Source organism: Musca vetustissima, unplaced genomic scaffold (genome assembly GCF_032173495.1).
Source record: "Musca vetustissima isolate MV318-11 ecotype Yass unplaced genomic scaffold, APGP_CSIRO_Mvet_v1 utg42101, whole genome shotgun sequence".
Taxonomy (NCBI): Eukaryota; Metazoa; Arthropoda; class Insecta; order Diptera; family Muscidae; genus Musca; species Musca vetustissima.
Window position 1 is genome coordinate 67 of NW_026888165.1, and position 72,089 is coordinate 72,155.

General features: G+C 32.2%; 1 protein-coding gene across 1 annotated transcript; it reads right to left on the reverse strand.

Annotated features, from left to right (window-relative positions):
* Positions 1-22,799: 22,799 nt before the first annotated feature.
* Positions 22,800-24,569, reverse strand: LOC133335991 (somatostatin receptor type 5-like). The gene has a single exon (XM_061544283.1). The coding sequence runs from the start codon at positions 24,567-24,569 to the stop codon at positions 22,800-22,802; it is 1,770 nt and encodes a 589-aa protein (XP_061400267.1).
* Between the last annotated feature and the right edge of the window lie 47,520 nt (positions 24,570-72,089).

The window sequence follows — 72,089 nt, forward strand, 5'->3', positions numbered from 1 at the left end:
ACATATATATGAAAATATAATATATTTATTAATTTCCAATCCCCCTTTTCTTTCACCCCCAGTGAGTGTGTTCCTATTTTAACCCACTGTACAGTTGGTAGATGACACCCCATAAACGTGATACAAAAATATGCATTTATTCATTTTAAAGAAAATTTTTTTCTCCACATATATTTTTTCATTTACATTCTAGCATAGCTTTTCGTTCACCATAACATTTTCAACAATTTATTTTACCATTTTGCACCATCTTTCCAGCAATTAATTAATGCAATTTGCATGCAGACAAATATACATATTTGTATAGTCAAATAAATGTGTGTGAGTGTGTGTGCACTCACATATATAAATACCCAGGCATATTCTCTTCATACAGAGAGGAAACGAAAGACAAAACTAAAAACCAAAACGAAAAAAATAATACTTCTAAACTTAGTGCAATATGCGTGCCACTTTTCTGCCTAGAAGTATGCAATGAAATATAAATTTGAATTGCGCCCTGGCAGCCAGCAGTAATGAACTAAACCATCATCATGCCACCATCACCAGCACCACCAACAACAAGATTTCAGCCTAAAGCTATTCATAGTTATGTGTGGTTGCATTTAGCACACATTTACTTAAGCATTTCCTAATGTGCCTGCGATGTCTTTATGGACGTTTTTTTGTTTGCTTCCCTTTATTTCTTGGTTATATCCTTTTCGTCGTCGTCTCATTGACATGCATCTAAATTATCAGGCAAAGCTGACTAATAACTTGTTAAGATAGTTTGCATTTAATGCAAGTTTAACTTTTGCAAACAGGCATAGCGGCTTCATGGGCGTGGGTTAGAAAACATTTAAGAGGGAAAATATCGAGATTTATTTCACCATTGGGTATTATTCTCAATTCCGCAGATTACTTCTACAGCAATAAAAAAAACTTTACTCATACCATTTGCGGAAATAGACCAAGCTACGCCCTTTCCTTGTGTTAGCAAAACCCTTGTAAGTAGCAGCAAACTTTGGTGGTTTTTGATTAAATCCATATCTTGTGATGAGAAGCCTACCGACCACACATGCAGCCTACTTTGCCACGAAAAAAAAAACAAAGCACAAAAATAAAAATGTTGAAAGCGAAAACCCCCTTCGGCAAAATTGTGTTCATGAATTGTAAACTTGTTTCTCCCTCTGTTTACTTAGAACTCAAGCCAGATATGTTGAGCGCATAAAATTCAATTTCTTGCCCTGTGTTGAGTGGCAACATGATAGCTATGCTTCTAAAACTTTGTATTGTTGACTTGGAATTCTTTTATATTCGATACACACACACACGCACACACTCACTCTCACACATGTGCCCACATTTTATTTATTCAGTCCCTATTTTGATTGATTTTAATATGCTATTGTTTTAAGTTTTGTGGTTTCACAGATGTTTACCAAAGGCTTTGTGAAATCTTTAATATATAAAAAGTAAGAACTAAACTGAAGAACACAAGAGTTTGATTGTTGAAATAAATTTGAAAAATGATATTTCTGTGTTTGTCTTTTTTCCATTGTCAAGCAAATGTTTTCTAATGACAAAGATATTATTGTTAATGTTCATCCCCCTCAAATTCATTAAATTATTTTTGGGTTACATAATTTCTACTGGCTGAGGGTTTGTGAGTTTTGTTACAACTCAAATTGCTTTTCCTTCGTAACGAAGCGTAACTAAATTTACTGACTTAACTAATGCAACAATTTTTAATATTATCTTTCCCAAAGTTAATTGATAAAGATTTTGTTTAGTAACATCAACAATGACTTTTTAAATAGAAAAAACTCTGGTAGGTGTTCTTGGCAAGAATTTTAGGTAAATTGAAAATTTAAAGACACAAATTCAAAGCAACAGCCCTTATTTTAAAATTAAATTCTTAACGTACCTGTGGTCAAAATTGTATTGTAATTTATCTAAATAGAGGTAGAAATAAAATATTTAAATAATAATTTTAGAAAACATAAAGCGGAATAATTACTATACAAATACTAGTATTAGTATGTGTTTATTTTAGTGAACTATTTTATTTGATTCATGTATGCGTATACGTATTGTCGCAACGTATTCGCCCTTATGTACAAAAAAGATTAATTATTACATAGGAATTTGCAGCATTTTATTTGGCTATGGTTTCGAGGACACCTTTGGCCAATTGGCAAATAAAATTAGCGCTATAAAAGGAATGCTAAAATTATATATGTCATATTATTATGACAAATAAATTTTCAACAAAGTATGATTTAAAATATTGGCAGGAAGAAAATGTACGGGTGTATATTTTTATTTTTTTATTTAAATAAAAATAGGAATTCTAAAAAATCGTATATGCAATAGTAATTATTAGAAAAATAATCAAATTAATATGTGTTGGTTTTTTGAGTGAATCATTTTGTTTGGTACATATAGGTGTATTTGTATTGTCGTAATGTATACACCACAAATAACGTCTCCTTATGATTGTTAATATTACAATTAAATTTAGACTTTATTTGGTTCATTTATGCAAAATCACAAATAGAACTCTATATTTGTATATATTAGGTGGCTGTACAGATAGATTTCTCGTAGATTTCTTTCGTAAAGTATGCTCGTTGGAAGGATGATATTTCGCAGTAAAAATAATTATTTTTTTGCTTGGTGCATTCAGTTGTGAGTTACAGGATGTTAACAATTGCAGTGAACAAAGAGAAAATTTGGAACATATTACACTTTTTCGTTGACAACGGCGAAAATGCAAGCCAATCGGCTAAAATTGTGAATTGGCCAACAGGAGAGGTGTCGTGTTCCACCAGGACTACGCTAGGCTACACACATCTGCAGTGACTTGCCAGAAACTTTGGGAGCTTGGTTGGGAAGTTTTAATGCATCCGCCACACAATCCGGACTTGGCACCAAGCGATAAAAAATTAGTATTTATGGAGGATTGTGAAAATTTATTACTAGAGTATTTTGCAAATAGAGAGTAAGGCTTCTATGAGAGAGGCATTATGAAGTTACCTTTAAAATTGCAACAAATCATACAACAAAGCGGTGCATATTTGGCCCAAATCGGACATTCCGAAGCATATTAAATAAAGTCTTATAGTTCATATAAAAAAAAAAAAATTCCCAACCTTATATTAAATATTAGCATTATGCATTTATCGATTTGAAAACCTTTCGGAATAATATTATTATGTTTTTTTATTATTATGTATGGACATGTTTGTCCGCTTCTATGACAAAGACGAGTAAACTATATCTGCTGTCGATGCCTGATGAATCCCAGCCTTTATCAAAAAGCAAAATCTGAGCCAAACTGGCATTAAAAAATGAGACTTTGGCCCAAATCAAACAGTCACTGAAGGTCTCAACAATATATTGGAAGATAGTTGTGTATACAACAAGCCTCAATACCACCAAAAAGACAGACGATGTAGTTCGACTGCAGCAAATGTTTTCGACTGCAAAATTTCATCAGTAAAAACGTGCTCCGCAGATGCTTCGGCCTTTGGTTTATTTATATATTTCCAAGATTTCCCAATATAAACAATTTAATCCTCTTTAAAAACTTTAGAATATCTAAAACTATTGAATCTCGTAATACCCTTCGTATAAGTGTTGCCATAAATCATACGCACTGTGCTCTCTTAAAGTCGAAGATTTAAATAACCTTAATTTTTTTTACTAAATTTTGAATACCCGAATAGAAGTTGTTTTATACGTTAACTATTAAAATTCTCGTTGGTCTTTCCGCTATGCTTTTGAAACAATATCTTCGGAAATATGCGTTGACTAGATAACATCTTAATTGGAAACATTTACATATTAAGCAACCTAAATTGTCTCCTTTTCCTTTTTTATTGTTTGTGGTAAACCGTACATTTATTTTAGGAATTCGCTAAATAGGAATAGGCATAGAAAAGTAGATTTTCCGATATTAGTATTAGAAAAAATGTGATTGAAAAAGGGAGTGTGATAATAATGTTTATGTTGATATTGCGTGAAAATGCCGAAGACTATATTCCAAAATATTATATCCAAAATTCGAGAAAACCACAAAAACTACTGAGGTTCGTAATACCGTTCGTATAAGTGTTGACATAAATCATACGCAATGCTGTTCTCCTTTAAGGAACAAGTCTTATATTTTCTAAATTTTACATATCTTTATTTACTAATCGTTGTATTGTATAGAAGTTATTTTTTATGCAAATCAATAAAATTTCTGTTGTTCTTTCCACTATGTTTCTAAAACAATATCTTCGAAAATATTCGCTTTGACTAGATAGCATCTTAATTGGAAACATTTACATGTTAATGACCCTAAATTTAGTTTGTTCGTTATTGTTGTCATATTCTATTTTTATTTCCGCCGTTTTATTTATTTTTTTTTTTTTTTTTGTGGTAAACCGCACATTTATTTTACGACTTTGTTAAATACTTTGGTATTGTCATGGCTTCGTAATGGTATAGGAAAGCAGATTTTCAGAGGTTGGTATTAACAAAAATATGGTTGAAAAGGCAGTGTGACAATAATGTTTGTGATGACATTACGTGAAAATGGTTAGGCGACAATGTAGTTCCATAAGATAAGTCTCTAAAGCAGAAACAAGGAAAATAATACAATTTAAATGCTTTGAAAAATGTAAAATGTTAGGAAATGTGCTGCATACTTTTAGGATTTGTAACAATAAATAAACAATTGTATCAGCTGTTTTAGTAATTTAAACTATTTTATGAGCAAAGTAACTAACACAAACAATTAATTAACACAAGTATAGTAAATGTTAATAATAATTAAATTTTTCTTTATGCCCAAACACCTCACACAAACAATTAATTAACACATGCATAGTAAATTTTAATAATAATTAAATTCTTTTTTGTTAAAAGTATTAAAAATTATATTTAATGATATTAAAATAATTTAAAGTATTTTTTATTTTTATTACTAAACTGTAGCCATGGTAAATTAAATTGTATGCGTTATTATTTTTTTATTTCTGTTTTGTTAATAATAACAACATTTTAATCAGTTCTTGTTAAACGTTTGAAAAATAAATGTTAGCTCGGCTGTATTAATATATATGCAGAATTTTGTAAAGTTTTTTTTCGTTGTTTTTTTTTTATAAAACACTCCTAAAAACCCTTACATATATTTCACATCTCCACCATAAATCCACTGAATGCCATAATAACACCTTTGTTTGAGTTGAACAAATTTTTTTTCGAAGTTCTATAACAAGGCTTGTGGGTATTTTGCTTTCCGGTTAAAAGTTGTTAAAAACTTGTTTATACTTCATACAAATATTTGCCTAACACAGCATGTAGTATACATACCATGAATAATAGGAAACATATGTAACATACAAACCGACATGTATACATATATTTATGCAATAGACATTGTTGTAAAATAGGTCGTATTGAAAAATAATTTTATATGTAAAATATTATACTGTTTCAAATGTACAACATGTGCTGCATACTTTTAGGATGGAATCATAAAATTGTATATAAAACAGCTGTTACCGAACTGTTGAGTCTTGTTTGAATAATAAAATAATTTTATTAAACCAATATGCTGCATACTTTTAGGAAAATCATAAAATTTTAGATAAACATCTGTACTTTCCAACTTGTTGTCTCTGCCATTGGATTTGGCAATTTAGATAAAAATTTGTATTTGAGTTTTTTTTTTAATACACATAAGCGTGCTTGTTTTTACATACACATTGTGTCCTGCGTATGTGTCTGTGTGTATGTAAATATTTTCAAATTGTAGTACATTTTTTCATGCCTTAAACTTTGCCATATGAAAATATCTATTTCAACCAAAAATATAGAATAACTGGAAATTTAATTTCTAAAATAACATTGATAGGAAAATAATATTGTTCTTTGTATGGCTGTAGTTTTAACAAAAATTGTATTAAAAAACTTTATTAGCAATGGAAATTTGAAACCATATTTTTGTTGTCGTTCGTTTTTGGTTTGTTTTTGTGGTTTTAGAAAAAAATCACTAATTCACAATTGTTTGCTTTTTATATTCGTGAATGTCAAGAACAGTGTTTGCTATTGAATTGACAATACGAGGGTGTGCAATACATGTGGGTGGATTGAAAAAGAAATCTCAATCGAATTGAGGCTATAATGAATTTATAGAAGTTTCAAAGTCATAGAGTGTATTATATGTCCAGAATTAGATTTTCTTGCTGGTTCACTGGTGTTGTTAGTTAAGAGAACCTATAATTATTTCCAATATTGAGAAGGTCACATTCGTCCACACTACAGATTGAGGGATATGTAAGAGCACCTAAGCATCTAATTTGAATATCAGTTCTGAGTTCACGACGTATAACTCATTGCAGTTAGTAAAGAAAATAGGGAACAATTCCAATTTTTTGTATTACTCTTAGTCTTCGTGTTGATGCCGACTTCGTTGTTAAAATGTTAGGGCGTGGCGGATTCATTTTATCTGGAGAAGAGATCCTATATTTTTTCCGATATCGAGGGGGTTTCATTCGTCCACACTACAGATTGAGGAAACTGTAAGGCACCTATTTGGCTATTTCATTGATGGAATCCGTAAAATCTAATAAGAAAAAAATCTGTCATGATTAAGCTATAACATATAATCCCTCCCCTGTTCTCCAACATTTTAATTTTTTCTCTTTTCTATCTTCTTCATTTTCAGATACTCAGGATGAGCATTATGTCCCAAAAGTCTCCGAGTGAAAACAGATTCCGTCTTGAAGGCACTTTTGTCATTCCGTGCAGGTAAGAAACTTATTCCAATAGTAGAATTTAAAGATGTGTAAAACACAGTACAACACCAATTATATATTAGATGGAGCTGCCTTCTTTTGTTTTCTAGAAATGATGATTCACTGAATTGTTTGTAGAGGTTCTATTGTCCTCTGTGATGCTTTTATCACAACAAAATTTCCATAAAATATTCTAAGACATTCAGACTTTTAACTAAGAGATTCACAATTCCAAAGTTCACGTCATTGCTGGAAAACTTGATCTATGGCGAATATCTCGTATTGTGTTCATAATATACTCGCCAAAGGTTTTCATCCCCAATAGTAAATTTCCAACCCCAACATATTTTGACACATTGCTATTCGTATTCTTCGAATATCACATAAAAATATATTTTTTCTTAATCAAAATGAAATTCCAGTCAAATGGTCGGGATATTTACGACGTATTTTCCAAGCGAATTTGGGTGTACATTGACATTTCAGATTCTCCCAAGTGTAAAAAACGAATTCACCACCAAGGTGAATTCTCAAGTTTAGAGGATAAAAACCTCTATGCCTCAATTCATTTCAATGTTTTGATGCACTACTCCTATGTCCCTGGGCACATTTTCCAAACATATAGTTCAGATTCACAATTCCAAAATCAAATTTCCCGTAAGAACTATAATCTAATACTCTCCGCTAAGCATGTCAAATTTTTCAGCTTTAAAGCATCTTAGCCGCTTATAAAATACAACCAGTCCCTCCATAAATTAGCTTATCTTAATTCTCAAATCTGTCCAAACCCACCCTCGTCTTCCGCTTTTGTCTTGTCCGAAAATCATTTATCACTTTATTTGTGACAAGTAAACAGATTTATGGTGTGGTCGGATTTTTTTTATTTGGCCATTTTTGGTGGATTGCTCACAACGTGACTGACTAGCTGGCAGAATAGACCGGCAGACTGACTGAATGTTTCGTCAAATCATTTGTGTCAAATTTGATAAATCAAATTTCCAGTTTAGTTTCATTTCGCTTTTTTTATTTGGTCTAACGCTAAAGGATCAAATGGAATTTTCCGATTTTCCACATTAATACACGACTAGTTCATCAAGGGGTATGTTGCATGGCAACAACAAAAATCGCCCCCACACACACACGCGCGTACACACTCACATTGAAGCATAAAAGAACATTTATTTATGATATAGTATTTAGCGGTGAGTTCATGTGCGTAAATATTTGTTGTGGGTGTGTGAGTGCGTCCATTTGTGTGTTAGGTGGTGGACAATTTTGATTTAATCTATTGAAGTTTTCTTCTCTCTAATTACTAAGAAATATGTATGTATGTTGAAATTTATTCATTCATGTAAAAAGACTGAATTCCAGGGAATTTTTATTGCTCGCGGCAAAAATACAGCTGACAGCTGTTGTTGTAACGGATCAGTGATTTTTTCCACGTAATACAATGGCAATGAACGGGGTAGTTGATTATGTTTCAAGCTAAATATTTGTATATTTTGGGCTTCAATTTAAGGATACATTTTGTGGTGAATTTTCAAGGTGAAATATTAAATAAAGTTCCTTAACGTCCTTTACGTCTAAGTTTTAAAACAAGGTGTATGCGGAATGTCCTTCATGTTTTAATTTTACATTGTCTTTTAACTATAAAGTACCATAAAGTAGTCCTCTTTGTGGTAACACCATTTAAAAGGACATATTGACATAACGGTGTTTCGAATCGAAACAATACAACTACAACCTTGTTTGTTGTCATGTTATTTTTACCTATTTCACGTTGTTGTTGCCAGTTTCCTGTGTCTTGTCTTGTTTCTGTGTCCATTAAGGAAAACTTTGACATGGGTATTTCAACAACTATGTAGTGCTAGAATATAATTTCAAGCGAAAAAATCTCTCTGTTGCTTTATAGCATTCCAAGAATAGAGTTAACCCACAAGGAACAAAAAGAAGAAGAACAAATAGCTTTTATCCCGGTAAAGATTTTTTGACGCATCCTTTGCCTTGTTTGGCGCTTTTTTCAATTGAATTTTAATGCTTCTTAGTAACTAACCACGCAGCTTTATTGCAATTAAAAAGGGCAAATGATTAGGCGTAGGACGGTGGGTGGAATTCCGTGATTTCTGTTAGGCATACAAATAATTAACGTCCAAACAGAAGACGGTTTATCATTTTCGTAATTAGTCATAAAGGGCAAATAATAAAGCAACGCTAATTTATAATTAGTAATTTGAAAGAGAAATTAAAACATGCGTTGCAATTTACAAAAGCAAAAAAAGGAATTAGCAGATATGTTTTTTAATTGAGTGTCAATTAAATATTTTATTTATTTAATTGTTTGTGTGTGGCGATAAGCTGCTCATTTGTTTAGCTCAAACGAAGGATTTTCTTAAAATCCTTGTGATGATTATGACATCGTTGGAGATCTTTAGGGTTGATAAACAACAAGTAACAGTACTTTGTAATAAGCGACAGAGTGGAGCTCATGGATTGGCGGGTGGAAAATCCGTTTTGCAAATTTTGCCTTCCGAATAAGTATATTTAACGCATTTGGAATATAATATATAAAGATGTATTTATATTAATAAATATTTCAGGCGATAAGGTTTTCAGATTAAGGATCGGAAAAAAGGGAAAAACCACACATTGCCTAAAAACTTTTGAGGTCGAATGATGACCTCAAATATATATATATATATATATGTATGATCAGAATAAAATTCTATGTGGATTTACGTCTTTTGAAATCACAGTAGAGATCACAATATTTTAGACAGAACTCTGAAATTTTCAAAGCTCTATCGACAGATGACAACTTCATCATCCCCATACAGATGAAATACATCCGAAGCCAACTAGCATTCGAATAACCAATCTAAGGAATGAGAAGTTATACCGCCATCCAGAGGAAAATTGTTAAACTAAATAATCAAGGACCCCAACCACTGCACAAAATTAATGGAGGTATTTTTTATAGGCAACGACAGATGACAACCTCATCACCTAGGACAAGCTACATCAGACCAATACCTACCACTACCTACTACCATTGTAGTAAATTAAATAACCAAACTAATGCAAGGACTAGCCATGTAAAAAAGCCACATTTTGTTGCAGCCTTATGCCTAATGAAGAGTAACAGGAGAAAAATATCGTACTGTTTTTAATTTTTTTGAAAGTCCACCTCATGTTGAAGGGCTTCCAAGTCCTTTACTTACGACTATTACGACGTATTTATGTTGAGTAGAATGTCAGACTTATATATGATTGAAGGTATTTATTTTCTCGGGTGTTGGTTTCATAGTTGTCTATATGGACGAAAGAAAGACTTTTAGCGACTTCTAAAAAATCGACGACTAAAGTATCGTCTTTACAAATCCTTACACGGTTAGGAATTCATCTACTTAGACGACTTGGAACACCTATTTTTTGAATGTGAGGGAAGTCTACAGATGATTAAAACATCGTCTGTACTCTTGTCTGTTTTAAATTTTTGACGTGGACACTTAACAATTATCTAGTCATTTTTATTCACTGCGTTTAATACCTAGTGTATTAAAAAATACTAGTTACCACTGAAATGCTCCTGTTATTTTATTTACACAAAATTAAAAATTCTATCTGCAACTTCCCACACAAAAATTACCCTCTAAACGTGGGCTTACATTTTATAATATTTTTTTATTAAATCATAAATTTATTGTCATAAATGATGTTATTACTTACCATAATATGCACATCCCATGGCACGTGCTATCAAATATCTGAAATATTGCCACATTTTTGCATTGCTTAAAATTACTCAAAATTGTTTCCTTCTTCACAAATGAACACAAATACCATAACACAATTTTCCACTGCATACTTTTAGGAATGACAAAAAACGGACAAATTTCATAAAGCATATTTTGAGGGTCATAATTTTAAAATTTTATGCCGTTTTCATGGTGCCTCTGTAGAAAGGCCAAGCCACTGGACTGGCCAGGGAGATAACAGTAACAAAAAATAAAAAAGGAGATAAATACGACCCAGGCATACAGCATTAGTCATTATTGACAGTTGTGTCCATTGTGTTCCTACCAAAGTCACCAAAGAAAACAAAACCCCCCACCAAAAATGTAAAACATGTTGGACATTGTCCCACTAAAGGCATTTATCTTTTTAATTGTGTTTTACTTCTTTTCCAATATTTGTGGCGAGGAGGAACTTGGCTCCCAAAAGTATGCTTTGAATTTTGTTTCACTATGTTCCGCCAAATATGCTGCTACAACTACTGTTTGTTGGCCTTTAATCTTCTGTGGTGTTTTGTTATCTTGTCCCTTCTTCTTGTATGTGTTATTTACACTCGAGTGCCTTCTCTTTTGTTTTATTAATAAGTTCATTCGTTTTGTTTTTGTTTTAGTATTTCGTATTCCGCCATTTGTCCCCAATATTTTCCGTTTTCCAATAGAAGGTTACAGCATTTTGTTGGCTGATTTATTCTATTGTCGTTGGAGGTGGCGGTGTTGGATGAGTAGGAGGAGCAAGTGGAGGAGGTAGAATGTATGAGTGCCTGATTTTGCCATTTAGAATGTCTGTATGTATCCTTTAATTTTCAAGACCCTCCAATTCAAGCATTTTGCCTTGCCATCCAGTCACTCAGCCATGCTTTGCTTGGCTGACCTTTTATTTGAGCAAACATGACAAATTTTCCGGCATATGTTGGCAATTTGCTGTGACGTTTGCTTTGGTTTTTGCTTACCATGTTTACTGTCAGCTTGAGCTTGACCCAGCTCAGCTCTGCTAGCCCTAATGGCTTTGATTTACCAACGAAATGGTTTTGGTTATTTCGGTCATTTGATTGTGGCTAACCATTTACATTGATGTCGCTTTATTTATCTTTTGTGTGGTATTCGATTCTTATCAATTCGAAATGGAATCTGGAGATTTATTTCGTTTGATCTAAATAAAATAAATTCCTCAATTTTCGTATAACTCAATGTCAGGATAATGGAGAAAGGAAGAAATCACAGAAATCTGCAAATACCAAAAAGACCAAAGCAATGATTATCTCTTAAATCGTTTTGATGACCCACAGTATTTAATTTAATTGTTGTCAATTATGTGGTTTTAATCGGTTGGCCTTTTGTATGCTTTGTTGAACAGGTTAATGTGAGCAATAATCCGCAAAATTGCCAATAACGTATGTGGCAATTTCGTGTCAATATGGAACGATATTCCGTTGTGTGTGGGGTTGGATATTAATAAACTGCCAGCGATAAAATGGCGATTAATAGTTTGTGAAAAATCTCATTCAGATTTTCTGGATTACATTAATGCAATAAATTGATATTGGATTACAATATCAATTAACAAGTTGGAAATTATGTGAATAATAATGGTATATTTGGGAAGTGGAAATAATGGTTCATTTAAATTTAAATGGTTTGCTTCAAAGGACCTTTGCGAATTGATATTAATAAGATAACCTACACACCGGAACTATACAAATTCGGAATGTTCTTCTAATTACTTGTAATCGCATATTCGAATCATATGATTTTATACACACATTTTTCTTCGAACCTACTAACCCCTGTACTTGTATATTTTGCCATTTTTTCTATAGCCCATTGTTATTATCAATTATATTTTATTTTTCGAATTGTTCTCTTTTCGCAATTATTAAATAAAAAATCAAGTTAACAATGAAGGAAATGCCTTTATTCTTTTTATCATATTTTAATTAATATTTACTTACCAGCTTAGCATAATTCTTTGTTAAATTCCTCTTCTCCAATCATTTGAGCATTGAAAATAAACAAGTTGTCTTAAGATGGAAAATAGAATATAAGAATATTAAAAATTCTCTTGTTGTTGTGTTTTTTTACTATTCTACTGTTTTCCTTTCTTTATGAAGAACATAAGACCTACTATCGTGGCATCATCTCATTAAGGCAGAAACATGGCAATTACTCATGTAACGCCTCCAAGTAGTATGCTTCTTCTTATTCTTCTGTATATTTTATTAGAAAATAAAAATAAACACGAAGAGGAAGAAGATGAAAAAATCAGAAATCACTAAAGCAACTTTGAAGGTGGTGGGAGAGATTAGTTGGGTAAATATTCCAATAATAGCTTCCATGGAGGATATTTAAGGCGTATTTGATAATCTTGCAGGGAATAAATCTTGTTATTCTTTATGGAATTTTTTGAAGGAATGACATTTTTAAGGTATATTTTACAAACTAATGGAGTTATTCTCCGGATTTCCATTATCGTTTTTAAGACGACTATAGACTATATAAAAATAATTCCATTTCCGTTTTAAAAGGACTCTAGGCGGAAAAGAAAGTCCTTCTGGAAAAAAGTCGCCCTGATAGATATTTAGGTAACCGTCTCTTTATGGGTGACTAGAAAATAGTCCTTATAAGCGACTAGAAATTCGTATTTATGAACCACAAGAAAATCTTCCGTATAAAGGACTAAGAAATTATTTTAACAGACAAATAGAAAGTCGTCATTATAAAAGACTAGGAAGTCCTTATTGTACACGAATAAGAAGTCGAATTTAGAAGGGAGTAGAAATAGCAATTTGTAGAGGACTACAGTCGTAACATCGCCCAGGGCCTAAAGATCGACCATAAAAGGAGTTTATGGTATTCATAAATTTCAATCATTGTTATATGTCTTCAAATGTTTAAATGGCATTGGACACCATACAATAATGTTTTCGCGAAATCACATTTCATATAATACTCGCAATAATGACCTACTACAAGTTGTACTCTGCCGTAGTGAAAAAACTAAGCAACGTATCCAACATTTTGGTACTAAATTATATAATGATTTACCCCATGAATTTAGGAACATTACAAGATACTCGCTTTATAAATTAGAAATTAAAAAGTATCTGTTACGAAATGTTGAAGAGCTCCTGTTATAAATATTAAAACTATTTTATTTGTACATTTTAAAAAATTGATCTGTATTTTATTCATCTATTAGTTATTTAAATTATGCCGACTTGCCTCTAAAATGCCTTAATGGCGCAGAGGCCTTTGTATATGAAAAGAATAAATGAATAAATTGTATTAAAAAAAAAAAAAAAAAAAAAAAAAAACTGTTGATGTTTGGGTGCCACACCATTTAACAGAAACAAATAGGAGGGATCAAATTTTTATCTGCAAAGTCTTGGCCAAACGGAATGAGATAGACCCGTTTCTTTAACGGATGGTGACTGGAGATGAGAAATGGATCACATACAATAACCCCGTGCGAAAAAGATAGTGGTCAAAGAGCGGTGAAGCACCACAAACGGTGGCCAAACCAGGACTTACGGCAAGGAAGGTTCTGCTATGCATTTAGTGGGACTTTGAGGGGATTGTTTAACGCTAAAATCTACTGTCAACAATTGAACCGTTTGAAGATATCAATTGACCAGAATTTGCCAACGGGAGAGGTGTTGTGTTCAACCAGGACAACGCTAGGCCACACACATCTACGTTGACTTACCAGAAACTTCTGGAGCTTGGTTGGGAAGTTTTAATGCATCTACCATACAGTCCGGAATTGGCACCAAGCGATTATCATCTTTTGACTTGACAATCGGAACGTTGACGGATCAGCATCTAAACAGACGTTCTAAGTACTTGTTCAGATCCCATTAACCGTGTAAAATGTGTGACGTTCTGCGTGGATTTTTTACAAATATTTCTAAAGGAAGGGGTGGATTTTTTAAAAAATCTCGTCTATAAAGACTTCATTCAATATGTCTGTTTGAGGCTCCCTGAGACAGCACGACTATAGAGACTCCTTCCCGCTCGTCTATAGATATCCCTTCAACTTGTCTATATATACCACCTTCATATCGTTTATAGAGAATCAATTCAGATCCTCTATGTAGACTCCACCTTGCTTGTCTACAGAAACTCCCTTCAGCTTCCTCCTAATAGTCTATAGCTCATAGAAAATCTTCCCACTAAAAACAATCAACATTGACCCACTTTCCGGGAAGTTTTGTTTTTTTTGGGTTCTCATTGAGTAAAAAATCTCACCACCAAAAACTAGCCATATTTGTCATATTTGTTTATAGGTAGTCCCATTATATGGGTGGAGTTTATAAAATGTTCAGTCCGCCCGAACATTAGGACGTTTTATTTGTGTTTTTTTTAATATCATCAAGAGAAATCGTTTTAAAATCGTTAAAAAAATGCCAAATGCCAAGGTCCGACCATTTCTTTGGAATATAGAGCATTCTCCATGTAGCTCTTCCACTTCATGCCGTCACTTTCCGGCCAACATTTTGCTATTTTAAGAGGGAAATGGTAGGCTAAAAATACTTTAGCGTAATTGTGGCTTGTTTTCATAAGTAAATAATAGTTTTCATCACCAAAACGCCTTTATGTTTTCAAACACGTCACAAAAATACAACAGCAACAGCGTATTCGCCAAAAATAACATTTGGTAACATACTGTCTCATAAATTTATAGTTTTATGGGCTGGTGTGTAGATGGATGACTATAGTCTCCCAAAAATATTCAAAATAAACTACAAGCAATGTTTATTTAAAAAGATTTTTTTTGGTTTTTGAAATGCGCATAATTTTTAATCTATTTGAAAAACCATTCAAACAAGCATTTATATGCCGCAAAAAATATAAAAAAACCACACCGCACACACACATCGACACTTGCATATCTTCACATATAGACAAATAAAATCTTATTTATACAAAAATTAAATCTACAAAACCCCAATCAAACATTGAAATATACATTTCAACAACTAATAAAATTGTATTGTTGTGGCTAGATAGAAGAAGAAAAAAATTTTGTTTGATTTTCCATAGAATATTTGTGTTTTATTTAAATTCACACAATTAAAGAAATATCCCAACAAAAAAAAAAATGTGTTCAGAAACATACATAAATTCCATTAAATTGCAAATAACAAAGCAATAAAACTTAATTATAATGTTTGTGCGAATGTATTTATATAGCATTAAATAATCCGAATCCGAACAAGGCAAAAAACAACAAACAAACCGGCGAGCGAAAAAAATGCCGAAATATTCCGACAACGGAAGGTTGCAATCATCAGCTGTTGGTTGGACTGCCAAATCAAATAAGGGGAAGTGGAAAAGAGAGGGGAAAGAAAGAAGAACAGACATTTCAACTACATATTAACGTCACTAAAGAAACGAATTTACTATTTTTTTATTTAGATAGATAAAACTTAATTGAAATGGTGTTGATAATGTTTAATTTTTTTCATGTTTGGCATAACAAATACACTTAAAAATTTATGGAGTTTAATTGTTTAATTTAAAATAATTTAAGTAGATAATAACAACGTAGTTGAAAAATAGTTAGCAAAAAATTTGTTTGCAAATCCAGCCTTTTTCTTAAAAGTAGCCTTAGTAATTTATGAGTTAGGCGTATGCGTGCTGTCATCACTTATACGCATAGAGGTATTAGTTTAATATTTATCATATTTATTTTACCTTATAATTGAAAAGCACGGATACTCATTTTATCTATTTTATAGAAAAAAATACCCATAGATTTTATTCGAAAATTAAAATATATATATATATATATATATATAAATCAAGCCTTCATACCCAGAGTAGGATGGGGAAAAAATACACAATTAATATACATATAATAAAAATATTATATTTATTTCCAATTAAAACTCGATAATTCGTGATTTAGGCGTATGGGTGCTGTCATCGTTCATACACATAGAATAGCGCTACCTATTGTATGGTGAAACTTACCCATATTTCTATAGGAAAATTAAAAAATATATACAATAAAAACGCAGCCTTCATACCCAAAGTAGGATGGATAATTCACCAATTAGGCGTATGCGTACTGCCATCAATTATACGCTACGATGTACTATATTAATATTTATCATAGTATTTTCAAGTGGAAAGCATTATTTCGCATTTTAGACATTTTATATAGAAAATTTGCCGTAGTTTCATTAAGGGGGAAAATTACACAATTAATATACATGTAATAAAAATAAAGCCTTTATTCCCATATTAGGCACGGTAATTCGTAATTTAGGAGTATGCGTGTTGTCATAAATTATACGTACTATATTAATATCTATCATATATTTTTTTACAAAAAAAAAATCCATAGTTCTTACAGGGAAACTCCCAGAACAAAATATAATAAAACACAAATCTTAATATCAAAGTAGGTCTGCTAGTTGACTAAGGCTGCTAATTAATACCAAAGTATGTCTGTTAATTCAGACGTATGCGTGTTGTCATAACTTATAGGCATAGGTGTACTTTTTTGATATTTGGTTCGGATACAAATCTTGATTTTCTAGAAATGTTTACAAAACATATTATATTATATATTCAAAAATAATTAAACAAAATTAATATCACTAAAAAAATATTTTTGAAATAAATAAAAACCCCAATCCTTTAAATATCTCAATATATGAAGAAAATGGACTTATACTTGAAAAACATTGATAATGATTCTGCATGTTAACATTCCGCATTTTACATTCCGCATTTTACCTCAGACGCCAGGGCCTTATTGTTACTATAGTTTCTACCGGGGAAATTCCATAGATCATCGCGACAATTAGGCGTATGTGTTCTGTCATCAATTATACACATAGTGGTAATATTCGAACCCATAACTGGTCATTGAACTCGCACAGGTACAGAAAAGCAAATGGCTCCAAATGCTAGAATTGATGATTTTTTTACACAACTATTTTATCAGGGTATTATTGCTTTGTGCAAGAGTTTGTAACGCCGGGAAATATTGTTCCTAGACCCACCTTTAAGTATACCGATCGTCATATCTCGACTAGCTGAGTCAGTCCGTCTTTCCATTATAATTTGTAAACACGATACAGGCCACAGTTATGGACCAATCTTCACGAAATTTTGCATGTAGGATGGGTTCTGGCCAATAAAGACCCCTATTGTTTTTGGTAAAGATCGGTAAATATTTAGGGTGTGAAATGAACCAAAAACTTTATTTTTGTCTAATTTTCTGGTCACTCTAGAGGCCGCATTTATGGCCCAAACATCGCGAATTTTTACATGGAGAATGGGATCGGCCCAAAGAATAAGTATGCCTGTTTTGATGAAGATCGGTCAATATTTAGCGGCTCAAATGGACCCTGACTTTTGTGTGAAAAATTACAAAATTCGTATTTATAGCGTATAGATTTACTCCTGAAGGACATAGACCCGAGATGTTGATAGCACATCCATATGTACTCGGATGTGGGAGTTACACGTAAATATTTACAGGTGCTTATGTATTCAGATATTATTTAATACACCATTTCCACACTAGAGGGCGGAAATATAGCGCTGATTGCTTTGAAATGTTCCATGAGGTTCCAGTTATGGTCAACTACAACGCCTATAATTTCGGTGATGATCAGATAATAATTTTGGGATGAAGTGAACCGAAAACATATGTTTTTTTGTGTTTTTTTCGATTCAATCTATAGGCTACAATTACAAACATTATGAACATCACAACACAACCCACGGTGAAGGGAATATGGACAAGTAATTAAAAGAGCTGTACTGAATGTTGGTAATATTCGAAAATATGTTAGTGTAAAAAAGAGGTGCTGTTGACCTTTAATCAGGCAAGAGGGTGCAACTATCACGAAATATTATCCAGGCTCGGAATAAAAGTCCGCAGAAAGATAGAGTTCTGTAGTAGTTGTGTAGGGTATCGTATGGTCGACCGCGTCCGACTATACTGCTCCGTTCACTGGTTTATATTTAAATTATAAAATATCGTATTTTGTATCTTATAATTAAAAATCGTTTATACTCCTTTTGCATTTTAGTTATTTTATTTTTTCTATTTAACCACAGACAACCCGTGTCTTTAGTGAAACTTTCTCTACTTCTTTGCTAAAAATTCCTCAGTTTACCCGGACAATTAGGCGTATACGTGTTGTTATAACTTATACGCATAGGAGGTGAATTTTTATCTATTTTAAATTAAGTATTTTGTCTCAGACAAACCGTATCTTATTCTTAATCTTATAGGAAAATTTCATAGCTCCTAGAGACATCGTTCTTGTTACACAAAAACATGTACAGTACCCCAAGCTCACTTGTTTTCTCAAGGATCTTCTTTACAGCTCCACAAAACGGTGATTTTTTCCCATAGCAAAATTTCAGGACTAATTTTCCTATGGGAAAAATTATACAGTTCGCGAGGCTGTGTATGTCAATAATTATTTTCGATGTTTGGAAATTGCCTAAACATAAAATATAAATACAACGATTTATCCATTGTTTTTCGTTTACTACTCAATATTGTTACAAAATTGACAAATTCGTTTTACAGTCATTTCGGTTACTTACCCTTGTCTTCTCGTTAGCGTATTTCCTTATGACAGCATTTATCATTCATATCTGAGTTGATATTTATTCATTTCGTTTATTAAAGATTTTCTGATATTGAAATTTCATTAAATGTTTTTATTTTATTGATTTATCTTTCTTCTCTTTAATGTTGTTGTTTTTTTTATTACATCTAAAATAATGAAAAAATTTCCTGTATTTTTATTTCTTGTTTTTTTTTTGTATGGTTCTTTTGTTTTTATTTTATTATTTATTTCGTTTCCTGTTTTTGAAGTGTGTTTGGGCTTAAACAACGAATACAAGTTAAAGTTTTATAAACATTCAACATTTATAAATATATATGTGTGTATTAGAATAATAGTTAAATATCTGCATGTTTATGGCTATGTAAAAAATAGTTTGTTATTTTAAAAATTAAAAAAAAATTAAATGTATATTTATTTTTGTATCTACAATAAAATCGTATAATAATTGTTTTTTTTTTTCTTTCAAACGTTAAACGTTTTTTATATTTCAAATTTACATTTGAGTTATCAAAATAATAATTATTCCAGGATTTGCACACATGGGTTTGTCCAAAACAGTAAAATTGTTTTAATACAAATAACACAAAATCACCTGTTTTGTATAAAACTTATTTTACTTTTTGTCATACATTAATTTATTATTTATTTTATTTTGACAACTCATTTTTATTCATATCAACTGTGTATTTATAATTATATTTAAAAAAGTTTATTGGCAACACAAATATATAGTCTATACTTAATGGCTAAATACAAATATCATAGTTGTATAATTATTTTTATTTTTCTTATTTTTATCAATTACTAAATTTATGGTAATGTTTACAAAATTTACATTTCATTTATATCCTATATTCTTAAGCTCTTTAATCGTTTATGTAAATAGTTTATTAGATTAATTTATCTTAACATATTTTTTTCTTAATTTAATCTAATTAAAAGATAAACAACTTTAGTAAAATTAATTTAATTTACATATTTTCTGTGTGTATTTGGGGAGTTTAAAAATAAAAATGTTGTATAGCAATATAATATTTTTTAGGGAATGTTTGAGAGTTGTGTTTAAAAAATAAATTTAAGTTTTGCATTTAAATACTTTTTAGCTATGACATTAATTTTGGAACTTATGGAGCCCAGTCATGGATATTATGAAAAAAACTTTTTTTAAGTATTTATAAAAACATAGATATCTAACGGATAAACATATGTTGAATTAATTTAAATTTTGGATGTTACTATCCAATAGAGCGAAAAACTATCCCAATAATATCATGTAATATTGGAAAAATATTAAAGAAGCTCATATACAATATTATTCCTTAATTTGTTTTTAATTCCAAATTTAACATAATTCTAAAAAGTTATTTAAACAATTCAATTATTCAATTATTTTTAAGTGATCTCCTGGGGATCAACGATTAATCACATGAACGGACTCCATTAGGTCTCGTAGTTAATAGAAGAATTTTTGTATGTTGTTTCCTAAAATTAAAATGTTTTTTTTTTATATTTTATTGTTTTCTTTTTTGATTTTTTTTTTTTTTTGATTTTGTGTTATGTTTTTTCTTTGGTTAAAAATCTTCCCTATTTTTTTTCTATGTTATATTGATCCATATTGTTAATTTTAGATATCATTGTACATTGAAGTTTAATTTTGATCGGTCTGTTTTTATTACTTTTTTTAAATTCGTTTATTTTTATGGAGTTTGAAATCATATGTTAATAATGGTCAACTTAGAAAACATATCAGTTTGTGTATTTAGAACATATGTGGTAAATTGACTTTACGCTGAACAAAATAAAAAATAATGATCCGAACGCCACGAAATTTTACACCAGGAAAGGAATCTGACCAAAGAAGTAGAATGACTGTTTTAATGGAAATCGGTCAATATTTAACAACTGGACCATTAAGGTTTAGCCCAGGGGCTAAAAATCGACCATAAAACTGTTTTAAACAACTGGATTCAAATGGAAATCGGTCAATATTTAACGGGTCAACTGGACCATGAGGATTAAGCCCAGGAGTTAAAAATCGACCATAAAACTGTTTTAAACAATTGGATTAAAAAAGAAGCTCGATGTTTGGGTACCACACCAATTAACAGAATTTTCATCTGCGAAGCCTTGGACAAACGTATGCTAACTGGAGATGATAAATGGATTACATACGATAAACCTGTGCGAAAACCTTAAACGGTGCACAATCCAGGATTAACGGCCAGGAAGGTTCTTCTATGCATTTGGTGGGACTGGAAGGGGATTATTTATTATCAGTTGCTTCCATATGATCAAACGATCTGATTCTTCTGATCTCTTCTTCTAGCAATTAACTAGAAACGGCCCGAATTGACTTACAGGAGAGGTGTCGTATCCCATCAAGACAACGCTAGGCCACACACATTTACAGTGACTCGCCAGAAACTTCGGGAGCTTGGCTGAAATATTTTAATGCATCCGCCATACAGTCCGGACCAAGCGATTATCATATCTTTCTTGCATTGCAAAATTTCTTTAATTATAAAAAATTGGTATCTGGGTAGGATTGTGAATATCGACTACTAGAGGACTTCTATGAGAGAGGTATTATGAAGTTACCTTTAAAATGGCAACAAATCATACAACCAAACGGTTGTAGTCCTATAGTTCATATAAAAATAATGGATTTCTTTTTCCCCAACAAAATATTAAACGTAGAGGAGGAGGAGAGAGGATTTCTAGAGTCTATTCTTTCCACATGGCATATTTTCTGTCAGTATTTTTGGTAATTCCTGTTTATGTACATATTTAGATATAGGTTTTGTAAAAGTTCAAATTTGTCTGTTATCTTCTTTATTCTCGAGTATCACTTTCGTGTTTTCAGAAAGAGTAGGTTCCTTATTAACAATAAAACATATATATTATATATATATATATATATATTTGTAAAACCTTGACATATTGGGAAATATATTTATGGTTCATATATTTTTCCGACACAACTCGTGCCAAAATAAGTACACCTCACTTCAAAAATCATGACAGTACTGGAACAAATTTCATGGACCCTGTATTCCCTGGCCTATAGCGATGGGTTATATTATCAATATATTCAATTCCATGCAACTTACATAAAATTGCGCTCCTATTAGTAGTTGGCCATTATAAAACAACAATTTCCTTATAAGATTCTAAAAACAAATCTCCATATTCTAATGACTATTTTTAAAACAATTAAAATTATTCTTATTCTTTACAATTGTTTCATCTTAATAATATCAATTATTTTCATAACTTACCACAAAACAAAAACTATGTAATTTTCAGATAATATAGAAAATTTCATTTAAACTTACAAAACTAATTTCTTTTGGCAATAAGACTAGCATTTTGTTTCGGTAGTTTTCACAAAAATCAATAGGGTTTTGAACCCAATTTTTTTTAATTTACAAAATAGTATTTCTTCAATGGTTTCCAAACTATTCCTCAGTTTCTAGGACACTATCTAAACCTAAAGCTACAATGTGATGTTGATGCTGATGTGAATGGAGGTGTTGGTGATGATGATGATGATGCGTTGGCCCAAATCGATGCTATAGAACATTATTCGATTGCAGCAAGACAATACATTCTCGTACTCTCTTCTTGCGCCTTTCTTATAAGTCGGTGTGTAGCACCGGAGGCTTGCCACCCGCCATTTCAGAACATTCCGATAGATTATCGATATTCGAGTTCTCTGTACACACACTACTGGGTGCCGGTGGTGGCATTAGCAAATTCGAATTTTGAGAATTACACGATGAGGCGACCATTTGTTGCCCCATCATATTGGGTGGTGTTAGGAAATTATTATTTGCCAGCTGGTGTTGATGGCATGGCACCACCGAACTGTTGGCCTCCAGTGATGTCATATTCGTATGACCAGTGGTTGTAGTGGCCGTCGTTGAATTCATTGCTGCCCGCTGACGAAATGATGCTCTCTGTTTGGCCTTGTTCGGTGCTAATAACTTTTCGGCATTTTTCGATTTGTTGAAGCGAGGAAACATGCTATTCTCCAATTGCAGCTGGGCATTGACATCCTTACGAGCTGCACAGGTGCATGCCTTCATGAAGGATTTCTTGAAATTATCCGACAAAAAGGCATAGAGTATGGGATTCATGGCCGAATTCGAATAGACCAAACAGCTGGCCAACAAGAAGATGGTTATCTCCAATCGTGACACGCACTTGCCCGGTGTCGAGGTTATCAAGGCCACCTGGGATATCCAATAGGGTAGCCAACACAGTATATATACGGTGATCACTGTCAGGACCAGCTTTGTCACCTTGCGATGGGACCGCTTCTTCTCTTTGGACTTGTGCTTGGGACCAACTGTGTGCAATTTCCGTATGACCAAGCAATAGAAGCCCAAAATGAAAGTCAGCGGGGTGGCAAAGCCCAGAGCCAGTGAGTACAGTATAAATGTGGTACCCGATTGGGTATTCTGGGCTTCCGGCCATTTGATGTTGCACGATGTGTGCTTGCCATTCGTCACCGTGTTGGCGAACAATATGACAGGCAACATCAGCAGGGCCGACGTCAACCAGGCAATGCCGGACACAATTTTCGATACCGTCGGTGTTCTATAGCGCGGCGATGATATGGGATGACAGACGGCAATGTAGCGATCTGCCGACATGATGAGCAGGAAAATTGACGATGTAAATTGGGTAATCGATGTACTCACCATATAGGCCTTGCAGGCGTATTCTCCAAACTGCCAGCTGCTGTTGTGCATTGTGTAGAGCAGGAAGGGTATGCCAATTAGGAAGCACTCATCCGCTATGGCCAAGTTCAGTATGTAGATGTTTGTCACAGTCTGCATTTTGGAAAATCTCAAGACGACATAGATTACCAAAGTGTTGCCAAATAGGCCCACAATACAGACCAGCGAATACAAAATCATAGTTATTAATTTAATGACGGTATTCTGGGGCGAACCGCACGTATCATCATCGGCATAGTCTAACGAATCATTTGCATACGAGTGATTGTAGCTGGCATTCTGAAGACGTAGCCATTCATTTTTGGCCCATTCGTAAAGTTGAAGTGTGGGTTTCAAATGTTCGTCATGAATTGATGTTTGAATATCATCATCAGCAGCCGAATCATCGTTAGCGGCAGCAACAGAAGCTGTAACTTTGCCATTGACATCAGCAGTCCATTTGGTTATTTCATTGGCATCCTTGTTATCATTTTTCTTGTTGTTTGTGGGATGTTGGTCTATTCCGGTACGTTTTTGTGGTAACATTAGGGCGGGCGGTGAATTATCATTAGTAAGTCCTTGTTGCTCATCTTTCAATTGTTGGTGTTGTTGTTGCTGCTGTTGTTGCAAACTCAAGTGGGGTAGTAAGCTCATTAGTAATATACTTAAATATAAATTCATGGTTGCTGTTATATATATTTTCTGCTGTTGTTGTTGTTATTATTGTTGCCGTCTTGCTTGCTTTCGTAATATATGCTTAAATTATTCTAGCAATGAAGAAAAAATAAATATTTCAGCATTCGAGGTGCAAATCACTATTTGCCACTCGCTCTCGTTTCCTCTCTCTTTCTCTTTGTGGCTTTTTCAGTTGTAATACTAATGTTGATGATAATGATGGTGGTGGTCGTTGTATGCTAGCCAAGCGACTGCCTGGATACCTTCCTCAAGTATTATTGCTTAGTATATATTTTGGCCAGCTTTTGTCGTTGCTTTGTGGTAATAACCTCATTTTTTGCTGTCTCCACTTCAACTACTAAAAAATGCTGTAAGTGGACAAAAAAGGAAAATAATTAGATAAGTAATAAGCGCAATAGAATAGAATAAGCACAGAGATAAAATACAAATATGGAAATATTAAATATTTGGCAGGAAGAACAACCTTCTAAACACACTACAGTTTGGGAAATAATTCTCTAGAAATTATTTCCGTACAGAGAAATATGATCACAATCACAATGAAAACAATTTGTCTATAGGAGCGTATACGTATTGTCGTTAGTTATACGCCCTAATATATATTTTCCTTTATTTAACATATAGAAATTGCTGAGAACTAAAAAACTCTTTTTTTGGATAATATTACTAAAAACTCCTTTCTCATAAATAATCCTCAACTTATTGAAGACTCTTTTCCAAAAAGTTTTCGCCTCTATATAAAATTGTTTTCTATAGAAACCAATTACTTTTTGTAAGCATAACAAGTCACAATGAAACCAATTTGTGTATAGAGGCGTATACGTATTGTCGTTAGTTATACTAACTCGAATACAACTTATTTTCAAACCTTATTCTGCCATTCTGTAGCATACTCTTCCATTATACATTATTTATTGCACAAAATATATCTAAGTAATGTTGTTTATGATTCATATATTTATGGTTAATATATTTTTAGGATACACCTTGTGTCTCTGAAAATTATTTTTCTCTCTGATACACAATTTTGTATATGGCTCAAAATTTCGCATAAAACCATAAAATTTAATTTGTAAGAAACACCTCAAAGATTGATATCTCCTCTCAAATAAACAATGATAGTAATGGAACAAATTTTATGTACCTTGTGTTTCTTAACTCCATTTGCAACTCCATATTCCTCGACTTACTGAAGAATCTTTTACCGAAAGTTTTCGACTCTCTACGAAGTTTTTTTTTTGGTAGAAACAAAACAATATAACCAACTTGTCTATTGTCGTTAGTTATACGACCTCGTATACGACTTATATTGAAACACTCTTCGATATTTTCGTATGGTTGTCACCAAAGCCTGAATAAAGTTAACATAACCTCTCCGAAGAGTGTTTCTGAGTCAACCGAAGATTCATGGCAAAATTATACAACAGCAATGGTGTGGAATTGTTCCCTGAGACAATTACTGCATATATAACCACACTCATCCACACAAGTTGTCAAACCAAGTTCATTTGGCTAAGGAAATTGTGACCCAATAAGTGGCTGTGGTCTTCAATGTTTTTTTACGATTTCTCTGCACCAAAAGAAAAAACAACCACAAAAGAACCAAAAGGAAGCCATTACAAATTTAGTCGTACTTTTACCATTACATGTGTGTCTGAATGACACTTCGACAACTAACTATGAATTGGCCAATAATCATGATTTATATGACTTACGTGCCTATTCAGTGTTTAAGGAACTGCCAATAAATTACCCATATTTCTAACTTTGCTCTGTGATATCCAGCTGGTGTGTATAAATTTGCTGCGGCATGACATCCATCAAGTTTCATTCGAACGAATCATCTGTTCCGGTTGCTGTTGGCGCAATTTTCGAGGTGACAACTTCATACCAGTTCGCCGTTGATGAAAAAAACCCATCAAATATTTGAAATACTCTTTCTCTGTGTGACTGTGACAATCAAATGTCAAATGATATCAGGCATAACATGTAGAAAAAAAACGACACATGAAAACACCATTTACATGTATGGTTGACTGGTTAGCTTTGTCATGGAGCGAACTTGAAATGGTTTACCATGGTTCCAAATGTGTTTGTGTGTGTGCCACAAACATACCTACATATGTAGCTGTGTGTGCCTAAATGGACAGCTAGTTTGATGTAGGTTTATGTCAGAAGTGAATAAGGACTCAGAAAAAACTTCAAGGCATTTTAAGAACTAAACATAGCAATAACAACTGAAAGTGGTTATACACTTCAAAGTGATATGGGTAGAAAGAAAGTTAAATGATTCCCTGTATCTAGGCATCGTAATATTGCAAAAAAAAAATTAACACACCTCAAATAACACACCTCACAAACTAAATAAATAAGTTTATCACTTTCAGTGTCGAAAATAGTTTTTGCTGCCCTTAAGACACTAATTACCACATTCCCTCATTTGTGTCGTATACGTGTTGTCGCAACTCATACGCCCCTCAACACCTTTATTCATATCAAGCATATTTACAGTTTCACAAATACAGGAATATTAAAGATAAGTATATCACTATTATTAAGAATAATTTCTGCTTTTATAATGACTCCTAATAGTACAAATAAATTCCGTTAATTGTATCGTATGAGTATTGCCACAACTCATACTCCCCTCAACACATTTATTTAAATGTAGTTTCAGGTATTTATATGTACAAACTCACACAAGTAGGAATTTTGGAAATAAGTTAATCACTTTTCTCTAAAATAATTTCTGCACGTATAATGACCCTTAATGGTGCCGTATAAGTATTGTCACAACTCATACGCCCTTTAGCACCTTAAATTATTTTGCTTTGGAAACTACATTCACAACTTTTTTGAATTCTAATTGGCAAACCTAATTGAATGAACATTTGCTTCTTTTCAATTTGCTCAAATATTGAACAAAAGGGCCATGTTAAACGGCTGAAGAAACTGAAATGATCCATTATCCTTTTATACTATTCTCTAGCTTTTCTCTTTTCATTTATTGCTTTTTCACCTTTACCTTGAAATTTGGAATTTTCCAAGAATATTTACCAACCTGTAATGATGCTAATGAAAATCAAAAGGAACCATTTTTGCCTTCTACTTCTTTTGAATTGAAGTCAAAGCAGTTGCAATTAGCATTGACAGGATACAAGATGTGCAAAGAAAGGAAATGAAAACGAATGTGTAACTGGCTTAAGGGCATTAATATTGAACACAAAGTTGTAGGAAGGATGCTAAACTAAACAAAAAACTGATTTCAATTGCTAAAAGATTATCTCTTTCAGAGAATATCAAATTCATTATTGATTTGTATGTGAAAAAATATATCGCAATGCTGTGCAAAAAAAAAGTTGAATGCAATATGGCTTGAAATTGTCCGCTAACAGCTATGATTTATAGAAAAATTTCCTCCTCCATCAATGACTATTTGCCATTTTTTGGTCCTTTAGCACCTAAGCAATGCGAGGAACCGCACAATGTTACAATGCCTGTTCACAGCCGGGCAATATTTATGAAAATTGAAATGGCAATGCCCCTAGTTATGGCTAAGTGAACAACTGAGGCACATATGTACGTGTATAACATGGTTGTGACAGAAATGGTTTGCGAAAATCAAATCCAATAGGGATAACAGCAAATGACAAACCATACCAATCCGGCATATGGGCACATATTTTTCTGTTTTCATTTCAGCTTTTGTATTCCATGAGATTGTTTGGTAAATGTCATATGAGGTAGTCAAACATTTTTTGACTTGGTAATCTCAGTATTTTATGGATCACATTACATAACGATTCAAAATATTTCATTTAACTTCTTACTAGCCAATTCCTGAAGTCTTTTGTACTTCAATATCATGGATTTGTTTGCAACATCAAAGCCATTTGCCTTAAATGAGTTTTGAATTTATTGTTGAGGTACACAATGGCGTATACGTTGTGACAATACTTATACGCGGCATATAACTCTCTGTTTTTACAAGAATGTAAATGTATTTTTATATAAATGACGTTTTTTCAAAGCTTAAAATTGCAAAGAAAAAGTTTTGTAAAATGGTCATGTGGAATTGCCCACATGTTGACAATTAGGGACCCTTTAATCGTCGTCCCTGCCAGCCAACAATTATAAATTTCAAATACTGCCTCGTCGAGGACATGAAAGAAAACAACGCCTAGGCAATTGTTGGTCCATGACATGCAAATGAAACAAAACAACTCCCCCGCACCCATACATACACACACACACCACTACACAAATTGTGTCAACTCGGAACATGGACAACAATACACAAAACTGATATACTAACATTGTCCTGGGTGAACCATGTTCCGCATTTTCTTCAAAACAGTTCCGTAGTATTACTGCTCGCTTGCTCGTTTTTTTTTCTTGTGTAATTTTCACTTGACTATGACATTCTGCTCCGAGAGCTGCAGGCTTGGCACGATTTTTAACAAGCAACACATGTTACTGATGTTATCTCCTCTTGATGTGGTGGTTATGAAGTGGATTTTTGTTTGTTCCGTTAGCGATGTACATATATATTTTAAACCGGGTCAGTTTTCCTTAAAGGATTCATTCTTTGCAAATGGCCACCAAAACCATTTTTTATTTAAAATTCTATGAAAGAAGTTGTTTACTTGTTTTATGACGCACAGCACAGCCAATCTGATCCTATATAAATATTTATACACCATAATTAAATGCCACTTCAAACTGAATGCAATAAAGGAAAAATCCTACAGTTCTGTTGTTAGCTTTGTAGAAATATGATATCTTTTATTCCTTGTTATTCCTGAAATATAATATATTTGTAGTTTGTCGTTTTTTTTTCTTCTAAGATCTATGACGTTGTTTTTAATAAATATATATTAATGGAAATGATTTAAATTTCAAAGTTGGAAGATTAATATTTTAAAAGAGAGTGGGTAAAAAATGACCAACAACACACTGCTGCCAATGTGAAGGAGCAATTGACCTACTCTTATCGGATTTTTTTTAAAGAACATCAAAGATTTATTTACTACCTATTATTTTAGTATAAATTAGAGGTGTGCAAAAAGAGAGGAGAGTAAACAAGAGAGAGGAGATACGTGATACGTGTAAACAAAGGCACCAGTTCCCATGGTTGCCCAGCATTAGTCTAAATAAATAATTGTTTTGTAAAAAGTTCCAAACTTATTAATATAAACAGTAGGGCGTATACATACCAACAACACTCATGCGATACATGAACCCCAATCAATGTTTCTAATCTATAACACATGGAGGCCTTAAATAATATTTAACTTTAATTTCGTCTTTGAGTTGTGTTTTTTTAAAAAACATGAATCTTTAGTGTTGTTTTAAAAATTTAATTTCAGAAAAAAATATTTTTTTCCTAGACGATTGCTAGCTACAAACCGGAAAACATTTAACCAAAAATGTTTTTGAGTGAGGAAACCAACAAACACATCTTTCAAGGTTACGCATACATATGCTTGACAATTTCCCAATGGAAGGCCCAAACAATACCACCGCAAACTGAACAATGAAAAGAGCATTACAAAGCAGACGCAAATATAGCAAACACACATGTACCCGAGCAACAAACACACACACATGTCCCACAGAGAACAACGGCTGAGGGTATTTGTATATGAAAACATGACGTATGGGTTCATACTGATGATATAATTTAGCATGTAAGCAAATAGGCAGCCAGCATGAAATACTGCAATGATATCAAATTTTAAAAATCTTCCACAAATGTGTCAGGTCCCATTTTTGTATGTTGATTTTTTTAGACCAGTTTCTTTGTATACATATTTTTATAATTTACATTTCCTCATCATCGAACTTATATTAATCATAACGATAATATTCTAAATCTTTTGAGCAAAATATATTTATAGCCCGAACAAAAGGTGGCAGTTGCCACACGCCAGACTTTATGACCGTGTAGTAGTCGTGTACTCAATTTTTATACTTAATTGTTGCCATGAACTTGGTGGGTGTTTTTTTGTTTACTTTGTAACTTTGTCAAAATGTGTTTCCTTTTAAGAAGAAAAAACAGATATTCCCCTCTGAGAAACATGAACACATTTAGGTATATATTTTCATATGAAATGTATAACTTTTGAAATTTTGCCGCAATGCAAATGACATTAAAAATTCAACATGACTTGACATGGTCATAAACTCATAACTGTCATTGCCATGAATTGGTCAAAATGTGGAGTTTCAGTTTTTTTCTCATAATTCATAAATCTTTAAAGGTGATTTATGAACTATCGGAAAAAACTGAAGTATGCTTTTAAATATATTAAGTCATGAATAATAATTTTAATACATGGGAAAAGATACTGAGAAATTTGAGAAACGAACTAATTTGAGTGATTTAATACAAGATTCCATCTTCTACAACATATTTCATATATTTTCTTTTGAAATCCAATACATGATCCTACCAACAAACTCGAGTGAAACAAATTTCATATATTTTCGTTTAGAATCGATTAAATGCCCTATATAATTTTTTGGTAGTTTTAAGATTCAGGCAGAATGTTGTTTCTTTTTTGTTGTAAACCATACCCTCCATACAGTTGTGATTAAAATAATAGCAGCAATTGTTACAACATATTTTTCAATGCCACACTATTCGAAATATAATGGGAGACATTATTATGCTGTCATTGCGCCTTGAACATTCCGGTGAATGTGATCTCGAGAAAGTTGGGGGAGTTGGCCCATAGAATTAAAAAAAATATTCTTTAAACAATGTTTAAAAATCAAATTAACTGGTCCATTTAAAATGTTTCTTAAAATGATATCTGCTGTAATTGGCCCTTGAAACATAAAAAATTAAAAATCTACGCTTTGATTGGTCCTTAAAAATATTAAAAAAATTAAAAAATTGATTGGGTCTAATCACTGCTAACATTTTCCTTAAAAATTAAAAATCTTATTGGTCCTTGAAAAAAATTAATTAAATAATCCACAGTAAATAAACATTTTTAAAAAATGACCCCCTATAAAAAATATTCTTTAAATAATCCACCCTTTTAATGGCCCAAGAAATAATATCCTTTTAATAATCCACTCTTCTAATGGTCCTAGAAAAAATATTCTTTTAATATTTCACGCTTCTAATTAAAAAATAGTCTTTAAAAAATCCTCGCTTCTAATAATCATAGAAAAAATATTATTTTTCTATTCCACGCTTCTAATGCTGATGCAAAAATATTCTTTTAATAATCCACGCTTTTAAAGGTCATAGAATAAATATTCTTCAAAAATACTATATACGATTTTTAATGATATTTTTAATTTCCACTTTTTAAGATTGTAGTCATAATTGAGGCCACATTTTTTTTTTTGTTTGTGCTATAAATTTTTCCCTCAACTGTATGTATGCATTATAAAAATGAAGAAATATTCTTGTCTAGTTATATTGTAAAAACTCAATTCATATTCCCCTGTCCATTGATTCGGTTTTACTACACTTCGTACTGAAGCCATAAAAACCAAACAGTTACTATGTCTTGTAGCTATAACGCTGTGCTACAAGACATCATAGCTACCAACAATTTCCTTGGTTTGTTTTACGACTTCTTCTACAGCTGTTTTGGGAATGAACGGAAATATTTTAAAATAATTGTTATTAATATTGGAACATGAAAATCTGCTGTCGTTTGAGGGGGATTTTATGGCAAAGTTTTGTCATCACTAATCGTTTAATACGCCAATTGGATAGGGGAATTAGAAAGCTTTTGTTGGTCAGAAAAAATACACAGAGAAGAAGAAGATATGGTGTGTGAAGTAATACTACAAATTAATATTTCTGTATGCAGGTAAAATTATAAAATCGTATACGTATTGTCGTCAATTATACGCACCAAAGTTTGTGAAATTTTATTCTATGTATGTGGATTAATTGCTTAAATAAGATTTTAAAATTGAAATTTTAATTCTAAATGCCTGGAATTTTATAAAAATAACGCACATTTATATAAAAGCAATTTTTAATTTAATTTTTCTTTATTTGCCAAATTCCGACACAAATTCTGAATATTTTTTTTTTAATATAAATGTTATTTTTGTAGCAGAAAGGCAGTTTTTTTTATAAAATTAAATACTCTGCATTTTAAATTTTAATCTTTCAGTAAATTTCCACATATTCCCGATTCATTCAGTGCACCCTTTCCATTTAATTTCCATGTCCAAATATTTCCTCTAATACACCACGTGTGATGCCTTCTACAGAAAGGTCCATTAAAAACTGTACATAACCACTCAATTGACTATTAAGGTTTCCCCTCCAAAAAATTGAATATTCCCGGCAATAGGGAAGCAATTCCATTCATCATTGTGAACAGAATTCTCGGTGCTGCTGCAGCACCATTTACAAGACTTCCAACTGTTAGGTACCAATTTATTGCCACAATTGAAAACAACATGAAATAGCAAACAGAAATCAATTTCCACAACTTTGGCATGGAATCAACAACAACAAAAAATATGGAAAACAAAAAAAAAACAAAGTACACAAAAATCTATAAATGCACACCTGTTGTTTATATTGTTTTGTTCGTTGTGTAATAGTTTTTTTTGTTTTTCGATCTTTTACAATTCTACTCCATCAGGTTTACCTAAAACCAATGCACATAAATATTTATATGTGTGGATGTGTGTCCAATGCATTGCTGCACTTGTCTTGATAACATAATATTGCATATCTACATTTTTTCAAAATATCCAATTGAAACAAAATGATTTCTTTGAATACAAACAACATTGTAGTGTTTGCCTTTATCGTTAATAAAATAAAAAGTTGTTTTAGTGAAAAAAACTTTTTTTTTATTTTTCTGAAAAACATTGTATTTGACACTTAGTTCGCATGTTAATTACCGATAACAATTAAAAACACACACACACATCTGAAGATAATATAAATATTGCTACAAAAATTCATTTAAATAATTTGTTAAATGTTTATTCTGCTAAATAAAAAATTATTTAATTATATATAAATAATACAAATATTTTATGAGCGTGTGTGTGTGTGGGAGGAGTAATCGTTTGTATTTCTGTATTCTCTATAGGTTCAAATGAGTCAAATCTATTTAAAATACATTGTTTATATTTGAATTATTTTGTGGGTGTTTGTCTTTATATATAAGGGTGGATCCTAAGAAATGTGGAAAACATATTTTCTTGACTATCATTTTTAGCTTTATATACTGAAGGCCTTTAAAATACTTAAAAAGAAAATGAGAAAATTCGCTTAAAAACAATTCAAAATTTTAGAAAAAAAAAAAACATCAGAAGCATAAAAACAATCTTGAATGATCCATCTCTGTTACTTTGTAAATATATTTTATTTGTGGAAGTATTTATGCCAAGAAGTAATAATATAGATAATCCATGAAAATATTCCAGTCCATATTAAATGAAAGCCTTTTTGCTTTGAAAAGATTTCCATTCAAGAATATTCCGGTAAAATATCGACAGTTTTATACTGTACTATTGTATTTTTCAACCCAAGGCTGGGAAAAAGAAATCCATTATGGAAATGTCGATAAAATCGGAGAAATGCTTGAAGTTGACCGACATTTTAGCAACCGTTACATTGGCCAGGAGCTAAAAATCCACAATAAAACTGTTTGAAACCATTTACACAAATCTGGAATCAAAAAGAAGCTCGATGTTTGGGTGCCAAACCAATAAACAGAAAAAATAGCAGGGATTGAATTTCCATCTGCGAAGCCTTGGATAAACGGAATGAGATAGACCAATTTTTTAATCGGATGGTGACTGGAGATGAGAAATGGATCACATACGATAACCCTGTGCCAAAACGATAGTGGTCAAAGGGCGATGAAGCCCCCCAAACGGTGGCCAAACCAGGGCTAATGGCCATGAAGGTCCTGTGAGTTGCTCCCATATGGCAAAAATCGGTAAATTCTAATCTCTACTGTCAGTAACTGGACCGTTTAAAGATAGCAATTGACCAGAAACGCCCAGAATTGGCCAACAGAACAATGCTAGGCCTCACACATCTTCAATGACTCGCCGAGACTTCTGGAGTTTGGTTCTGTGAGTTGCTCCCATATGGCAAAATTGGCTAAATTCTGATCTGTATTGTCAACCACTGGACCGTTTGAAGATAGCAATTGACCAGAAACGGCCAGAATTGTCAACAGGAGAGGTGTCGTGTTCCATCAGAACAACTCTATGCCTCACACATCTACTGTGACTCGCTAGAAACTTCGAGGGGCTTAGTTGGGAAGTTTTAATGCATCCGCATATAGTCCGGAATTGGCACAAAACGATTTTCATATTTTTCTTGCATTGCAAAATTTCTTTAATTATAAACTAGACTACTAGAGTTTTTTGCAAATAGAGAGCAGGACTTCTGTGAGAAAGCCAGTGTGAAATTACCTTTAAAATGGCAACAAATCGGACATTCCGAAACATGTTCAATTAAATCCTATAGTTCATATAAAAATAATGAATTTCTTTTTCTCCAACCTAATATATTGTTCTTCAATGAACAAGATATGCATTCGTTCCACCCCAATATCCACACGTACACTTATATCATGCATAACTTAGAAACAATTGCTCACTATTTGAATACTGCGTATAACCGTGTGAGAACGTGAGTGCGTGCACTACGTGTGTGATTATACACTAATAGTTTTTATTCCTTGTTTTAATAGACTAAAATGTAAATCAAATTGTGATAATTTATAATGTTTTTATAAATTTAATGGAAATTTTGATCAATGAACGGAAATAATTTCGTTTGCAAATACATTTGAAATGGCGAAACAATTCTGACAAATATTTGTTTTTAATTGAAACGGTGACAGTTGTATACTCATTTAGTTTTTGTTTTATTTTTATGTAAACAAGTAGGAAACCTAGAACAGATAACAAATATGAGACATTTTGGGGGGAAATTTTCCCATCTATTGCCAAATGGAAATGACATCATGAAGTCTTTTAATTTAACAAAAAAAATATTTCATTTGAAGATTTAATTATCTGCCAATAAAATTTTTATTACTGCAGTCAAAAGCAGCTTTCACCAAAACAATTCATTACATTTTCATAAACCTAATTATATTTTAAATTAAAATAAAAAAAAAATCTCCAAATACCACAGATAGCTAAGAAGATTTGGGTCATGTTTATTGCTTTTGGCAAAGTCCAAGCAATAAAATTTTCACATTTTCATTGCTGCTGTTTATTTCACAAGTCACTGATAATTAGCAAGCAATAAAGGTTTTTGCCACAAAATAAATTATTCAGTCCAAAGTCTAGACGCCACAATAATGTGTTGCCTTTCAACAAACCAACCAAAAAACGTTAAAACATGCAACAAAGCTGATGTTTTCCAGAAAGATAAATTCCTTGAAAAAAGGAACATCTTTGCTCAATTGATTTTCCTTTTTTTTGTTGTTACTAAAGTATCAAGAAAGACTACAACAAATATCCATTTTCATTTGTCCAATCAATTAAAGTTGTTTGTTAATTTGTTTACAAGTTGTAAGGAAAAGTATGATTATTTTTTTAATTTGCAATTCTCCAGACAGTTTATGTAACAAAACTTTTCAATAAAAAACTTTATGGAAACATTATCAAGGACTTTCAATATGCTTTCCAATTACACATTTGTCAGACAACAGAAAAACAAATAAAGAAGCAGATAATTTTTTAAGAACCCCCGAATCCTTGGTAACAAATAAAAAGTTAGATATTCTTTACAAAATTATAAAAAGCATATAAAATTTGAATAGATTTGAAAATTGTTAAATTTGTATCACACAGCCGCCATTTAAAGGTCTCGTCCTCTTTAAGATATGTTGGATGTCTATAACTTGAAATTTTGGATTTCTAGAGGATAAAGTACTTCATGTTTTGACATATCCTTCAAATAAATATAGTCAACGAGACACTGTTTTAAGACTATGCTTTCATAATTCAAAAATAAAGTTCTATTTAAAAAAATGAGCGAACGTAAACTTACAGTTTTATTTTTCTGTGGATGTTTATTCCGAGCCTGGGCAATATTTCGTGATATTTGTATCCTCTTGTCCGATTAGAGGTAAACAGCACCCCTTGCTCACACAGACATATTTTCCGAATATTACGAGTATTCAGTACAGCTATTGTCTAGATTCCCTTCGCTGTGGGTTGTGTTGTGATTTTCGGCTATCATTTGTGGTCTATATATCGACCCGAAAATAACACAAAAAATTAAGTTTTCGGTCCACTTCATACCAAAATTATTATCTGATCATCACCGAAAATTATAGGCGTTGTCTTTGAACCTTATGGAACATTTCAAAGCGATCAGCGCTATAGTTCCGCTCTCTAGAGTGATAATGGGTTACTAAATAATATACGAATACGGAGATACCTGTAAATATTTAGGTGTAACTCCCACATCCGAGTACATACAATAATATAATTGGTATTAATTTAAAGGTCAACCACACCTCTTGGATATAATATAAACATCTCGGGTCTATGTCATTCAGGAGTAAATATATACGCTATAGAATAAAAACTTTGTCATTTTTCCCACAAAAGTCAGGGTCCATTTGACCCGCTAAATATTGACCAATCTTTATCAAAATAAACATGCTTATTCTTTGGCCCGATCCCCTTCTCCATGCAAAATTTCACGATGTTCGGGCCATTATTGTGGCCTCTGGAGCGACCAGAAAAACCGACACAAATTTAGTATTTGGTCCATTTCATCCCCAAAATATTAACCGATATTTCCCTATTCAAAAAATAGGGGTCTTCACTGGCCAGAACCCATCCCACATGCAAACTTTCTTGAAGATTGGTCCATAACTGTGGCCTGTATCGTGTTTACAAATTATAATGGACAGACGGACAGACGGACGGACGGACACACATATTTCCTTTCGAGAATATGCTAGATTCAATACACAAATGTGTATCGGTATATTTTTAAAGGCGGATTTTTTTGACCAATATTTCGCGGCGTTACAAACTTTTCTGCACGTAATATAATAATACTTATATGACAACATAGTTGTGTAGGGTAAAAAAATTTTGTCATTTTATCTTATTTTTTATATATTTTTGTGTTCATGCCTTAATAATTAAAAATAAAAACATTACACTTACGGTAAAACAAATTATAATACTCCGATTATTTATCCTAAGTACGTGGCGAAAATTAACAAAAATAGTTATCCCAGATAGATTTTAATATTTTACTTGTTTTCTCACTTCCGCACAATATCTGTTGAGAAGCATTAATTTTATAAATATTTGTTTTTCTCTTATCAATACTTGTTCCTTGAGATTGCAACTCTATCCCTGACGATGATGATGATGAAAGAGAAGGGTACGCTAATAAATGATGTTAGTTTTATGCAGTTCAGAATTTTTTATAAAATCAATTTTGTTTTTCCTTTTACTTCATTCGCCACCCACCCTTGTTGTTGCAACAACTTCTACTATTGAACAGGAAAATGTAAATTACCATAAAAAATATACAAAACAGCTGGCTGCCTGCCTGCCTCTCTGGATCGGTAAAGGGCAACTAATGGAAATGGCAAGGGTAAATATGCTACAAATGTCAGATGCTTCTACTCGAAACAACAACATATCCAAGAGGATGTACTTCACAAACGAACTTAAACCATAAATTTACAAAGTTAAACAAACACTTGTTGCACTTTATCCTGTTGTTTCATAATGCTATTAGTGTTGTTGTTGTTGCTATTGCAACACTCTCATTGCTGTTCAAGGACTTGGGTATGAAATAATTGATAATTTATAAATCAGTTTAAAATCGTTGAAGCTGTCAGTAGATACACACACCGAGAGAGAAAAAGGGATAGATTTCCAACACATTGGAGAAAAACAAATTTCAAAGATGAAATATTATGGAGAAAAGTTTTGCGAACCTGGAATTGAATGTTAAAAAGTTCCAACGAAACTTTAAGAAAAGGAGGAAATTATTATAATATTTAGAAGGGATATGAAGGGGAAGGAGTGGGGTTTGGAAATATGTTGCTTGAAAATTGAGTGATTACGGATTGTAATAATGTGAAATATTAGGAAGTTTATATATTTTAAATTTATCAGGTATTGGACCTGGTAAAGATTAGCTATGACAGAGTTTTCTTCAACATGAACTTCATATTATATTCTGCATAATTTTCTATGGCGTATACTTAACGACATAAATCTTACTTTAAAGTGTACTTCAAGGTAAATATTAAAATATTAGGTTGGGAAAAAGGAAATTCATTAGGCTGGTCGTCGAAATGGTTGATAAAATCGGAGAAATGATCTAGGTCGTCCAGGAGCTAAAAATCGACTTTAAAACTGTTTTAATCCATTTACAAAAAGTTGGAGTAAAATCCATGTTTGGGTGCCACACCAATTAACAGAAAAAATAAGATGGATAGAATTTCTATCTGAGAAGCCTTGGCCAAACGGAATGAGTGACTGGAAATTAGAAATGGATCACATACGATAACCCTGAGCGAACACGATCGGAGTCAAAGAGCGGTGAAGCACCTCAAACGGTGGCCAAACCAGGACTAACGGCCACGAAGGTTCTGTCATGCATTTGGTGGGACTGGAAGGGTATTATTTATTATGAGTTGCTTCCATATGGCCATACGCTAAATTCTGATCTCTACTATCAACAACTGGACAGTTTCAAGATACTAATTGGCCAGAAACGGCCAGAATTAGCCAACAGCAAAGGTGTCGTGTTCCACCAAGACAACGCTAGGCCACACACATCTACAGTGAATGGCCAGAAACTTCGAGAGCTTGGTTGGGAAGTACTGTCCGGACTTGACACCAAGCGATTATCAGTTTTTTCTTGCATTGCAAAATTACTTTAATGAAAAAAATTTGATATCTAGGGAGGATTGTGAAAATAGACTACTAGAGTTTTTTTTTTTCAAATAGAGAGCAGAACTTCTATGAGAGAGGCTTTATGAAGTTACCTTTATGGCAACTAATAATACATCAAAACGGTGCATATTTGGCCCAAATCGGACATTCCGAAGCATGTTAAATAAAATCCTATAGTTCTTATAAAAATAATGGATTTCTTTTTCCCCAACCTAATAATTTATTCAACAACTATACAGTGAATAAGTTGCAATTTAAAAAATTAAATTCTATTTCCCCTAGTTTATAGCTAACCTTGCGTATACATAACGACATTACTTATACGTTAAAGGGTACTACCATACGATACCAACAATTATTCACTAAGAAGAATTTTATTAGCCGATTTCAAAGGCCGATTTAACATATTACGGTTAATACCTTCTCAACAATTTTTTCCCATATTTATTTCTTGCTACGAACATATTTTATTATTATTATTATTATTTTTTTTTTCTAAAGCAAAATATTTTCTTAACAATTTTTCATATTTCTTATTATTATTTTTTTCTTTGCATCTATTTAAAGTTCTTATTTTCATTTCGTAACTTTTGGCTTCATTCTTCTAGTTTGTATAGTTTCCCATAAGTACGTCACGGTAAATATCATGGTAGATTTTATGTATTTTTTAAACAATTACACATACTTTAAAGGCATTACATTCTTTGGTAATGTGTAGCAACATAATTCTTAATTTAAAAAATTTAATTAAGACTCCCCATCCTAATAATCTCCCTTGCGTATACGCAACGTCATAACTTATACGTTAATGGATAGTACCATACGATACAAACAAATATCTGTGTAGTTTTTTCAATACGAAGTATTTTGTTAGCCGATTTTGGAGGCTTATCATAATCTTTTTAATACCACCTCAAAAAATCTCCGCCATCACAGTTAGTCTTATAACTATTTATATTTGTTTCCTGTTACGAGAATACTTTATTTTTCCCTTCTTAGCGAAATATTTTCTTAACAATTTTTCATATTTTGTACTATTGTATTATTTTTAGTTTTTCTTCCAGTTGTTGTTGTTTTCTTTGTTTCTATGTGAAGTTTTTATTTTCATTTCATAAAAGCATTGTACATTATTGTAAAATTGACTTTTGAGCATTACCGACGACCGTCTTTGGCAAAAGACTTCGTTGTTGTTGCTGTTGCACCAACAAATGCTGTAGATTAAAATCACAGGAATGCACGTCGAGGAAATGTGCTTAAAAATTCTGTAATCGGATGAAGACGATGTTGAAGTAGCTGGCAAATAATGTTGTTACGTCTAAAAGCAAATGTATCGGATGGCAAACATAATGGATTTATGAGCAATGCAATGCAAAGTCATAGGAAGCTGGCAAATAATGCCAAATGGTATTTGCTGTTGTTATTGTAGCTATTTCTGTTACTGGAATCGGGTTGTAATGCAGGTTAAAGGTAAGGAAGGAATGCTTATGAAATTAGTTACGGAATGCTGTTGAGAAGGTTCTGATAAATGCAAAATATTTAAGTTCTGATAAATGCAAAAAATATTTTAAGAGAGAGGGGGATTTTTGAACTGATAGAGGGTCACATTTTCGTTTTAAGATTTCCACTATTTTGAAGAGGCTGATAGATGAACACAAACTATTTTGCATACTCCACATAAGGCAATATGATTTTATGCAATAAATTGCAAGCATGATCTTTTAATATCTCGTTTTGAAGCATTCCGAAGTAGTGGAAACATTTTCCCACATCTACTCCTACGTGGGGTGCAAACCTCAGAGTGGGTTTCAGTCCAAATATATATAAACCATATAAACACACCACTCCTTATTAAATAAATTTTTTTTCTATCATAATTAATTTGACCCCGTATCTTACGTTGTGCAATTCCCCTTGATTGTGGTGTATTTCCCCATGATTTTTTTTTATAAGTATTTCCCCAAACATTTCTCAATTCCCTGGGCAAAAACAATATTTTTTCATTCTACCTATAGAAATGCTTACCCCCTTGATTTGTAAAGTTCTTAGTAGCAAAGGCAGGAAGCTACTTCTTCCACCATTGACTAGTTCAAGTATGCTTGTAAATTTTTTTAATAATAAAAAAATAATTAATCGACTTCTATTCATATTTGATATTTCTAATTTATTGATAAGGATACCTGAATGAACTGTGTGTGGGGTGGGGTGGGGAAAATAACACCATCTCAATGACAAATAAAATAGAGAAAAACAAATAGAGGCTTATGCAGCGCAACTAATGATTTCCCCTTAACAAATATAAATTAACCTGCAATGGTAAAATGTTATGAAATATTTTTTCAAATTGCGAAAAATTGAAGCAATTAATATTTCAGCGAAAGCTGATTAAAAATTGTGTTGTCACAAAATGTGTACAAAAATAAGATTATTTGGTTTTTCCAAAAAAAAGAAAAATAAATTATTAAAAATGTTTTTGAAAACTTCAATTAAGAGATTCAACTGTCAGTGCATAAATGTTGTGTTTGCATTTTATTTTAACTTAAATCAAATTATTATTTAAATTCCATTTTAATTCTTTCAATCTAGGTGATTCTTGACAACAACTGTCAATTATCTACTTTTACAAAATAATAAATATAAATATACATTTTTATTATGAAACTTTAAATAGCACTTACTTTTATAAACCAATTACTTATATTCTCTATGACAAGATAAAGACATCGTTTTTTGCCTTTTTTTGCTTTTTTGTGTTTGTTGAATAAATAAATCTTCATTAGTAATGCATTGAATTAAACTCAATGTTGAGAAAGACAATGAAAAAAATTCCTTTGAAATCATAAATTGTCAAATTATTTTGGGGATTTAGTGAATATCTTTACAATGCCATGACAAAAATATTTATGAAATATTTTTTTTCGACTAAACAAACAACAGCCAAAAACTTTGTTTAGAATCTAATTTTAAATACACAAAGACGTAAATAACTCAATTTAAGATATTCACTACAGGTGGGTGTTTTGTTTGTTTCTAGTTCATGGCTGTTATTTTATTATTTCCTTGCTTTAGAAAGGTCAAATTAAATAATGAATCCAAGGGAACAAAAAACAAAACAATGATTCGCCAAGAGTTTTCATTAAATATTTTTTTCTATTCAACAAAATTTTTATATAAATTGTTACTTTTTCAAATAACGCTGTTCAAGAGTTTCCATTTTTTCCGTTTTTCATTTTTTAATTTACCTTCAAATTTCAGTGAATGGAAAAACCTGTCACACACACAAACACGTACTTACATTTCTTACCCGGAACAATTGCAATCAGGTACAGTGGTTAAAAGTGTAAATAATTGCTCATTCGATTCACAGTAGAACATCAGTAATTCTTTGGTAGGACCACCAGTGTTGCCGTTTCGACGTTTTCGACTTAACATTCAAAATAAAAAAAAACATGTGCATGTTGGTTTGAGGGTCTAAAATTCTCTCAAGCCATGCTTTGACATAGAATCTATTATACATTTTCCTGCCAAATTGTAACCTTATGTCTACGATTCGAATTAAGGACCTACATTTGTCTAGCCTACATTTATAAGATCATTAGCTGGAAAACTTTCTAAGCTGGATTTAGGCAGTTTATCGGGCCAAATTTAAAATTATTTTTTTTCGAATCAAATTTGTTCCGAAATTGCCAAAACGACAAAATTGTGGACCCATCTTCTACAAGGCAAGAGGACATAATTTGCTCTACATATTGGGACAGGACAGTAATTGATTTTTTTCGAAGTCTCAATTTAAACTTAAATTTTAAATGCATCTGAAATTTTTAAAATTACAAAGGACTCAGGTATTCCAAATTACAGCCAAACCAGTTGGAAGATGCAGCTAGGACATTTAGTTGAAGAGCAAGTTATCGGCCTCCATCGTGCATATTTTCAAGACATACTCGTTATGTATAGAAGTTCTTTTGGCAGTTTTCGGAACCTTTTATACAGTACCTCAGTAGGGACTTCCGACAGGCTAAGAGTTTTCTAAACATGTTAAACTTTTCGTAACCTTCACTGTTACATTGATATTCAAATTAACAAATCGACCGGGACCCATATATGTTGTTTAAGTCAAAACATCTACCAATATATAACCAAAATGATACATTACACATTTTTTCTCTTAAATGACCATATCGTTTGGAAAATTAAGCTAGATTGGTGAAATATTTTAAATTCGCTACGGACCTTTTTAAGGGAACATATATCGCAAATTTTCGGGGAATGGGTCCTATAACTTGGCACCATAAGATTTTTACCATTGGAAAATGGGACATGACCTCAAAATTAATCGGAATCCTTATAATCATATGAAAAATTACCGTAAGGCGGACCTCTACAATGTAACAATGTCTACTTAGAACCATATTATTTGAAAAAAGAAACATAACCATTATTTGGGCTCATGCCAAAATTTGGATCATTATGTGGAATTTTCCCCAATAAATATTTGGAACTCAAATTACACCCACCTTGGAATTACGTTTATATTGGGACCATACAATAAAGAGACAGATTTTAAATATTTTCTTTAAATTTATTTTTTACTCTCCAAAATATCTGAATGCAAACTTACGGTCCCCTGTGTTTAAATACTCTGGCGAATACATCATGGTATTAGTACCTAACAATTCGTTATTCCGATTATTTAATTTTAAAGAATATTTTTTTGTTTTCTTCTCTTCGATGTTGATGTCTTTCTATAATTATTTGTTGCTGTTTTCTTTTTCAAAACACAAACTTTTATTTCCTTGACAATCCACTGTTCACAATCAGTTTCGTAAATAATCAACATGGTCCCTAACTCTTCGGCCTACAGTTCAACAACAACATCATCGCCATCATCGTTGTTGTTTTCATCGTCACAGCAAATGCCGGGTGAACTGTGGAAAGTATTTTTTTTTTTTTTTGTATTAAATATTTAACAATGACCATCATGAACCAGAGAGCGAGGGAGAGGGAGGGAGAGAGAGTGCCGACAACCAACAGTTCACAACTTGGTTTGGAAAAAGGTTGATGTTTATTGATTTATACGATGGCTGATGATGGTGATAATGAAAAATCGAATCTCTATTTGGGTGGTTATTAAATTTCTAGTTGGAATGTGGGGATTGTTACAACAAATTTGCTGGTCATGTTGATTATTATCTGGGAAAAGTTTTGAAACTTTTTGTATTAGAGATTTCCATTAGGAAATGTACAACAAATGTACATTATTTTAAATACATATTTGGCAGATTAGAATTCATTCAAAATCTAAAAAATAACTATTTTAACTTAAACTTAAATAACATCATTGCAAATATTAGAAACGCAGATCTAAGATATTGATGTTTTTGTTGGGCTTTTTTGGTCAAATATTTATGATGAAAATAAAAAGGGTTTTATATCGACGTTTCGTTGAATTTTTAAGAGCTGTTTTTATTGATCTATTTGACAAAATAAAAATCATAATTTATTTTCAATATATTGCTTTTTACGGATATATCACTTATTGTTTAACTAACATTAGTTACTTTTGTTTAAGTTTTTCATAAAAGGGTAAACTATGCATATTACATATTTTTTAACGATTTTACGAATATATATTTTCTACAATAAAGAATTTATATATTATATCACACATTTTTTAATTATTATGTTTTTAATTTTTATATACAACTTTATATGTTATATAACAAATACTATTCACATATGAAACTTTCTACCTTATATGCCACAAGCTAAGTTTTTTTTTTTTGCTTTTACATATTTTTTTCGGCTGCTATTTCAATTCAAATATAACAAATTTTTTTTCTGTTCTTCCATCTCTAAAGAATTATGAATAAAATACAAAGTTTTTTCTTCATGCTAAATATCGGTGTGTTTGTGACCACATGTGTTGGGCAAAGACCCAAGAGTGGTGTGAGAAAAGTGGATTGCAGTCAAGACCAGTGAATTGATGTGAATCAGAAAAGTATGGATATTCAAGATGAAAATAAACTCAAAGACAATTAAAAGAAAACAGAAAGGAAATTAAAAATCTGTCACATTCATAAGTTAGTATTTTGGCGAAGAGGTAAAGTTTTTTCCTTAAATTCCAAAAAAAAAAATGTATATGGGCAATATTGCCAATTTTTTAATATTCCATTTTCAAAAAATCTGCTTTTTTGTTTTTGTGGCACATCAATGATTTTAGGTACACATATAGAGAAAAATGTTCTGACTCCGAAACCGTTCGCGATCAAATTTTTGGTTGATGCGCGCAAAAGTTATCGAGGTTTTAATGTTGGGCATAAGAAAAAAATCTTAAAATTACGCCGTTTATTATATTGACCAAAAACGTTGAATTACATCTTCCTCCGTAAAATAAGAATATGAATATATAATAATAATCACGAAAAAGTTGCACATCTTCGCGAAATATGAGAAAAATAATAAAAATATAGGAGATTACGTCAATATTTTCATTATGTTAATGACATACACACACACCTAAAAATTAATTTAAAAATATCTACATATTCTAAACACCATGATGAATCAAATGATATCAAAATCACACAAGTCCGTGTAGCGGTTTGTAAATCAGAGCGAAAACAAATCAAGATATTGAGGAAAAATATTTGTTTTTGGTTCGTAAAAATAATGTCATCATATTTATTTTTTTAATTTTATACAAGAAATTTCAGAAATAATGTTGGGGTTATTCTGCTATTTTACCCGAATTTCGCCGAAAAATTGACATATTTAAAAATAATCACATTTGGTGTATAAGTATACACCTTGTGGATTGTAGCAAGACCCTTCCGATAAATCTTTGGTTTCTATAAATAGGAATAAATCTTAAAATAAAATAATATTATGAAATATACATTTTAAATTGCGTATAAATCGCGTAATTCTCAAAATCATTTGATGCGCATGAGGTTTCCAGGAAGTACTGAAGTTTATCTTCCAATCCATATATATTTTGCGAAATTTCATTTGACGGCTAAGATGTGCCGCACGTTACATTGAAGTACCCAAAAAATCGTAAAACGCGAATAACTTCCGAAAACTCCATATGCCATTAATGCGCATCCGATTTCGGTGTGCACCCTAAAAAAATACATCGATCTATACCGATTTCAATGTGGTCCATTAAGAACCATGGATGTGCCAGCTCACACTATTTTTGAGATAAATTGCGTATAAATCGCGTAATTCTCAAAATCATTTGATGCGCATGGGGTTTCCAGGAAGTACTGACGTGTATCTTCCAATCTATGCATGTTTTGCGAAATTTCATTTGACGGCTAAGATGTGCCGCACGTTACATTGAAGTACCCAAAAAATCGTAAAACGCGAATAACTTCCGAAAACTCCATATGCCATTAACGCGCATCCGATTTCGGTGTGCACCCTAAAAAAATACATCGATCTATATCATTTCAATGTGGTCCATTAAGAACCATGGATGTGCCAGCAAAATCTATTTTTGAGATAAATTGCGTACATCTCTCTTTCGGCTGAAGTTGTTAAAGTTCTCTTTTCGAAAAAGATCAAAATCCGTATGAGGTCATTTATTGAAGAGGAAATGATACACAGAAAACGCAAATAAATCCGCGATATTTTCAAAATCATTTTTTGTCAAATTTCGTGTTTTTGGAAGGCCAGTTCCCGCCGTTCTAGTAGATGGATTTTCACTAAGAAGGTTTTATATCATCCGAAACGTAAAAAACCTTATTGATCGCGGGTACCCATATCATTCAGTTGACAGATCTAAAAATTTGGCCCGAAAAACAGGTTTTTTAGAAATTTGATCGCACAAAATTCGCATCTTCGGATGAGTATTACTCTGAAGCTGTGCATACTATATACACAAAATACATATCAAATGACGCAGATTCGCGACTACAATAATCTTATAATCGATTTTTATAAATTCCTGTTTGCGTATTAATGCAAGAAGTAAAATTAAAAAAACACTCAAAATCGAGCTTCAAAATGTCAGCATCATTTAAAGGTAGATGCAGTGAAAATTTTGAAAAATGATACATAAGGGGCGTAGTCCCCATTTTGTTGGCTTCTAGTTTTATTTTGACTCGAAGACCGTGCAATGAGTGGCTTAGTCACAAATCGATAGAAAACATAAAAAAACTGGTTCGCCTCAACGTGTTTTTACACATTTTTTTACATTAAAGAAGACACAGTTTCCACCAAAATATAGTTTGGAGGTCAATATCATGAACAGTTTGCAACGACAGATCAATTAACACAAAACTATTCACTTTTTTTCATATACTTAAGTAGTTCCCGAGTTATAAAGGGGTGAACCTCCGCTTCAGCTATGTTAAAAAATTGGCAATATTGCCCATATGTTCTTTACATTCTTATGTATATGTTCTTTCAACATTGCATGCTACAAACTTCGTATACCTTTTCAACTAACAGTTATAGGAAGACTGATACACTTGCTGCAGACACACACACATTTATATTTAAGTAGGCGTTACAAATAGTACGACAAATTAGAATATTTTTCATATAACAAAAATCGTTAAGTTCGAACGGGCTGATATTTGTATACCCTTTACCACGTGTGAACGATATGTTATTGCATTCTGTGGTAGTTCATTGCTCATGCTATGAAAAAAAAATGTTCCAAATTACAAACACTCAGGTTGGAAAACGGGGATAGAAATTTCAACACACAGAAAATTTAAGGAGACATTTGACTATAGACTATATTGAACAAAATTTAACTTTCTGTGGTTCTATATTTGAGAAATATTTCGCGATATTTATACCCTATTGATCGATTTTTCCCGATGTGAATATTTACCCCATAAAATAAAAAAATATATATTCACTTTAGGTTTTGGTTGATTTGACCTTCGAAATATTGAACGATCATCATCTAAACAGCCGTTCTAAGTATTTGGTCAGGTCCGCTTCACCATGTAAAATATGTGACGTTCTGCATATAATAATGGTCTCTAGAGCGACTAGAAGACACCTTTAAATATATCAAATTATAAGTCGACTTTTACTTCCTTCCCGTCAATATTAACCTATCGATACCAAATATGTCCAATAGGAGTCTTCTTTGGCCAGAACCGAACCTATTCGCAATTGTCGTGGCGATTGGTTCATAACTGTAGCCTGTATCGTGTTTACATATTATAATGTACAGACAGACGGACGGCTATCGATATACTTAAAGGTAGGTCTAGGACCAATATTTCGCGATGTTAGAATCTCTTGATGCTGCACAAAACTATAATACTCCGACAAAATAGTTGTGTAGGGTATAATTATACCCTTCACCACACCGTTGTACAGGATGTTATGTCTTTGTGCATATGTTTGTAACAGGCAACAGGAAACGAGATAGACACATGGTTCCTTTTGAGAATATGCATAGAATCACTTTCTAAGTCGATTTATGCATGTCCGTCCGTCTGTCTGTCCATGTTAAATTGTAAACAAAGTGCAGGTCGCATTTATGATCCGAATTGGATGACATTTGGCATAGGTCATTTGTTTGGCCCAAGGACGAACCCTATTGAAATTGGGAAAAAATCGGTTCAGATTTAGATATAGCTCCCATATATATATATATATATATATATATATATTTAACCGATTTAATGTAAACGGTCCCTATATATCTTTCGATTTGCACGAAATTTGGTACAGCCTAATCATTTAGGTCTAGAATGATGTCTACCAAGTTTCGTGAAAATCGGTTCAGATTTAGATATAGCTCCCATATATATTTTCGTCCGATTTTATGTAAATGGTGCACCAAAGTCCCTACATATCTTTCGATTTGCACGAAATTTGGCATAACGTACTGAATTGAGCCTAGAGTGATGTCTGCCAACTACTTTCCTTACTGGTTATCTCTGGATACAAGTTACTAGTTGAGAACGGTATGACAAATTTAATATACACGGCTTTTTATGGTGGAGGGTATAAAAAGCCTATCCAAAAAGACTGCTAATTGTAAATAATTCCATTCCAAAATCAATCAAGTCCCTAGCAAATATATAAGTTACATTTGTAAAAAAAAAACAACGAAAAAACGGCAACAGCAGCAACAACAACAACACCACTTAAAACTTACATTGCCAAAGAAACACCCTCATTTTCAACTCAATTATTTATGGCTAAGAAACTTTCTATTGGCCCAAAGACAGAGAGCCTTCGTCGTCGAGAAGCAATTCACTTACACTCCAAAAACTTTACAAAGCTTATGTTGTAATACGGCTCTGGTGCAAACAACAAGCAAAACTCGTCATTGTGTTGAAGAACATCTTGGCTTATATTTAGTGAGTGATGTGGCCAAAAGGGAAAAAGGATGAATGAGTTGTCTTTAGTTCGGGGTTTCAGTTTTTTGTTCTTGAAAAATTATAAAAGTCACATTGACAAACATTGCAATGAAATAAATATTAAGAATGCCAGTCACCAACACAATGACAGTGACTTAAAGGAGCAGTTTATAACTCTTTATTTTCAAAAGGAGGACTCTAATTTAAAAATAAAAATATGTAATAAATTTTTATAGAAAAAAAATAAAGGTTCATGGAATGTTCGAACCAATTATTAACCTTTTATAGTTTAAATATAAACATAGTTAACATATCTACATATGTATGTATTTGTGTAGAAATTCGGGGTTTTCTGCAGAACTTAATTCATTTAAGAAATTATCTTCTATGGAAAATGGTTTTTCCTTTTCAATTTTTTGAAAAGAAAAATGCGACTACATATTCTCATTAACTATAATTTAATATAATTAACTATAGTATTTATATAAAAAAACACTCACACTCTCACATAGATAAATGAGTAATATACATCCATTAGAATTAACATCATATGTGGTTTGAATTATTTTATCTCATCATCATGACCAACTCAAGTAAAATAAAAAAAACTTGATTATTTAATAATAATAACTGACAGACAGACTTACAACCACACACACACACACCCTCCCACTGAGTGACAGACACTCGCACACACAAAAAAAAACTACGAAATTAATAACGTAATTGAAAGCTCTAATTAATAACTGCAATTTACACACAAAGCGGCTTTTAACGTAAAGCGCAATTAAGAAGCCATGGCCGCTGCTATTAACTGCAATTAGCTGTTGCAATATTCGACTAACCGGAAATGATGTAATTAAATCAGTTTTTCTTTTTTGTAATTATAAAAACAATGGAAAAACATGGAATCAATCAGTGCTGAAATGTGACGGATATTGAGGAAGAAACATTATGTTTTTGTCGTTGCTAATGAACCCATTTTAATGAGTGGACCTTCGGTATTTAGACATTGTTATGCCGATAATTTAAATTGAATAACTTAATTAATATTATTAACATTAAAAAATATATATTAATTAAAATAATAAAAATATTTATGTAGAACAAAATAACAAAGTACAAAGAAATGTTATTATATCACATATGTTGGTAATGTTATTGCATTAATATATATAAATCCAATTAAAATTTTAAAGGATTTAAACAATAATCTATAGACGAAAATAAAAAGTAAGTTTTCGTGGATCTGAGATACTTGTTCCTACCTTTCATTGAAAATGAATGAAAATATCAAGGAATTTTTCACTTCCAACAAGAATTTAGTTGCTTTTTACTTTGAGAGAAGATTTTCAAATTATATGGGAAACTTAAAAACAGAGACATTTAATGCTATTTAATGTTTACAATACGGGACCGTAAATGTTGCCAAAAACCTTAAAACCTAAGAAACGGTAATGACCCTATACCCTACACAACTATGTTGTCAGGGTACTATAGCTTTGTACAGCCCCAAGAGTTTGTAACACCGCGAAATATTGGTCCTAGATCCTCCTTTAAGTTTACTGAGTGTTATATCTCGAATAGCTGAGCCGATCTAGACATGTATGTCCGTCCGTGCGTATGTCCATTATAAATTAAAACACGATAGAGGCCACAGTTATGGAGCAATGTTTACTGCATATTTTGCATGTAGATTGGGTTTTGCTAATGATCGGTTCATATTAAGGGGATGAAATGGACAAAAAACTTCATTTTCGTCTTCTTTGATCGCTCTAGAGTCCACAATTCTGACCCGAACACCATGACATTTTACTCCAGGAAGGGAATCTGGTCAAAGAATAAGCATGACTGTTTTGATAAATATAGCTCAATATTAAACGGATCAAAGGGACCAAGACATTTGGGTAGAAAATGACAAAATTTTTAAGCTCTGGCGTATGGTTGGAGAAAAAGAAATCCATTTGCCCGATTGTCGAAAATGCCGATAAAATCAGATAAATGATTGAAGTTGACCGGCATATTAACAGTCGTAACATCACCCAGGAGCTACAAATCGACCATAAAAGAAGCTCGATAAAAAAGAAGTTCGATATCAACAGAAAAAATAGGATGGATCGATCTGCGAAGCTTGGCCAAACGGAATGAGATCGAGCCATTTCTTAAACGGATGGTGACTGGAGATGAGAAATGGATCACATACGATAACCCTGTGCAAAAAGATCGTGGTCCAAGAGCCAAACCAGGACTAACGGTCATTAAGGTTCTGCTATGCATTTGGTGGGACTGAAAGGATTATTTATTATTAGTTGCTCTCAACAACTGCACCGTTTGAAGATAGCAATTGGCCAGAAACGGCCAGAATTGGCCAACAGGAGTGGTGTCGTATTCCACCAGGACAACGCTTGGCCACACACATCTACAGTGACTCGCCAGAAACTTCGGGAGCGTGGTTGAGAAGTTTTAATGCATCCGCCATACAGTCCGGCATTGCAAAATTTCTTTAATGATAAAAAGTTGGTGTCTAGGGCGGATTGTGAAAATCGATAAAAATAAAGTCCTATAGTTCATATAAACCCAACCTAATATTTACTCCTGAAGAACATAGTCTCGAGAATTTAATAGTATATGCAAGACCTTTAAATTGATACAAATTATATTTCTTTATGTACTCGGATCTCTGTGTTACGATATTGTTTAGTATTACTATTACCCAACTAAAGGGCGGAAATGTCGCGCTGATCGCTTCGAAATTTTACATGAAGTTCCGCTTATATTTCAGGACGACGCCTATAATTTTCTATGATGTTGAGATGCTTTTTATGGTTGCATTGAACTGAAATCTTAATTTTTGTCAGATTTCTAGTCGCTCAAAGGCCGTTATTATATGTAGAACATCACATATTTTACACGGTGAAGGGGATCTGACCAAATACTTTGAACAGCTGTTTAGATGATGATCGATCAATATTCTGAAGATAAAATCCACCAAAATCTAAAGTGACCAAATTTTTATTTTATGGTATACATATTCACCTCGGAAACTCAGATTTGGAAAATATGCCGGGGTTAGAAAATGGAGCTTTTGGCCTATAATCGGCCAAGAGGGTGCAAATATCGCCATATATTGCCCAGGCTCAGAATATAGAAACGCAGAGAGTTAGATTTTCGTTGTAGTTGTGTAGGGTGCCATATTATCGGCCCCGTCCGACTATACGGTTCCGCTCACTGTTTTAAACATGGACCTATATTGACCATTTTCTCTTAGAAGCTATTCTATCCTTTATGAACCTGAAGTATGGATAAAATATTCATGATAATTAAAATTGGACGAAGCCTGCTGAAACAGCAATAGAATACTGAGTAATTTTTAATGATTAAAAAAACATATTTACACAAATGTATGGGCACATTTCAGTATAGAGAAACTTCACAATTTTGTTTACAAATGCAATGCAACTGGAAAAAATTAGCAACTACATAAAATTGTATGTGACCCATCACATACAATTTTATGTAGTTTACTGAAAATGTCCTTCCTGCTTCCCCATAATGATCTGTTTGGGGTTGTTTTAAATTCATATTATGGGCCTCTTCATTTAATTGTCCCTCTGGTGGGTGTCATTAACTTGTTGCTTATCCGCTCTTTGCAAAATATTAATCGCCTTTACCAACCTCTTAACCGTAAACTAATTAAGAACCCACTTACGGGTTATTCTCATATGATTTAATATAATGAATGAGTTTATTTTCACATTTAATTTCCCCAAACACCCACACTCAAATTCTACCGAAACCAAACATATTTATCGGTGCTTAAAATATATTACCAAATTGCAAGTAATTATTTTTATTTACATGTGTAATTAATCATGAATTATGATAAATATTTTTATAAATCTCTTCCACAAGTTGGCAGTAGTATTTCCGGCTGTTTGTTGCACTATGTGGGAATGAGGGTGGTGCTGGAATTGCACGAATCAAAACCATATCTCCGTTATCAAATTATCAACAAGGATGATTTCTTGCTATAAATTCTGTTTGCCTTGTGTATTTTCGGTGTGTTGTGAACACGTGCACGTACACTTGGATATCAACAATACGACAGATGTAGTTGTGTCTGTAAATGTATATGTTTGTGAGTGTATGTGTGTGTCTGCCTGTCTGTGTTAATACCTTTCTAGGATATAAGCTTGAGTGTTGTGTATAATTGAGGGATAGTAATTTCATTTTAATTACACCTTCCTACAAATAATACTCGACGAACTTTATCAGATATATGTATGTATGTGTATGAGGATACATTGGTGTTGTAACAGTCATAGGTTAGTGCAACAATAACTACTACTGGTACTAGTGGCGTAATATCTTGCTTATATCGAGGTATGATTTTTGTGCCAAAAAAGGGGTATAAGGAAAGGCCAGATATTTTTGCAACGTTATAAAGGATTCTACTTCCAATATAATGAAAAATGATCAAATATTTTATTATTTTTAATTATATATATATATATATATATATATATAACTCGATCCTAAATTGAGTATATGTATCAAAAACAATGCCTTCAAAAATATTTAAGAAATTTTATATTCCCCTATTTTTTATAATAACAAAATGCATTTCCCTCTTAGATAACATTGTACTTGTAATGGTAGTAGTGATTCCAATTGTGGTTATCATGATTTTTTTTCACTCGCATGCCATGTCGAAACAGACCGAATGTTTGTTGTGTGATAACAACTCAGGGATTATACACATAATACCCATATAAAATGATAAAACCATATGAAACTACACACAGATATACAGCACAGTACAAAAAATGTAATATTCTGCATTTGACACCTTATAGTATAATTGTGGATAATAGGACGTATATACAAAAGGTGTGCTACTATTAATAAAAAAATAATCATAATAAACTAATACCGAATAGATAAGGACTTTAAAAAATAAATTAAACCTTTTTCATAAAGGAAATAATAATATATGTGTGTATTTGTATGAGAATAACTACTTAACTTTCGTCAACTGTAAATAATTTTTTAAATGTTTATACATTTGCTAAAACTTCAAAAAATATATTCTGATACAAAAACAAATATATTGCTATAAAAACATTGCAAAACAACTGTTATAAGAATATAATAAAAATGAGCTTTCAATTCATTCTAATATCCCAAATCTCATGAATTATATAAAATTGCACACAATGATGAAATAAATAATCACATATATGTTTACACACATACATACGTATCTTGCCATTGATAATGATTTTCATTAATAATTGAATACTGGTTGAATGAATGGATTGATGATACTGGTATAACTATTTAACACTTGTAACAGGTGATTATTACTCACTGAACTGTACACCGGAGAGACAGGGAATGATTTCTGGTTACATAAAGGACAATTGTATGTGTTGGAATTACATGGGTATTTAGGTAAGAAATACATAATGACCGGTGCTTTGTAAATCACGGTCATTTTCGGGGGAATAAAATAAAAATACTTTAAAGAGTCCTCAACTGCAATTTAAGGGCAAGGGATTAAAAGGACATTTTAATACAAAATACTATTTAAAGTGTTAAGGATTTTGGAAATTTTCTAAAGAGAGTTTAAAAAACAATGAGAGGAATTTAATGAGGGCTAAGGACTAATTCTTAGTGAATTAACTACTTTTTTCTATAAAATGGATAAGTTTCAATACAAACAAAACCGCCAGATTAATTTGTTTCAATAAAAACACAAACCTCAGAATACTTAGGAATTTTTCTATAGAAAAAACAATCCTCAGAGTAATGAGGAATTTTTTCTATAGAAAAAACAATCATCAGAGTACTGAGGATCTTTTTCTATAGAAAAAACAATCCTCAGAGTACTGAGGAATTTTTTTCTATAGAAAAAACAATCCTCAGAGTACTGAGGAATTTTTTTCTATAGAAAAAACAATCCGCAGAGTACTGAGGAATTTTTTTCTATAGAAAAAACAATCCTCAGAGTACTGAGGAATTTTTTCTATAGAAAAAACAGTCCTCAGCGTACTGAGGAATTTTTTTCTATAGAAAAAACAATCCGCACTGAGGATTTTTTTCTAAAGAAAAAACAATCCGTACTGAGGATTTTTTTCTATAGAAAACAACACCCTCAGGGCAATGAGGAATTTTTTTCTATAGAAAAAACAGATACCTCAGGGCAATGAGGAATTTTTTTCTATAGAAAAAACAATCCTCAGAGTACTGAGGATTTTTTTCTATAGAAAAAACAATCCTCAGATTACTGAGGAATTTTTTTCTATAGAAAAAACAATCTTCAGCGTACTGAGGATTTATTTTTTCTATAAAAAACAATCCTCAGAGTACTGATGAATTTTTTTATATCGAAAAAAATTCCTCGGAGTACTGAGGAATTTGTTTCTATAGCAAAAACAATCCTCAGAGTACTGAGGATTTTTTTCTATTGAAAAACAATCTTCAGAGTACTGAGGAATTTTTTTTTCTATAGAAAAAACAATCCTCAGAGTACTGAGGAATTTTTTTTTCTATAGAAAAAACCTTCGACTCAGAGTACTGAGGAATTTTTTTCTATAGAAAAAACAATCCTCAGAGTACTGAACATTTTTTTCTATAGAAAAAACAATCCAATTATAGCCATACACCCTAGTTCATCACCACTTATGACATTTTTGAAGCAATCTTAATTAAGGTTGTCTGGTCGCCAAATTTTCATCTACGATATTCAGCGGTTTTGGTTCAAACTTTGATGCAAACTTTTTTTCCAGTCTTTTGGTGTTATTTTATATCCTCCTAACATTCAATAACCACTTTTAAACCACATAGGGCTAATAAAAAACTTTTTTCTGTTGATTTTTTTCTCACATCCTCTTTATATAAATTCCTCAAACTTTTGATATTCGATATGTATTAGTGGACATAATTGAATCACCGTTTGGAATATTGTTGAAACTTTTCGTTTTTTTTTCAGAGAATTATAACATTCCTCTACTTGAACATGTTCATCTGTGAGAAAAAGTTGACCAAAGCTAATATGAAGGACCAAAAACTAACATAAGGGAAAGAGAAAAAGTTAGACAAATATTTTCTTTTTGTGTGATTCTTTTTTCGTTGTGTGTGTGAATCGATGGCGTTGGAAAATACATACACAGAACCATATTATAGATTTATAAATATGGGCTAACGTTCTTACAAAGGATGTTCCGGGCATTCTTATGTTTCAAAAAATGTTTTATTTGGCCTTCACAACTTTGCTTTTTTATAAGTAGAACGTTTAAGGTTTCCATGCTCCTTAAATCATAAATGTTTCTAATTTTTTTTTACAAAATGTAATTTTTTTACAAAATCTAATTTTTTTAAATAATAAATGTTTCTAAAAATATTTAAAAAATGTGTTCCTTTCTCGTTAAATCATAAATGTTTCTAAATTTTTTTTTTAATTTTACTTTTTAATTCGGCCCCTCTAGTGAGCCCATTTTACGCCATGTGTTACAAATATACAAAGAAAAAGTTAATTAGTATTTTTAAAAAACCTCATATTTAAACACATCTTCACACAAGAAGAAAACAAATGGTGCAAAATGCTATCCAACACAAAATCAACGCAAAGAAAAAACTACAGAATATTATTTACCACTTAGAGTAGCAGCGGGTTTCCTTTCGCCCAGCTGGCCTGATTTTTCTTCGCAAAAGAATCTGCGGTTTCATTTGATGCATTCTGTGGAGATGATAATGATGACGATGATGATGGTGGCCATAGCGTTGTTGATATGGCTGAGGCTATTTACTTTTCTAACATCTTTTTCCACTTTTTCATTTTGGCAAATAATTTGGAAATTCGAGTTGATTTTTTTTTCTTTTTTGCTTTGTGTGTAAAGCTGGCATAAAATGAAAAGGGCTGACCTAAATACTTTTGAGAGGCGAGCGAAAAATGGACGCAATTAGCTTATTGAACTAATAGAAAGCATTGCAAATGGTAAAATGGATGAATGAGTACTTTGTAACTATCAAAGAAACTGAAGAAAAAAATAATTCAAACAAACAAAACTTTGAAGTAGATTCGGCCAAGTAAATTAAGCATAACTCAATGGCCTCTTAGCAAACTTCTAAGAGAATTACGAGCTAAAATTTTGATGTTAAATCCCTAATGCCTTGTAATGGGTAGATTTTCTTGCCCATTCTACTTCAATGGCTCTAACACACATACCCACCAATATACTACGTCACGATAGTACAATATCTTAATTGTTTATCTTATAGATAAATTACTCCTGCCACTTGGCTTATTGAAATAAATCCTTGCAAAGCATACAAAATATTTGTTAGTCCTAATAGTCCACAAACAACTACATGTGTTCTAAATATATATTTCTATGTCACGCATGTTGTCGTTTAGATAGTGGGGAATTGTTATTGTTTTTTCTCTTATTTTTAGTTCCGGGTAATCATAGTAAATCCAACACTCCCACAAGAAATAAACTATTTCTTGCATGCGGTATTCTTGTATATATTTTGTTATTTTTTTCTGGTATACAAGACGTTGCCAAAAATAAAGTTAATACCCGAAATATACGCTATGAGCACGCACTTGCGTTTGCATGTGAATGACATTCGCAAAAAAAAAATGAATCACAGTGAAATGAGTAGGAATTTGGATTGCTTAATTAAAATGTAATTAAACCGAGTAATGTATATTGAGACTTTTGCTCTTTACATTGGGGAAAAAATTATTTCACTCTATAATCAATCCACAAATAGCAAATGTGGCTGGATCCTCAAAATACCAGAAATGGGTCTTACTGTGTCCTGTATGATATTATCCAAAAGAAAAAAAGTATCCAAAGAAAAATTAGCGAATCATTAAAATCCCCATTATCACGATGTTGTTTTAATTTGCTCACCCAGCCCCAGTCCCACACATTTTCCTATGAGCAATATCGGCAACAAACAATTCGTGGCTTTACCAAAATCCTATTTTTACAGCATTTTCTACAATTGTTTGGCATTAACAAAATCATTTTTTCAAAAAGTCTTTGCTACTGTGTCCCATATTGTGATTGATGAATCTAGCCATGACATGATTCTATGGCAATAAAGTATTAAATGCCATGATACCAAAAAAACGCTGAACGCCTCCCTCCAAAGAAAACAAAAAAACGAGGCAACACAAATATAACAAAAACCACTAACGCATGAAAACAACGACCGACGACGACGAAGAAGCAGAAAATGCAGAACAGAATGAAATACAAAAAATCCCAAAAACAAATAACAGTAGTAAGCAAAACGGAAGTTCAAGCAAACAGGCGAAAACACACAACACTGCAGACTGATGGACAGACAGACAACGAGACCCCACAAACTATTTTATGGACTTGCTATGCAATAAGGCTTGACATTGCAAAGGAAGAATGAATATTTTTTGTATTAGTGTTTTTCTTCCCTTTTCTGCTGTGTTTGCCTTCTACATGACAACACTAAATAATAAATGTTATTTCGGAAATAAAATTAATAATGGTCAAGTTATTAAATTTCAATGGAAATATAATTTTCTTTCTTGGTAGAGGAAGAGATTTTTCTACCAAGAACTTTTGTAAAAGTTATCTTTGTAATGTAATGGAAAAAATAATAAAAATACTAAATACAGCAAATGATTTAAAAACAATACGAACAAAAATTATAGTTGCCAATGGCGACACTACATGCAAAATTCCGTGACATTTGGTCCAAATTATAGTAGATCGATTCAGCAAGTCGACATATGAGGATCTGTGGGACTTGCACAAATATTTCATGGCGTTACAACTATTGGACCCACATAAATCTGTAATACGCTTATATCATAGTTTTTAGGATAGTAAATTAAATTGAATGCCAATAATATGTGGATTAAGAAGCAGATAGTCTGACATCTGAGAGGAAAATTTTTTATTTTTTAGTTTGAAGGTAGTCGTTATTAAATAGAAAATAATAATAATAATACTAATAATAAGAAAATGCAATGTTTTACATGGTGTCGTATGAGATATACACAAAAGATTGATATGACTAATACGCTTCAGGTGTCCATTGGAAATAAATAGAAATATCATTTTAAATATAAACCAATGAAAAGAACGTTACGTCCAGCCAGGCCAAACTTTTTATACACTCTACCAGGAGGTGAGCATTCAAAATACCTCACATCGGTCGCCGATCCTTATTTGGAGGCTCTGTCACATATAAGCCTCCGTTTTACTGGAAGACATTCCAGGAGTTTATCATCTGAAAAAAAACGAAATATATTGAAAATTTTCTGAATATATTGAAATTTTTTGAAAAACTGGCGGATGCATTAGAACTTCCCAACCAAGCTCCAGATGTAGATGTGTGTGGCACAGTGTTATCCTGGTGGAACACGACACCTCTCCTGTTGGCTAATTCTGGCCGTTTCTGGTCAATTGTTATCTTCAAACGGTCCAGTTGTTGACAGTAGAGAACGGAATTTAGCGTTTAGCCATATGGGAGCAACTCATAATATATAATCCGCTTCCAGTCCCACTAAATGCATAGCAGAACCTTCCTGGTTTGGCCACCGATTGAGGTGCTTTACAACTCTTTGACCACGATCGTTTTTGCACAGGGTTATCGTATGTGATCCATTTTTCATCTCCAGTCACCATCCGTTTAAGAAATGGGTCTATCTAATTCCGTTTGTCCAAGATGGAAATTCGATGGAAATTCGATCCATCTTATTGTTTTATGTTAATTGGTGTGGCACCCAAACATCGGTTTAATGGTTTAAAACAGTTCTATGGTCGAGTTTTAGCTCCTGGGCTATGTTACGACTGCTAACAGACCGGTAAACTTCGATTATATCGACAAAGTTCATATAAAAATAATGGATCTATTTTTCCCCAACCTAATATTTGCTCCTGATAGACATTGCCCCGAGAAGGAGTAGTTGTCCTTTCAATTGATACCAATTACATTGGTGTATATCGTCGGATGGAATCGGAATCGTATGGCATAAGTGTTTACTCCGGGAAAATATGATTCGGAGTAAGTAAAAGGAGCAGTTGACCTCCAATCGATTGAGAGGGTGAAAATATCGTGAAGTATCGCCAAGATTCGGAATATAAATCTGCAGAAAAGTAGAGTTCGGTGGGAGTTGTGTACAATATCATATGGTCGGCTCCCTTCGACTATACTGCTCCGCTGACTGGTTTTTTATATTCTAAAATTGATATTCCGTTCGCCGTAGATGACTTTATAGTCCTGATCAAATTATTTTAATTTACCTATTTCCGACTTTTCGCCCGCCTGTTAATCTTATTGGAGAGCAGATAATTTGCACATACATTTTTAATACAATTAGAGCCAAATTGAAATATATCCGTACTCCCAATTTTTCAGTATTTTAACGACTTTTGGCAAATATTCTCAAAAAAAATATATACTATGGCAAGGCCACCATATATATGTATATATATATATATATATGTATTTTTGTTAAAAAAGTACAGGTTGCATTTATGATCCGATTTGGATGAAATTTGGCACATGTCACTTAATTGACCCAAGGACGAACCCTATTGAAATTGGAGACAATCGGTTCAGATTTAGATAAAACTACCATATATAGTTTCGTCCGATTTTATGAAAATAGAGCACCATACTGTCAATATCGGTACGATTGAGGCAAAATTTTGCACAGATAACTGAATTAGGTCCAGATTGATATGTGTCAAGTTTTGTTGAAATCGGTTCAGATTTAGATATAACTCCCTATATATAGTTTCGTCCGATTTTAAGTTAATGGTGCACCAAATGCCCAATATTGCACAGGGTACTGAATTCAGTCCAGTTTAATATGGTAATCCAAAGATGGTATGTCTCTTATTTCAAGAGGATATTGTACACATTATCATTTCTTGTATGTACCCAAAGTGGTAAAAGGTATCATATAGTCGGCCCCGTCCAACTTTTGCACTTTTCTTAATGTGTTTAATTCGAATTAGGCTCTTTTTTATTTTAGTGATGATAACACATTAAACATTTATTTATATAAGATTTCTTAAAATAATTCCCAAAAATGTTTTCCTTATTATTCACAAAAATAAATATTTTTTTAGAGAATTAACACATCAGCAAATTATATACATATCCCCGCATCTATCATATATTTATCACTAACCAACCCAGCCAGTTGGAACATAATATTACGACACGTGTATTATTATGGAAACCCCGCGCCGACTTTTGTTTTCCAAAATATGCTCTTGTTTTCTTTTCCATGGAAAAACAACACCAATCATTTTTCATAAGCAGACAATAACAGCTAATGAACCAGACACCAGGCTTAATAAAATTACCACGAATAGGCCGTATTTAACATGTACATTCAATTTGGCGCCAGCAGCAGCAGCAGTAGCTTTTCAGTAATATCATTTACGTGTGATAGATTGTTTATCATTTGTCGAGTTAAAATATTTTGTCACATGAGATATACATACGTACATATATTTTCTTGGTAGTTAAGCTTTTCAACGTAAACTGGTTGACATTTAAAAATTAATTAATATTAATGTTTTCGTTACAAAAAAACCGAATACTAATGAAGTTGGAAAATATATATTTATTCTAAGAAGACAAAAAATGTAGCGAAGGATAGGAAAGTGGTAAGTGGTGTGAATCATCAAGAGAAAATTGCATACACTTTGATCAAAAATACAACGTTTTCAATTTTATTAAATAATAATATTATGTATTATTTATTTCTTATATTCATTTTTACTTCAATAATATTTGTATTTACTCCCACAATATGTATACACTAAGATTAAATCAGAAAGTATATGCCTTTATTTGGACTCTTTTTTTAAAAATCATCAAGTTAGGTTTCCTTTTTATGTTTTTGTCAATTTATACAAAAGAAACGCACAAACATAAGCATGATATATCTACGAAATCAGACGCACAAAATGACTGTTATAAGGATTCTAAAGAAAAACTCATTAACCTGCTACAATGATGGCGTATGAGCAACCTCATTCACATCAATGCTGATATAAATCATACACCACCATGTTTATGTATTTTTTATTATTATCGTTATTGTGATTTTAAATGTGTTTTCTTTAGATATGTTTTTATTGTGATTTATTTATTCTGCATAAAAATTAGGATTATAATATTTCGTAGAAAAATATGCATTAATCATTTTATTTTTTTTCCAGAATTCAATAATTTGCTGTAATGTGACTACATAAAAATGTAAGTAATTTTTGATATATTCGTCAATTTAATTTAATATTCTGTATTTTTTAACATATTCGGTCTGAAAAACAAATGAAAACGTAGTTAAGTTTTTTTGCAACGATCGAGACTTTGTCCGGATTTAGATTTAGGCGAGTTTACTTGCGGCAAGTCTTTGTAGAAGAGAGCGGCAAGGGGAATAAAAATGAAAAAAATTGCTCGTACCGACAATTTTCTGGCAATTCGTTTTGTGTGTTTCGTATTTGTTGACATTTTATATATATTTAAATGTGAAAAAACAACAAATAGAAAAATATTTTGGAAACCTAATTGCCTTGTATAGACGCATGAGGCAAGTTCAAAATAGAACGACAAGAATTGCCTAATCTAAATCAAGACTTTAATAGTATTTTTTTGGTAGGAGTTGCAATTAAAACCCCTTTGAATATTGGGGAGTACAGTTGTATGGAGTCTATACCGAAACATACAATACAGACAATACAGATAGTTTTTGGTAAGAAGATTTGCTACCGAATGGCAAGCCAAAAGTCTAAATTACAACCATTTTTGTTGATAAATGTAACTAAACTACCTAAAAATTGAAGCAAAGTAGACAACGTTATTTGACTGTTATCCTAAAAACTGAACTTATATTTTCATTGTATTGATTTTTATTCTACCCAACGAGATCACAAGCCATTGCGTTGAGAACTGGGACCCCATACCAAATCTATTTACCCAATTTTCAGTACCAAACATTCTAAGAGTAATAGGAATGTATGTTTAAAATTTCAATCTTATATATTGAGAGTTCTACCTCGGTTTCAACAAACGGGCACACAGACATTGTTAAACGTCAAAGAATTTTATTCTGATCTGGAATATAATAGGTTAGGGAAAAATAAATCCATTATTTTTTCGGCAGATGGCTATACTGATAAATTTCTTGTAAAGTATCGATCAAAGAATTCAGATTTATCCTCGTTGGAAGGGTGACATTTCGCAGTAAAAAAATATTTTGCTGTTTTGGGTTTGTTGCTGTGAGGCACAGGGTGTTAAAAATGAAAGTGAAAAGAGAGAAAATGTGGCACATTTTACAGTTTTTCTTTGAAGCTAAAATTGTGAATGGTGTTTATTTTGGTTTCGTAGATTCCGTTTAGGAATTTGTGATGTTAAAGATGCGCCTCGCACATGTAGACCGGTCGTCGAAAATGTCGATCAAATCGGAGAAATGATCGAAGTTGACCGGCATATTAGCAGTCGGTTGGCGCCAGGCAATTATCCTCTTCTTCCCGCATTGCAAAATTTATTTAATGATAAAAAATTCGTATCTAGGGAGGATTGTGAAAATCCACTACTAGTGTTTTGTTTTTCAAATAGAGAACAGGACTTCTATGAGAGGCATATTGAAGTTACCTTTAAAATGGCAACAAATCATACAATAAAACGGTGCATGCATATCGAAAATTCCGAAGCATGTTAAATAAAAACCTATATTTAATATAAAAATAATGGATTTCTTTTTCCCCAGAATAAAATATTTTTGGTATAGAGGCTTGCTGCCCAATGAGAACCCAAAATACGAAATTACAGCCATTTTGGTTGAAAAATATACCTAATTTGCCCAAAAAAAACTTGGGAAATTTGGGAGGTAACGTAATAAGGCGGCTAGTCTAAAAACTGAACCAACATTATTTATTTCTACCCAACGAGATCCAACAATTCAAAATTAAGCCAATTCGTATTCAGAAATATATGCCCCATTTTCTGTACCAAACATGCTAGGAGTCGTAGGAATCTAAAATATTGCGATTTCTACCTCAATTTCAACAAACGGCCAGGAATATCTGCAAAATATTCCGTTTCTTATATGAATATTTCGATGTGATTCAATGAGGTTTATTGAAAATTAGTAAATTATTGGAATAAATTATAGTGTGGTAAATACAATTACCACACTATAGATCATATATGTCGTGCTGATCGATTTAAAATTTTACACAACATTCTGGTTATATCCAAGAATGACGACTTTAATTTTCGGATATGATCAGATGATATTAAGGGGGTGAAACTGACGAAAAACTTAATTTTTGTGTGTATTTGCAATTTCCTCTATATGCCATAATAATAAGCCGAACGTCATAACACATCCCATTGGGAAAGCTATATGGCCAACTAATTAGAAGGTCTGTTTTGATAATCATAATAGTCAATATTCAGCGGGTAAAATCAACTAAGGACTTCTGCGTAATTGTCACCCCGCCAAAAAAAATATTTCGAAAATATGCCAGGGTAAGAAAGAGTTGCTGCTGGTGTAGTTGTGTAGGTTATCATATGGCCGGCTCCGTCCGGCGATACTGCTCTTCTCACTATGCCAGGATAAAAAAGAGTTGCTGTTGATGTATTTGTTAGGGTATCATATTTGTTAGGGTATCATATGGCCGGATTCGTCCGGCGATAACGCTCTGCTCACTAGTTTAATTTAAAAGTGTAAATTTTTTGCGGATTTCTTCATAAGAATCAATTGCAATAAAGTTAAATCGTTTTAAATTAAAACTCAAATAAATGACTGTTAACCCATTTCGGTCCTCTGTTCGACTGTTTGAACAGTAGTTTCAAAAACATATTTTGGTATGTAAAATGTGAAATTTTAAACATATTTAAACATATTCAACAAATAACTACTATCCCATCGATGGTAGAGATCAATTTCTGAAAAGCATATGTTTTGATCATTTTTTAATTATTTTTAATATTATTGTTAATATACATATGAAATATAAAAGTCACGATTTGCATGCACAACGTGATGTTGTATAGTTCACTTTTCGATTTTTTAATTTTAAAATTTTTTCTGTTTGATTTCACATATATATTTGAAAATTTTCAAAAAATAATTTACAAACAATTTTTGTTGTTACCTTGTTGTTGTTTTTTTTTTGTGGTTTTTTTTTTTTTTTATTTTTGATGCATGATAACTTCACACTTGTCTTTTATATTTCTTATGAAAGGATTAACTTCGCAAGCAATTAACAAAATGGCGGAACTTTGAATTTTTTTTTTTTTGGAAAATCGTCTATTTTTACACTAAGTTAAAAAATAAGGAAACTTCATATGTATGTCAAAGAGAAACGTCCCAAAATTTGAAAAATTGGGTTATTAGTTTTTGAGTTATCGTGCCCGCCATTCACAAAAAAACTGTTTGGAGAAAAACGCGCTTAAAGTTTGAGAAGCCCTCTTGCTGTCACTTGATGCTAACACATTAAATCGGCTATATCTTCAAAAAATGTTGAGATTTTCACTTGAAAATTTATATTTATTTGACTTCTTGGAAATAGTGATTTTTTTTCATAACTAAGAAAATGAATACTTCCGTTTTAGCATTTTCATTCACCCACACCGAGGACCAAAACATATTACTCCCCAGACACCAATCACATCAAATGTATACATAAAACATGACATTTATATTTGAATGCCTGTTGTTGTATATTTTTTCTAGAGATTAGAAAAATGCTATTCTATTCATTATAATAAAAATATGTGCATATACAAAATATAATTTGTAAAAAAAGCACAGCATATCCCCTGACACCACTCCAAGTTACAACAAAGAAAAGTCTATGTACATATATGTATGAGTGTATTTTTATAATCCCATATCTAGCCGATGTTTGCAAAAAAATAATAACAACATCAACCAAAAATAATATACTCTCTATGGAGGAGAACAAGAATAATAAAACAATTTAATCACCTTTTGTGTTGTTGAATGCTGTGTGTGTGTGTTTTGGCAAATGGATGCTATTGACAGCGTTTTTCGTCGTCGTTCTTATCACAAAACTGTCTTGGCTTTGCTGCGATTCTATTGTTCAGCTGTGGTGTTTGTTCTTCTTCTACTCGTTCATAATGTTCTGAGTACTACGTTGTGTCTGCTGGAACAGACTTTAATGGAATTTAGTTTTTCCTTTTTTTTTTTGCTTTTTTATTTAGTCGTTTTTCCAGCTCACAGCATGCTAGTGCAAAAGGATAGATGCCAGTCTGTAGTGGGTGGGGTGTAATATCGTATCTTACTTTTTTATTTTTATTATTATTTTTTTATGTAACGTCGAATGATGGCAACAACTGGAATTTCTTCCTTTTTTATTTAGGTATTTGGGATGTTAAATCGTCTCACAGTTGTTAAGCATCTCCATAAGAAAATATTGTTTTTGTTGTAATTTTATTTTCTTATCATTCTAAAAAAGGTATTCAAACATTTTTCCCGATCCTGTTGCCTTAGCACAATTTGTAAAATTAACACATTTTATTTTGTTTGTTTGTGCTTGGGTTTTTTATGATATTTGATCATGGTCGTAACCACTAAGAACCAATAGCCAAAGGCAATTAAATATTCAATTACATGGAAATCAATTAAAACAACACCAGAGGTCTTAACGGGAATTAAATTACCAAACAGCAAAATTAATTTAGGGAAATTCGATTTTAATTTGGTTTCTTTTTTCCGGTTTTCGTTTTTTTATTGGTTTATATCACTTTAATGATGTTGGATGTTCCAACCATTCTTTTATGGATATATTTGTAATCGCTTTTTTCCACAACAATTTTAATTAAAAAATCATGTTTGTTTTTTATTCTTCTTTTTTAATTATTCGTTAAATTCGAATTTTGTTTTTCATTAGCTATCGCTCGATTTTATGTTCATTTATCCGTTCACACTTGTGTACCGTTTGATTGTTAGTTAGGGACTATTCTTGTGTTGTATCAATTCGCATATTGAACATCTTATCAAACCACCCCCATTACACTTCTGCACAGCACATCCCCCCCTTAAGTCAACAACTATTGTGTAAGGTCTGTTAAATCAGCTGTTTTGCATTTGCAGAAGTTGTATAGCATCGTCGAACATCAAACATGTTGTGTGTATAATAAAATGGTTGTGTAGCATATATTTTGTTTAAACATGTGGGCATACAATTTGATTTTATATTTCCTATTAGAATGGAAGTTTGTTGGTTGTATGTATTTTTGTTCTGTAGAGATTATTTCGCAGGATTCGTTGTTTGTTTGTATGTATGCGTGTCTAACCATGAAATTGCTTTAAATTGTCATAAATCACTTTCACTAGCCGTCTGTTTGATGTTTTCTTCCGCTTTTTGGACTCTTTAATATGAACAGAACAAAAAAAAAAACTAAATTCGGTGGAAAGTTGAATAGTAGTTAAATTGTTAATGGCTTTGTGTTTGACTTCTGTTTGCTGTAGTCGTCGTTGTTGTCGTGGTTATTGGTATTTAATTTAGTACAAAAGGTAGTTGAAAACACATTTAATTGAATATGTAACTAAGTTTTTTAATTCTCTTTATCTTAAATGTTTGCTAAATAATTAATAAACTATTTATATCTGTCATGACAGGATAAAAATACACTTATTTACAAATTTGTAACTTTTTCTGCAAAATCGCATATGTGTGTGTTAGAAACCAGAAGATCAATTTGGCCTAATGAGTCGTCATAGTAGCGACTATTGATTGTATGCCAATTTTGACAATGCCTGAGATTTTAGGTAGAAGACCAAAATTTGCAAACACCTCAATTTTTTCAGTTAAGACAATTCCGAATTTGAGAAAAGCAATCAATATTCAATTAAGAGCCAAACATGTTAAAGTTCGGGCCTCGGGCCAACGGATACTTCAAAGCGAATGATATAAAAAAGGATAAACCATTTTGCGAAGTTTTCCTTCATGGAAATTGTCCCACAAATGAGACGGAACCTATTGGTACAGGGTACCGAGGACAAGTACCAATTAGTCACTTTTCCTCATCATCCAAGTATCATGAATAATAATCTCTTAATTATCTTGGCATACTCTAAACGTTAATAAGAGGTCCTCCCCGATAAACTTAGGGAAATTTTTGAGTTGAGGGTACTGCTATGGTGTGCATGGAGAAGATTACTGAGAAATTCGAATCCGATCAGCAATGTGGTTGATAATATTGATGAAAAGTAGACGTTATCCACCATTTTAGGACTACACCTGAGAGCCTACCCAACTTTACGAAGGGGAACATATTTCCTATAGAGCATACCCCAGCGAAAGAAACAGAACTTCCGCCTTCTAATGCACTGAACCATGAAAATGAAGCGAAAAAAAATTCAAATTCGGGTCAACGAAGTGAGTTAGAACTTGTAAAAAGCGTGTCCGAAATTCCCCTCTGTAAACAACAATCTATATTGAACAAATTAAGGTTCTACTAATTGTCAATGAACCTGCACTCCACTGATTTGGATATGACAAAGGCAAACAATTCTCTTGAAGTCCAGAACACATTGAAAGGTAAATACTTTCCGCTTTCTAAAACTTCGAACAAACTAATCTAAAAACAGAATAATTACTTCGTGGGCCCCAAAGTGAAAATGGAGAATTTTTTTAAATGCCGAGGACGATGACTACAAATTGTGGTTATTAGAGTAATGGTAGAGCGCAACAATTAATCTAAAATTTCCATATTTTATTAAAAATCTACATAGAGTACTAGTACTTAAAATATTCACCCTACATACCACCGATGCTGGTGTATTTTTACCAGAATTTTGGCATAGATTATTTTTTTTAAATCCAGGGTGCCACATTTATCGGGTCAGTTCCCACATTTAATTTACCAAACTGCAGAAATAGTTTTAGATTTCAACTTTCAGCCTTTGATATATTAGCAATTTTACATACTAGTCAGAAACGTAATTTGTATAAGGGTATTTATATCCTAGTTAAGTATTTTGCCAGGGTATTATAGTTTTGTATGACCCCAAGAGCTTGTAAGGCCGCGAAATATTGGTCTAGACCACCTTTTTAATATACCGATCGTCATAACTCGACGAGCTGAGTCGATCTAGAAATTTGTATCCGTCCGTCTGTCCGTTAGCCATTGTAAATAAGATACCTGCCACAGTTATGCACTAATTGTCAGGAAATTTTGCACGTATGATGGGTTCTGACCAGAGAATGCCGTTTTGTTTTTGGTAATGATCCGATGGGTTCTGACCAGAGAATACCCCTATGGTTTTTGGTAATGATCCGTTAATATTTAGGGCCACAACTATTATCCGAACATTACGAAATTTTATATGGGCAAAGGGATTTGACATATGAACAATCATGGCTCTTTACATAGGAATCGGTCAATAATTAGTGGATCAAATGGAATCAAAGTTTGATACCAATTTGATACCAAGATAGGGGAATTATACTCTATCAAATCAAATCTAAAATAATTCAGAAAATATGACAGAGTAATACAGAATATATTCTGACCTATAATAGCTTAAGAGGTTTTAACAATATGACAAAATATTACTCAGACTTGGAATATAAATCCACAGGAAGTTAAAGTTCTGTGGTAGTTGTGTCGGGTATCATATGGTGTGCCCGTCCGACTATACAGCTCCGCTCACTGTTTTATTATTATTATTATTATTTTAAATAATAATTGGAACTGTCCATTTTGATTTATAAAAAGCGAATATATAATTAATTTATTTACGTTATATTAATATGGGTACGACTGTAGAATCAAATTTAAAGTATCTAATAATCCTTCCACTAATATACATTTCTTTTCATTTTAAAAAAAGCAAATTTTTTCACTAAATTTTGGCATTTTTTTCTATTTTTTTTTCACAAAAACTGTTTTCCTTTTTTCATTTCAAATACCAAATGCTATTTTCCACGAATTCTTAAAACATTTCTGCAATTACATTTTTCAATCCAATTTATTGCATTGGATTTCCATTGAATTTGACATTTGATCATTGCTTTAGAATAAACAACACGAACTAACAAACCCCGGCAATGCATGCATGTCTGGCCTCCACTATCTTATAAATCATATTTGTGGATAATTTGATGCACATTTTAATTGTTATCTGATACACATGCAGCAAAATTTATCATTTGTGCATTTGGACAAAAACAACAACAAAAACAATTTTCAATTAAGAATGCAAAAAATTGGCCTTTGTTAGACTTGCACGCTGGTCGGTCCGCACCTCAATCCCCACCTCGAGCATCATTTATAATTCAATACAATTAACATATATTTATTTAGACATTGTTTTCATTGCGATGTGCAAAAGGAAAAATAAACAAATTCATATTTTATACACCACCGCCAGCACCACCACCACCATCAGGCGAACCATTTTTAGCTCTCAAGCTCCCCACCCCCACTGGATGTCTGTTGAAGAATTTCACTTTGTAAACCATTTGCAGTAGCAATTCTTCTCATCACTTCACACTTTCGAATCTTTTTGAGCTACTACCTGAACGGGTGGGTCTGTGTATGAAATCAAAAACCAAAACAAAAAAAATCGAAAATCAAACAAATACCGCGAATTGATAGATTTATTGGCATTTAAATAGATTTACTGGAACTGCGGAATATTCCTTTTTTTCCCCAATCGTGAAAGGTGAGAAAAAAATGAGGGTGTGTGTGATTTCTTTATCCTGTAATTTGTTTTGAGTAGCTAATGGATAATAATAACAACCAGTTTCATCAAAACAAACAGCGTTGATGGTCCAACATCAACAACAGAATAAAAAATTGGAAATTCATTAACGTTTACATTTTCGCTTCTTTTTGATGAATTTGTGTTTTCCCTATTTCATGTTGGGGTCAATAGTTCAGCTGAGTGATTTTTTGTGTGGGCGGAGGGACGAATTGTCATAAAAATTGTAAAAACGAAGATAGAATCTATTATCAAGTTGGGTTTGGTGTTGGGATTCTGAAAAACGAAAGAAATATTTATTTTATTTTGTGGTTGAAATTGTGTAGAAGTCGGAAACATCTTTTATTGACGACAGCACAAAAAATATTTGATTCTAGTGGGTCACCTTTGGGAATAGATTTCTTTTTCGGTCCCCTCAATAGATCAAACGTGTATGGAATTTGAAATATTTGATTGATTGTTTATTTTGTCATTTCGTGGGATGTTGTG

Coding starts and splice junctions, on each gene's coding strand:
- LOC133335991 (XM_061544283.1), bottom strand. CDS start 24,569: ATGAATTTATATTTAAGTATATTACTAATGAGCTTACTACCCCACTTG.